The sequence below is a fragment of the Aptenodytes patagonicus genome, chromosome Z, assembly GCF_965638725.1.
Source record: "Aptenodytes patagonicus chromosome Z, bAptPat1.pri.cur, whole genome shotgun sequence".
Lineage (NCBI taxonomy): Eukaryota > Metazoa > Chordata > Aves > Sphenisciformes > Spheniscidae > Aptenodytes > Aptenodytes patagonicus.
The window spans coordinates 77,042,187-77,114,275 of record NC_134982.1 but is presented as its reverse complement, the minus strand read 5'-3'; the positions used below and the strand labels follow the sequence as shown (position 1 = coordinate 77,114,275).

General features: G+C 42.1%; 1 protein-coding gene across 1 annotated transcript; it reads right to left on the bottom strand.

The window, feature by feature from the left end:
• Positions 1-43,796: 43,796 nt before the first annotated feature.
• TMEM215 (transmembrane protein 215) lies at positions 43,797-44,516 on the bottom strand. The gene has a single exon (XM_076363086.1). It carries the CDS (start codon positions 44,514-44,516, stop codon positions 43,797-43,799), a length of 720 nt encoding a protein of 239 aa, XP_076219201.1.
• Between the last annotated feature and the right edge of the window lie 27,573 nt (positions 44,517-72,089).

The window sequence follows — 72,089 nt, the reverse complement described above, 5'->3', positions numbered from 1 at the left end:
GAAAAAACAAGAACACCTGGGAAACTAATACTGATAAAACACTCTAGGAAATATACTGCTGGGTCACAGTCTGAGCTCAATATTACAGTTAAACATTTTCCAAAGAGTTCCATTGAAACAGTGAAATTCAAAGACTGTCTAGATGATTGTCAACTAAGACTTTTATTCCTGTATGAATTTACTGTTGCTTTAACATTGAAACAACTATTTGTCAGAACAGATGACTTGTTTAAAGATATTCTTACTAATAAATCAACGTGTGAACTGAGTACAAGGGAAACTAATATGCGTAGGTTGCTTAATCAACATATACCCTTTACAATCAGTTTTAGAATGAACTCCAAGCTCTATCCTGCCTTTCTCTGTGGTTCTTCCTTGTCATCTTCTGGGCATTGCTAAAAGCAAAGCAAGAGGCATATACTGTAGCCTCATTGCTGTGGATTTAACACAAGATCTTCAAAGCATTTAGATGTGGGAGTACCTATCATTGAAAGAAGACTTTTGTTTATCTTTGTGAGACCTTTAAAGGGAAATAGAAAGTTATTTAACTGAAATTTATGCTGACCTTTTGCCTTCATTCTCAGACATTCTCTGAAGCTCAGCTCTCACTTACCTTTTAGTGCAAATCACACCAATGTTTTTTGGTCAATCTTTGTGTTGTAGTTTCTCTGATAGTGTTAGCATTTATAATGAATGTTTACTTTTCAAGGGAGATGTGAAATCAAGAGGTTATTTTACAATTTGCTTCTTTATATCTGAAAGGGAATTATGTTTAGGGGAAAAAATAGCAGCTTCACTAACAGTGCAGGTGAAGAATACATTTGTAGAAACAACTCCAGAGTAATAAAAGAGTTTACAATTGAAAAACAACAACAACAACAACAACAAAGTGTGAATCTCTTGAAGGACAGGTTTACCCATCCTCTGCAGAAGGGTTTCAAAACTTCCTGACAAACTGAGAGCTACACACTTGCATGATATAAGTAATTTGATGTGGTGCAAATTAAAACCTTCATCCAACAATATGGAAAGAGGTAGGTGAAAGGAGTGGGAATATTTTGATAGTGTTGTTTAACAATATGGATTAAAAACTTCTCCCACCTCTTATCTCGCTTCATTCCCAGGCTCAGAGCAGGTAATAAGGTGTCCCAGGGAAAAGAGAGATGACTCGGGTAAATCATCTTTCCTGGTAAGAGCGTGCAAGTGGAAAATGACAGATATCTGAGTAACACTCCTTCCACTGTCCTCTGTTCTAGATGTGATATGGTTTCATAAAATGAGAATGCTTTCTTAAATATTGAATTATTGGTATATATAATTTATGTCTCATGAGGTTAAGGGGTTTGACTGAATTTCACGTGTGCTAGAGTTGTCTGTTCTTCCATAATGAGGTGTGCCTCAGTGAAAGCAGCCAAGAATGAAGAACAATGTTTATTGCCTGATCAAAGAGGAAAGCAAATGTATCAGGACAAGCAGCACTGTATTATACTGGGAGTACAGTTACTTTAGAAAAGATGACCAGATTTTTTGTCATATTTCTCCAATTGCTTGATCTTTTCTAAGTGAGTGTCAGAATTGTTCAATTAATGTGCATTTGTGTTTACCTACACAGCCACTGAAATGGATGACTGTTTGGGGATCATAAAAAACGATAGGAACAATAGATGAAATCACTACAGAGAAAGTTTTACATTTGTATACATCTGTAAAGTAGAAAAGTATTGCAAATATGTTGGCCCATGATTGTGTTGTTTCTAGGCCTGGAGATGGCATGGGTGCAAAGGCCTCCAGAAAAGGCTGTGAGTGGGGAATTCTTCAACGTGACCTATACAGTCTTTGCTTCAGACAGCTTTTATCAATATGCAGTGCAAAATGGAATCCTTTCTCACAGGTATTACCTCCTATAAAAATGCTTTCATGGTCATGAGTATATGGGGATTCTGTGTGTACATTTTCAGTGACATAATTGGAACACATACTCTGGGGCTCCTCGCTAATCCCTTGCATCTCTTGAGGTCTCTTATAGCTCTGTTTGCCCGGATATTTTCTCCTCTGATGGCTTTGCTCTCAGAGCAGCCATCGTGGCATGCTTGCCCACATGGCCAAGGATAGGGTACGTCATCCTGTATCTGCATTACTGTGTCAGTGCAACTCTGACCATCACTTTTGCCTTCTCTACATAAGGAATTTACAACTGAAGTTCAAGCACAAGTCCCAAACTAACTGTGTCTTACACTCATGTTAATCATAACTGTGTTTGAAGTGCACAACATGGATATGAAAAAGAGGCTGGCCCAATCCTGAATCCACTGAAGTCAGTGATGAACTTCTTTTGATTTCTGTGGGATTGAAATCAGTCCAAAAGCTTATGTATCAACTCACAGACTGTGTTGGTAACTGTAGACAACAGAGGTTAAATACAGAATATTTATGTGCACAACTCCAGATCACTAAGAGGCTAATACACCCTGATTGTACACTTTTGTCTGTACATAGCAGTTCTCCATCCATATACAGCAATGTCTGGGACAGAGGCTGCAGCTGTGTTACCCCACTTTCTATGCTCTACTTCGTTAGTGTAAGAGATGTTTATGGAAAACATTTTTCTCTGCCAGACTGAGTGTTCACATTGCAAAGTTCAAGTTGTAAAAGCTGTTATCCAGAGATATTTTTTTTCGTATTGAAAGATGACCTATAATCCATTTGCAATGGCAAAAAGTTGATATTGTATTTTGATCATCTGTGTACTATGGTTACACAGTTTTGCAAAACTTGTTTATCACATTTTCTGAAATTTATGGCTAATAATATTTCCAAGAACTTAACCATAAAGCAGGTTTTTTCACTGCTTGGAAATGATTTTGTTTTTCTAGTCTTTCCAGGGAGACCCACTCCCTTAAATCAGTAAGAAATTTGGAAAATTCTGCTCTTTATGTACTTACACATATCTTGCACATAGACACAGATGGCAAATATTTAAAAAGAAAGAAATCTATGCTGCACTTTTTCAAAGGGATCAAATTTGCACCTTATTTTATCTAGAAGACTATCTGGTTGACTCTTAAGCTTACAGTGGCTGACCCAAATATGGCTGAGGCTGGCAAGTCAACGTATGGGTGTCAGCATAATTGGGTGAAGCCATGATGAAGGTATTGAATAAAAAATACAGAATGCAGGATGAATTTTAAAAAGCAGCCATAAAGACAAATGCATGATGGAATTAGGTACCAACTTGCTTAATCTTGGGGACTGACAAATTTGCTTATCTCAGGTTTCAAGTATGTCTATGCCTTTGTAAATCTGGCCATGAATATGTCAACTGATCCCCTATCTTTGATTTCTTATAATACAGTCTTCTGTCTTAAATCTACTTACTACTGGCTAGTTCTTCTTTCATTAAAAACAAACTGAAAAATAAATCCTGGTGTTCTGGCATTGCTTTATAGAGATCCATCACAAGTGCATAACATTTAAACTAAATCCTACAACTAAGTCTGGCTATATCTACTGAGTAAACCATGTTTGCGGAAAATGGTTTCATTTTAAAGCCAAATTTATTAGGGTGATAACCAGCTGAAAGTGTAACTGAGGAAACAGTGGGGAAAAGTGTTGCATCACACATTTCCAGGTAACTACATTCATCTTTCAGGGATGAACTTACAAAACGCCCACCTTGTTTTGCAGAAGAGTCTATTCATAAAGTCTACTTTTTGCTCTAAATTTATGGTTTGGGGAATTGTATCTGGTATTATTGTCCAATATAGTTATTTTCCTTGACTGTTTGGGTTGTGGAGCAAAGACTGGAGCTGAATGATATGTATGAATCACATGCATAGATGAAGGTATATAATTGAAAACACTGAGAATGAAAGTAGCCAGGGACACATATTTCTGATAGTGGAAGTAGACTGATGGTATCTCCTTCTGTGCCAGATGTAGAGGTGCCAAGTAATCCCACCTGGTCATGAAGTCCGTCTGGGGAGAGAAGTGGAGGTTGGCACCTGCTTGCGGCATAGTATCTGCTAGAAGTCCCTACCACATGGCAGTAGACAGTGGTCCGGTTGACAGCAATCTTCAATACTTTAGGAGTGCTTCAACCAGAAGCAAAACAAAAGAGAAAGAAATGGTGTAACAGTGTTTATTTCACTGCATATGTTGTTGCTGCTAATTTTTCTGTGCAGGGTAAAGAACAGGCTCTCATGTGCTTGTTGTGCTTTTGGGGAATGAGGAATGAATATAAAAGTTTCTCTCTCTCTCTGCTGCTTGGCTAGCAATGCTACTGCTGCAAAGGAATTCTGTGAGGAGCATGAATGCCCTGCCAGCTGGAAAGATGCAAACAGGGAGAACTGCTGTGTCTACCACGCCAACATTCACTCCTGTCCTTTGGCCTTCATGGTTAGTATAATGGTGCAGCATCATATGCTCTGTTCTTGCTACTGGAGGAGACATCATTGTGATAACCAGGTTCAAGTTTATGAAGTCTTTCTGTGATTACAGTTAGACCAAATCTATAATTCACTAAAACCACTGTGGGGATGTCTGTCAGTTTTAGAATTTTTTGCTGATGCTGAGGATGCCTCAGCTGGATGCTGAGGCTGCAAAGCAAATGGCTGGATTTTTGGACAAGGCAGTATTCAGAATGTCTCATTATGTTTAGTGGGGCCAGTTTCATCTCTTTGAGATTACTTGACTCAGATCTCTGTACAGTCAATAGAGAAAGATCATTTCATTCTAAAGCAAGCAAGGCGAATTGTCATTTGGAGGTGTTACTGTCTCTGCAGCTTATAGAGGGACCCTGAATGATTTGCTTGAATTACTGAAGTTGAGTGGGGTGAGTATCACTGGCTGTGACTTGTAGAACTGAGGCCTCTATACACGTCCTGAGATGCAATGATTTTTCTGTATTAGATCAGAGCAAAAAAAGGAATCCAAATACAGGATAACAAAATTTGTTCATGCAGTGTAAGCAGGATTCATTCTTAACTTGTCTGCTTGGCTCATTATAAGAGCCTGTCCCTCCTTGAATGACTATTTAAAGTTCTGACTCTAACAATACAGTCCGGGACACCTTTTTTTTTTTTTCTTTTTTTATCTGTGAGTTAAGCCTTCCCCTGCATAATAACCTTCATGCAGTTGCCCAGTCTTTCTAGTTGATCTCCCTTCTGGCAATCTGACACATTCTTCGTAAGAGAAAACCTAGTCTACATGTCTTGCAGCTATTTCGTGTACCCTTCTGTGTGAAGGCTTAAAGTCTCCACAAGAGCTCTAACTTAGTTCTTGGCAGTCACTTCTTAAGGAGCTGTTTTATTAATGACTCCCTGGGGGCCTTAGCTGATACCAGGACTTTGGTTTAAAAGAGGAATCCCTGCTGGAACCATCACATCAAAACTTTTGTCTAGAATCATAGTAAAGAACTTCAACATCCCACCACTGTGGTGACCTCTCCATTATTTCTTACTTTCACAATTAGTTCTGCTTGGAATTAAGGTGTGGAAAAGGTGAAAACATGTAGCCAACATGCATCACCTGGCTTCCTTGTAATACTGTAAATATTTCAGTTCCTGCTTAGAGGAAGTCTAAGCAGGCTGGCTGTCATACAGCAAGGCGGCCATGAGTATCATTGCATGAGATTGAACATCCACTTCAAAGCAAGCTTTTTACATTATTCGAGAGGAGGTTTTGTTGGGGTTTTTTTTGCAGTGTCATGACTTCTAAAACATTTTATCTTGGTTAACGTGAACTCCATTTCTTTTGATTTGGCCTGTGTCTTACAGTGCATTGAAAGAAATACCTGAAGAAATATCCGGAGTTAGGGACAGACTTAATCCTTTCAAACAAACAAAAAAATGCAAGATCTTCAGACAGCCAAAATAATCCTCTATGGTTGCAATTGCTGGGAGGTTTACATCTTAACAGCTTTACTGAGAAATGGTCTGCAAACAGGCATAGAAGAGATGCCTTCCTTCCTCATTAAAGAAAAAAAAAAGCTGCCATTATCAAAAGTGAAACTGCAATAAAACCCCTTTAGAAAAATATAAAAAGTGGGATATGATTCTGTTTCTGGTTCTAATACAGCAAATCCTGAAAAAGTGTATAAGCTTCATAGAATTACTGCAGTTAAAATTTGGGACCACATTTTGGCTCATGTATTTTAAAAAAATAACAATATTTGTGAGATTTTAGCTCAGTATAGGCACGATTGCTTCTCCCTTATTTTATCTTTTCTTTTATCACAGAACAGTGTTGCTTGTGCTTTGGCATTTTAATAGATTTGGTTATAAAATATCACACTATTTGCTGTTAGAGAACACAAGTAATTTTAAGAAAGTAAAAGAGGAGGAGCTAGGATTTTCATTGTGTTGTGGTTTACTGACATAACCAATATGTCTGATAAAGGGTAGAGGAGGAATATGTGGTCCATGGATCCCAGATGATGGCCAGATATTTACTCACACTTTGTCTACAGCTGGCAAAATGAGCCAAAGAAACTGGACTGCCAAGGTAAGGTATATTTTTTCCATACAGGTTTTTATTTGGTTTGCTCTTTCCAGAGCTTACTTGCTAGTAGTTTAGTGCAGTTCATGTACGTGTTCCCTATCTCATTTATTTGTCAGTTATGTGTGTAAGTGATGCATATGGCTGAGTAATACCAATTCACAACTGACTTGACTTGGAAGTAACAGCTTTTCACGCTACTCCTCCTTAGGTAGTTAGTAGAAGTAATGGGGATGGGAGGGAAGAGAATAGCCTAATCTGTCCATTTAAGGCCTACACTAATATATTGCACTACTTAGTGGACTGTGTTGCAGGTTAATATCGTCGCTAGGGGGCTTCTACCCAGCAGAAGTAACAGGGAAGCAAACATGGCAGAATGCACAGGCTGATAGCCCTGCTTGGTGAAAAGAATATACACCAGGAGGGGAATCAGACCTGCCTTTCCCACAAGAGTTGTCTCTCCTGCTTCTGTTTGTCTCCCCAGTCAAGGACACCTGTCCTTCTTGATTCGGAAAAAATGCACACATTCTTTTGCAAGACCCCACAATTGGACAATTGTTATAATAGCCTACTGTACGTAAGTGAAGTTTTGATGCTTGCTGCTTTGTTCACTTGTTTGGCAGGTTGTCTTAGTTCATGTGGGTGTGACTTCTCTCATCGCACACATCAGAGTTGGGAGAATGCAAGTTGCTCTGGAAGCAAAAACCACAGTCCTTCCTGCAGTAGGTATGATATAAAAGGAAGATGTGAGGGAATTGCTTATTGACTGCAAATGGCAATGCTTTTATCATTCATGCATGGTTACCAAAAGCAAAAGGGACTCCTACCCCCCTTTGCCATTGAAAATACACAAAAGTCTTCCTAAAATTCTTCTTCACATAACACTCAACACCTGAAAAAGTGTTGAGCTTCTAACCTCTGTATGAATTTAGAGCAGTAGGAACTTGTCAAATAGGTAAAGTCAAATACCATGACCAACAGCTTCAGGTACTACAAGACTTGTCTGCAGTTGGTGGGGATGTGAAGATATTCTTCCAGCTAGTATGTTGTGAGGATCTGAACACTTCATCTGAAGGGTGAAGCCTTAAGCATACTGGAAAGGTTGAAATCCATCTTGGTTCTCTCATTCACATTAACATTCAATTGCTCCCAAAGGCATCAGTCTTTCATTCACTTTAGTATAGCTATATGCAGGGAAACAGAAATAACCATAACAATCTTAGCAATGTAAAATTTAAAAAGTGGACTTTATTTAATAAATTAAACACACAACCTTAAGAAAAATATTGGGTAAAATAGGAATGTCATCACAGTACTCTTGTTAGCTACTCTGCTGGAATTTTGAGAATATATTTCCCAGTGTTAGGAAAAAAAAAAAGAACCAAAGCAACTCCAATGTGGATGGAAGTATTTAGCTATAGAATTTGCTATTCATTTCAAGACAGCTGCAGCTGAGTTTTCCAGGAAACTTACAATTTATCTGAAAAGAAATTTAAAAAATGCAGCTCTACCCCTGAGGCAGAAAGTGACTTCTGTGATTATCCTGGTATTATACTGGAATCAAATGGACTGAGGCAGAATTATTACTGAGCAGTGGATTTTGTTTTGTTGAGGCTTTTTTAAAAAAATATATTACATAGTGACAGAATAATACCTTCAGCTCGTCTCAGAAGGCTGAAGTACAGCTTGATATTAGTTTAGTCATAGAGGTAAAATTGAAACAGCATTCAGGACATGGGAGAAGGTGTTTTGTCCTTTAGGGCTTTTGTTTTAAATCACATCATATACTGCTGATGATTTTTATAAGACCTTGGAGAAAAAGAAATCCTTGAAGTATGGGTTGCAAGGTTTCATTCTGCAGTACCCAATGTCTTCTGATGCTGCTGTGGAAGGGTCACTGGCTTCTGGGGATCTCAAGGGCTGGATTATGTACAAAAAATACAAGACAATGCCTGCCTTGAGGAACTTTAAGTCTCAGAAAAAACAGATGGACAATGAGAAACAAAGTAGTGATGAAGTGATGTATACGCAAAACATTTCAAAAACTCTGATGTCATTAACAATTTAATCTGATCAAAGAGATCCTGTATCACTTTAAAGATTCAGATTATTCTTTCAGCTGCTGGGGTGCTATCTCTGGATTCCTCAAAATTTATTCTTTCTGGTACTCTGAGGTTTCCCAGCTCAAGAACCATGTGTTTAAATCTGAATACAACCATGTGGATGGATGAAACTGCCTTAAAATATTCTGATATGTGTTTCCTTTTTTAATCAGTCTGTGGAGATGGCTTTTGTGAGGAAGAAGAAAGCTGCTCTACCTGTCCGGCAGATTGTGGGGAATGCCCACTGTCTGCTGATGCTAGGATAGCAATTGCCTTACCAGTATGTTTAGTCTGCACTGGCTGCATTTTGACAGTCATGGTAAGTATCCCTTCTCTCCTCTTCTGTTTTGTTTCTCTTCCATGATTTGGTTAGTTAGAGTGGAATTCTCTCTTAGTAGGGGGATAGATTTTCTTGCTGCATCCAGAACCTGTGTGCTATGGAAGAAAGCAGAAGGAAGGGAAAAAACCTTTTTGGCTTCTTCATGAGGGGAGGCTCATTGGGCTAGGAATTTTCATCCTGCAAGAGAGAAGACTGAAGAGGAATGTAAGAGGGATGGATATATAATGATAAAGGAAGAAGAGGTTTTTCACAACATGGGAACTAGGGTGTGCCAGTAAAGTAAGAGTACTTTTCACTCAGAATAAAACTCTGTTATGAAATTAACTGCTTCAAAACCCCATGGAGGCCAGAAGTATAAATGAATTCAAAAACAAATCAGGTAAATTCATAAAGGGATTAGCTCCACCAGAGGCCATTAAATCTCAGAGTCCAAATACAACTTATAATGGAAAACATTCAACTTGGGATATTCTCAAAAGAAATAATGAGAAGAGGATCTTTCTTTTTCTTCTGTTTTTTGGGGTGTTTTTTTTTGGGGGGGGTGTTTGTTTTTTTTTAATAGGCTCATTTTCTTAGTGTAACTGAATCAGTTTGGTTCAGTTCAAAGTGATTAGTTTTGCATAATAGTTATCAATTATTATAACAGACTCATGAAGGAAGAACAAAAAAGGAATGAGGACAGAGGAGTGTATGAATATGAGAGAAGTAGTTTTGGATACCTTTGAATGAAAATGTCTATATAAAGAGGAGACAGCATACTATTATGGCTTATTACTACACAGTGCTTCTGAGAAAGAGGATCTACATTCCTTATGTGTCTACATCTTGAAAAAAAAATACATTTCTGAATTTCGTAACAAGGATTTAGCAGGTGAATATGGCACTTGCAGAGTCATTATATTGACTATGTACGTAACAGATAATGTGTTTGGGGTTTGGCCTATAAATCCTGTAAATCTATAGACTCCTCTTTCCTCAGGGATTCCTTCTCTTTCCATCTTGTACTGCAGTTGCAGTGAGCATCTGAGGTAGGCAAATGCGCTGAGAGGGAATGAGCAGGAGAAGGCTGATGGCCCATCAAGCAAGGTACTACGGGAGGCCTGAACCAGAATTAGGTTTTTTCTCTATTCTGTGCCTCTCTGTGTGGCTTTGTGAGTTAGGAATGGAAGCACTGTTGAAAACTATTTGAGCATTTATAATCCACAGGGCAGTTGTGACAATGTGTTTATAGTAACTGTCCTGTAAAACCATATGATCTGATAAAAATGTGTAATTGGACAGATGAGAAGTTCAGACAGTTTTAAACAATTGGCATTTTAGAAAGAGCAATGGAGTTTCTTGGCCTTGCATACGTTTATCTAAAGGTCTTGTAGCAAAATTTACCCATTATTTCTGCTATTTTTTTGTAGGTTTTGAGGTTTATTTTTCTTCTTGCATTTCTGTATACTTATTCCTGCTAACTTCTGCAGTAGTGTCTTCTTTTTCTTATGTTTTATTTAGGTGATAAGTAAGCAAGACAGAAAAGATCCTTTTATCCAATTCAGTAATTAATATCATGTAAAAAGAACCATCTGGGAAACTAATGCCTTCTTTAATCATTCAAGTAGAGGAGAAGATTCCTTTGATATCAGTGTCTGTAGCAAGCCTAGTGGTCACTTCTAGCTAATATGTCTTTGTTCAGTCATACCTTTGCAAGATAAAATGTAGATGTCTTTTCTCAGAAACCTTTTGAAATAAGAGGGATGACTTAATTTTGATTCAGTGAGCTCTATATTTGTCATAAATTTCCACCAAAGTATTGACACAATCTCCACACCATCTTCCTTTTGTATTATCAGGACTTTTGTTACCTGTTTCAATGAATGCATACTTCCTAATATTAAATTCCACACTATAGAAAATGGTATAATGATGGTAAAATGGTGCTTTGGTTTGACATTTTTGCATTGACTGCAGCTATAACAGCTGTATAATTTAATCTGCTGCTCCTCTTTTGAAAGAATGTGTTTACACTTTCTATGTTAGTTTTGCTTGTCAGCTCTACAGAAAATCAGCAATTAGATCGATGCCTTCTTTACAAAGTAGCCACAGAATCCCTACCTAATATTCTTTATGCTAGACTATTTGACATAATATGACCTCATTGGTGGATCAGGGACTAATTCTATTACAGGATATAATATGTACTGCTCCTTATCTTGGAGTTGGGAGGTAGTGTGTTCTTGTCATGCATTTACATAGCATAGGACATTTCCATGACATGAGGTGATGTAAACCACTCATCTGATGTCCAGGCTGAGATGTAAATGTAGTGCATAAGAAGTATTGACAATAACGGAAAGTTTGTAGCCAATGCAAAATATGACATGTAATTAGATTCTAGAATATAAAATGTACAGTTTTTAAGATATTTTTTAGATGCTGTATTCTTCTAAGCCTAAGAACCAAATACTCTTGGTTTTAATGTTATTCATAAGATATATGTTGGATGCTTAAACATTGGATTTTGTTTGGATACTTATAAACTTTCATATTAAAAAAAAAATATCTCTGGTTTAATTCCTTCAAAGTCTGTAGGGCTACATCAGGAATTAATTTGATTTATTTTTGTAGTGGTTTCAATATCAGAAACAAAAGATGTTTTGGGATGAAAGCTGGATTATAGACTTCACCTGCATCAAACAAGGTTAGTAACTTGCCATTTTGATACTATGATCAGTTTCCTTAATAACTTTGAGAAATAATCTCAATCATAAGTACATCTTCATGTTTTAAGGGTCTTACAAAAGGTGAACCAATTTGTGAAAGACATACCCAAAGTTTCAACACTGTAACTCTGTGAGCTGATCACTGATATTTTTGTTTATTGAAACTTTATATGTCAAAGTTATTTTAAATAGTTTCTTTCTTTTTTATGGTGATTTGTCAAATAAAAAAGACAGGCCTATCCCAAAATAAACAGGTAACTTCTGGACTTGGAAAAATAAATTACAGTTGCTTCAGTGGATGTATAATTCTGTATAATTGATCTCACTAAGTTGGCATGGATTTGCACAAATATAATGAGGGATATAGTGAGATCTTAATTTCTCTCGGTGTATGCTACCTGTGACAGACTTGCTTCAAAAAGTAATTCATTGTCGCCAGAGCTTTTTTCATTTTACCTTCTGGATATAAAATATGATTTAATTGGTTCTAATTAAACATGTTAGGAATAAAATCAGATGTTATTATTTACTATGCTGCACTTAAAATAGCTATAGATTATTTACTTTGCTGTTCATTGTTTTAACATTCAGAAGGAAAACAATGCCTAGACCCTCAGAAAGAGTAAATCTGTAGAAATCTGCTAAAGTTGTTAGGTCTGTGCTGATGTACACTCTCTCACTTTCTGTCTCTGTAAGGAATTTCTAGAAAGATGTCTCCTTTATCTGTGTTATGTCCTTGTGTTGCTAGTAGAAGTGTCAAGACATTCTTGTGTTAATATATAGTAAAGATACTTTCAGCCTTGGGCTTGAACATTAATTCCTGTGTAGTTTGGATATGATATCCTCATTGCTGTAAAGAACAGATGTTGGCTTAGAAATTAATTTGAGTACATAAACCAAACCAAATTTCAATCCAGATTTGTGAAAACAGAAATGGAACACTCAAGGAAAAGTGTCTTTCAACATAGCAAAAAGGAACACAAGCAAATTTTCAGCTGATAGTGGATTAGAAGAGGTCATAAACATCACACGGGAGGGGAAACAATAGAAGGAGACTGAGGGAAATTAGAAGCATGATCCAAAAATAACACATTAAAAATTAATTTGAAAAATCCAAGATGAAACACATAGTTTTCTTGGAGAGGAGCCTGCAAAGCAACAATACTGTTTAAGACCTAGGAGTGATAATTAACAACTTAAGAGTAATGAGGACTGATAATATCATGAGATTTGGAAACAGACAGTATGTCGCCTCCAGACAGAGCTGTCCAGAGATACCCATAGTAGCCTGAAATATAGAGTTATCTAAATGGAAACACATCAGCAGTGCTGTACCCAGGGTATGTAGCCTGTACTGTGAAAAATTAGCTTTAATTTTTCAAGATAACTCATTTTTTGGTGCATTGCACCATATATATATATATACACACACACTTTTGTTCTCAAAGCTATCTCAGGGATCTCTAATATATTTCTGGGTGGAATGCTGTAGAAAGACTCCAAACGTCAACGCAATTTTGAACTGCATATGGATAATACTATGGTGTGGGAACATGGCAGTCCTGATGCAAGGTGAGATGCTGAACTTCCTCAGCAACGCTTTATTGGATACTGATACCAAGAAGAGTTGAGACATTTCAGCAATGCTGAGACTAACTGGCCAAATCTGGGTTTTAATTGGAGATGGTGAAATGATAGGTAGTTCCTTAAATTTGTTTTAAAATCCATTTTGTTACCTTGAGCTGGTTAACAGAGATTAAAAAACATACATTGAGATCACTGATTTTTTTTCATCTGACCGTATTGTTGCTCTTCTCTGACTTTGCTCTGGTGTCAGAATCACTTCCCACATCCCTGTACTTTACAGTCTTCTAGGAGCTTCAAATAGACTTGTTAAAGTATGGCACGGGGCTTGCTCTGCTTCCCTGGGTTCTGTCCTCAGCATCTAAGTAGCAGCAAGGACTAATCATCCCAAGAACAGAAAAAACAAAACTTGCATCAAATCCTGAGGGTTACTGGGAAAGAGCTCTGGCAATGAATCACCTCTGGAACTTTTTTACTTTTTATGCAGCAGTCACATTCCAAGCAATGGCTTTCTGTCTTAACAAGACCAGCCAAGATGCAAAGATTCGGAGAATTCCCTATATTCGTCTGCCTCTGGAGTGTCTACCTTTGCAGTTATATGCATCTTCAGGTGCCTTTTCTCATCCTACATCCCATTTAGATAGCGTAGCACAGACAGCAACAGGAAGCATGATGAGTCCTCCCCCTGCACCCAGTGACTCCAATTCCAGCTGTATCACTGCTCTGAGCTCCTGCACAGCAGCTGCTAACACGTCCAGGAAACAGTACTTCACCCAGACTGGGAGATAGTAAGTCAATATATTACTTATTTACTGCAGTACCTAATATACTATAGTTTCACCTTGCTTTCTGGTTCTTGCCACTTTACTGTTGATAGGTAGTGCAAAAGCTTGCATTTCTCTTGTTAGGCTAAACCTAGTAAGTTAATATCATCATCTGACTTCTGTACCACATACTGGCTGTGGAATATCTTAAATGCCAGGCTTCTGTTTTGGCTGTCATTTCTCCTTTTCTCTTGGGGACTTCTTAAAAGGCTGTGGCTGCATAATGTGTCTTGCACCTGTTGATGAATGGCCCTTACTGTTCAAATATATTTGGAACAAAGGCTTTTATGCAGCCCTTTTTCTAAAATGCAGGCAGAACACAGCTAGGTTCTTTGCACTAAAGAGTGGCATCCTATACAGTAGCACATTAGAAATCTTGTCCTTAAACCAGCTGACGTGACTGAAGATACAGAGCATTTCACCTCTGGATGACATTATAAAGGTGCACATCATATAACTATACAGGCAAACAGTATAGCCATATCCTGCTATCCAGAAAGCAGTTTTTCTCATAAAAATAATATAATTAGGGGATAGGTGCGGAACATGTGCAAAGATGAAAGTAATACCTACCATTTGAATACACAGGGCAGGATCTGTGCTTTGCAGGCAGACCCCGTACTCTGTATTTATATGGTGGGTATCACTCACTTAAATTCCTGCATGTATCTCCACTGGATTCCTGTATTCTTCCAAGGAAAATTGCTTTGCTGTCTATCAAACTCAGCTGCTTCATCGCTAAGAATGTTTCAACCCATGAGAACAAAAGGATATTAAATATCAGTGGTGGATCTCCAAAACAGTAGACAGAAGCAACGGATGGCAGGGATGTTGCTGTATGTGTTTCACTAGCTCTGACATTTCCTTTGCTGCTACTCCATCGTCCAGCTGCCTCAACTGACTCTAACACTCTCACGTTCCAAATGTCATTCACAGATCAAGGATGCTTGAATATAATCACTAATGCTTCCCTTATCATAGAAACAGGGCCTTGTCACCTGTCATGTACACTGATTCAGATTTACACCCACATATGGACATGCTTAAATTCTGTACATCATGTCTAGAGATATGAATCTGCTCACTGTAGAAAAAATATCCAGTCCATTTTTGTAGTCTGTCTGGCTGATGAAGTTGGCCTAAAACTCTGTGAACAGCATTTCATTCTGTTTCAGTGATGGTAGAACAGTGGCCATAAAGAAAATAATGAAGAAGGCATTCACACTGTCCAAATCCATACGTAAAGAAGTAAAGCAAGTGAGGTAAGAAGTGAAACCTGAGAAGTGTATGTTGTTCCATTTTTAGGCTGGTTCTTCAGGGGTTACAATCTGTCCAAATGTGACTGTAAATTCATATTCCTCTTTCCTTCAAACTTTGCTTTGACACTAGATCAAAATCTCCTTATGCCTGTTTTACTTTTCTCTCTACGTGGTGAGACAAGGCACTTGGTTTCCCAGTTACCCTACAAAAAGCACAGGGACATCCATGAAAATTGCTGGTACGCTGTGATTTTTGTTGATTTTCACAGGGAACTTGACCATCCCAATCTCTGCAAATTCATTGGAGGTTGTATAGAAGTGCCAAATGTTGCCATCGTGACAGAGTACTGCCCCAAAGGCAGCCTGAGTGATGTTCTGCTCAATGAAGACATTCCTTTGAACTGGGGCTTCAGGTAGAAAAAAACTTTTTGATAAGCTACATGACACAAACTGTGCTATGTGCTGTTTTGGACAAGATGTTAATTTTAAATAAAGTCCTTGGATAGACAGGCCGGCACTGTGATATGGAGAGAATGAAGAAGAAAGAAAGCAAACTAATTCAAATATCCAGCTCAAGCTGTCTTCTGGATTTTTGAGCAATCATATGTTTAGCGCAGGTCATGCTAAGCCAATGACTTTTCCACCCACCTCTCATTATACTGCAAAACTGTTTTTAAACCTTTTTTCCCCATGTAACTTAATTTTGTTCCCAAATACCTTGGGCATCTCCATTTAATTAAAAGTCACTGCATCTCTGTTTGTGAAGACATTTTGGTGAAATTATTAACATACCTACAAACACTTTGTTATATTTACCAATACAGAAAATGAGCTCGCATTGTCAATGAAACTTCCACAAAGGCAATGACATTGTTTTTTGAGAATAATCTTCTTGGCACACTCTTTCTACTTCTGCCTTATGTTTGCCTTCAGCAAAGAAAAAGATTGTAAGGGAGGAAACCCTCCAAATAAAGCGAGAAAGTTAATAAAAAATTGTTTCTTTTGTAAACATTTGAAAGCACTCTCAAGGATACAAAAGTACTGGGAATTTCTATAACAAACTCAACTGTCTTAAAAGAGGCTAAAGGCCTGTGGACTCAGACAACTGAGTGGGAGTTAAGGGCTTTCAGCAACCCACCTTAAGTGTTTTGGAAAAATGAGCATGGGGACACAAATTGAAAGCTATTGCAGTGATAGGGAGGCTTTCTGTCAACTTCAGTAGGCTTTGGAGCCACTACTGAGTGATGGTTTAGTGGAAGTACTAGCTCATTGATTTTTGTCTTTCAGGTTTTCTTTTGCTACTGATATTGCGCAAGGAATGGCCTATCTTCACCACCACAAAATGTATCATGGACGGTTGAAGTCTAGTAACTGTGTGATAGATGACCGATGGGTTTGTAAAATTGCAGGTAAAGAGAAGATAAGAAACAAAATTTCAAAACTGTCCAGCTAACCCACTAATGCATATAGATTTCACACTCAGTGCTCCTCCCAAGCACTTCCATGTTGACATTTCATGTGGAAATGCTGACTATACCAGCCTTCACTAGAAGTGCCTGGTGCTGAAGCACATTTCATGTTGCATTATCATGTCAAGTCATTTAATATGTGTCACTGATGCACACAGCAGATCCCACAAATGATGGAGTCTATCAACATCAGTCTGAGCAGAAACTCTGTCTCATTCTCAGCTTTGATACAGAGAGAAAACCTGAGCCATGGACAGTGCTGTAAAGACATGGAATAATGCTGACTGATTGGTAAACACAAGGTAGTTTCATGGAGAAAAGCAGACTCAGCTCAGAGCTTTTCAGTCCTGTACACAAAACTGAACTGTACTCTCACAGAGACAAAGCTACAGGTCTGGTCTGCTCCTGGTACAGGAAGACAGCCTGCGGGGACAGGAAAACCACTGGAAAGTCTAGTTTAGTTTGCAGCTGCCAAAGGGAATGAAGGCAATGATCATCTCTTCTACTTCCTCCCCAAAGTAGTTATCACACTCTATAATCCACAGCCATCTTAAAAACAGCAGCAACAGATTTGTCTTTCAATGGTTCATCCTATGACTGAGGCTCCTACACAGGGCCATGCCTGCTTCTCCAACTCATTTAGTATCCTGCTGCCTTCAGAACTGCCTACTTTTCTTAAAGCCTGTTCTGGAGGAAAGCATAAAAAATGGAGATGGTTGGATTACATCAACTGCATCACCTTAGCACAGCTCCTCTGAATTAAATGGGATCTCTGCAAAATTTTTCAGAAGTTAACTGGTAGCACTGTAGAGTCTTCAAATATTCATGGTCTATCTGGATGCGATAATGTTAAACAAACCTCACAAATAACCAACGTGGGAGCTACTTGAAAAACTCCAATGACCTCCAACATAAAGAATGAAGTTCTAGGACCATCTTAATTAGAGGTCACTCCAGACAAAACCAGACATCTGCATCCTGCCTTCCCATACACTCAGCAGAGTGCTGTTTATATCAGAAAGAAGACTGAAGTCAGTTGTTTTTTTTTTCCTCTCCGATGCTGAGTCTCATGCTGAGAATCTCTTCTATGTTAGGTTAAAAGTATAGCTGCAAAGATGTTTCACATTTATGCTGCCTTTGTTCTGAAGCTAGTGGTGTGCAAGTAAAGCCCATCATCTGATTTTCAGTAGTTCTAGTCTAACTTGTAATTACTCTAGCAACCTGCCACCACAGATAAGGATCAGAGGACAAGTAGAACAGAAACCTGCATTTGCATGCTAACTCTTGGACTGAACTGAGCCTATTCTAGGAATATAAATTTATAAAATCATAAAATAATTCTGATTGGAAGCGGCCACATAGTTCAAATTCCCTGCTGTCATGCAGTCTCACCCAAATATTTGGGTTCCAGATCCTGTATTTGCAATTGGTTTAGAGGGACAAGACCACCAGACACACACTATTTTTAGGCTGTGTATTTCAAATAGGGAAAATTAATTCCTTTAGACTAGTTGTGTTACTGTCTACTAATGCACGTTTCAGAGAAGTACCCACTGAGTAGTTTGCTTCCTGTTTTCTTCCATGTTAGATTATGGTTTGCAGTCATACAGAAAAGAAGATTCTCCTGAGGGGTCAAGCTCATACCAGCAGCATTTGATACAGATTTACACAGCTCCTGAAATCCATTCCCTTTCAGACTTTGAACCCAATTCTATGACAGATATCTACAGGTAGTTAACTTTTCCTGTTTCTCACACTTAATAATCTCATCTCAAGTTGAGTATTCTTTAATCACAATTAGGCTCAGTGTAATTCTGTGGTCACCCCAGGTATGTTTGATTGCATTTTAAAAAGGATTGATCCTGGAATACAGAACCGCATAGATATCACAGGATCTTCTCTTTCATGGTAGATAACCAAATACTGAATTCACTGACATTATATAAATGCAGAGTTGGTCTAATGATTTATAGGGAGTTACTCTGGACTGGTAGATAAAAAAGGTATAAAGATCTGCTACTATTTAGTAATCCTTTTTTGTTGCTGTTTCTTATGAAAAAGTAGATTATTTTCAATAATGGCAATACCTTAAAAGTTAATAGCATCAATTTTCCAGGATGTCATAATGCACATATGCATCCCATAATTCTATAATTAGTGTCAATACATTATTGTGCTGCATACACACAGTGACAATATTTGGTTTGCAGAGAAAAAATAGAGACAGGAAAAGGAAATGGATGCACTAGTGAATAGCTCTGTCCCTTTCCTTTCAAAAGCCTTTATAGGAGATCACTTTGCAATGGCTTATTTGGCTATCAAGTTTAGCCTTGCCAGTGATGAATAGCTTCTATTCAACCACTTTTCAGATAAGCGGGATTACAATTGAGTTTTCAGAGAATAATAATCCAATGAAAAAATCATTGAACTATGTTTTTTAAAAAAATACCTATATTTCTTTGTTCTTGCATGAATTTTCTGTATTAAGTAGGAAAATCACTGTGTTCTTGGTGTATTCTATTTCATAACAACGATACTTCCTCTATCTGCTTATTTCCAGCAGTTTGCTGGAAATGAAAGCATTTGAAAGGGGAAAATGCAGAATGGTACTACAAGATGTTTTGTGGCCCTTTTCTCTTACTTTTTCTTGCCATGTTCCCAGCCCAGCAGAAGTTTTCTACTTCCTGGTGACTGGTAGCTAGCAGAATGTAAAGAACTGGAATTCAATCAAAGATTGAAATGCTGGTAGTGCAACACAGTTGAGCACAAGAAGGCATGGTTATTAGCATATTTCATTAACATTTACAGAAGAGTAGCTATTATTGCCTTTTATAAAAAGCTCTGAGTTTTACTCTGGCCTGCACTAGGCCTCAACAAATGCTTACAGCTTTAAGTGACTGTTATGGGTCTTTTATTGAAAAATTAGTTGCAGAAACAGAGAATGTTGTTTAAGTCTTCCCCTTTTTTCAATTAGGATTCATTAAAAATTATGTGGACTGAAGACATGATTTTATATATAAGATTTACTGGATTAATGCACATTATTCCCTTGTAAAGAAATGTATGCATATACAACGTGCTAGAACATTATTAATTGTGACCCATTCTATCAGATTACGTAAGCAAGAATTTGAGGTCTCAATAGTATTTATATCTATAGGCTTAAACATGGCCTTAGAATTTGCTTCAAAATATCTCAGCTAAAGGCAGTTTGTCACTGTGTTGATATTTCTGGCTATTGTCATTTGTCCTATGTCGGTCTACTTTTTCCACATGGACTGGTCTTAGAAAGTATTGCGCTCCAACTAAGCAGTAATTTTAGGATTGTCTTATGCATTGCAGTTTTTCATTGCCCTACAGCCAAAATACATTCCAGAAAATGTTTTCTTGGTGCTTGTCTGGTTCACACTTTGTCCCTGTTCAGGTTAGATATCATTACTTGACTTTGTAGGCAACCTGGCCTCCTGAAGCCATTTCTTGTCAAGGACTCCCCTTAAAATAGTGCTAAGAGCTGATTTGCTCATATCATAGATGACTACCATGAACTTTTGACAGATTCAGTGAATGTTTGCTGAATCTATCTTGCTGTCAGCCCCCGTGTCTGCAAAATCCCGGTCTTCTTTTGTTGTACTGCAGTTAATCCTTTCTTGGTAAAAAAGAAAAAACAGTAAGAGATGAAATCAGAAAAGGGAGAAGAGCAACGTGCAGTCAGGGGAGAAAGATAGAGATGTACCCTGTAGCATTAAAAGGGTTGTCTTTTTAACTGAGCTATTCTTCAAAACCTGCATTTTAACACAGTTTGTGTTTGATGATATGAACAGATGCTAAGCCTTCCTGATACATGTATGTGGGCTTGCTGGACAGGGAGCAGTGTCCCAGTCTTGAAATCCTCAGTTTTTATCTGTGCAAAAATTCCATTAATATTCCTGAAGGTATGGCCCAAATAAAAAATGAGTAGAAACTGCAGGAGTGGGACTTGTGATTTTGTGTGCTCTTACAGATGAATCACTTGCTTTTAAAGTTCTCTAGGGTAAGTGTTGGTCAGATGGGAAAGCTGAAATGGAAATGAGAACAGGAGCATGAAAGCAGCTCCTGTTTGAGCTGAAGAGGCTGTTTCCAGTCACAGTTTCTCCTAGATTGGCTCCTCTTGATTTGTAATCGTTATGTGAATTTCACTATCTACTAATCATCTAATTACTCTCCTTGAAAATGTTTCAGCTTTGCTGTCTCACCAGGATTGGTATTCCTTTTTACAACCAAATCACCCCAAAATTAACATAAAAATATCATCACATTAATTTCTACATTATTCAGCATGGTTTATATGCATTATTTTATTTTATTTATATATATTTATTACATATATTATATATAATATATAATATTATATAAATATATAATATATATTTATTTATATTTTATATATTATTTATATGCATTATTTTATTTGCCATATTATTTTATTTGTGGTCCATGAGTGGACTGAAAGATAGATAGACATACCCCATTATACAGCTAGAATGCCTTACAGAACAGAGCAACCATTAGCAATAAAACAGATTGCAAACCAATATTCCCCATAAAAATAAATGTTATTAAGTAGACATGCATACGGGGAGTTAATTATTACACAGTTTCAATACATAAAAAGGCAAGAGCATGTTTATCAGGATTCTTGGCTGGAGGAGGTGCTGGCTTCTTAGAGATCACTGTTCTGAAAGATTTCTAGTGATTTCAATAAGGAGACTGAACACCCAGTTGTTACCCCATTTTTTCCATTCTTCACCATTGATGAATGTGTTGATCTTGGTTCATCTGAGGAAGATGATGATGATGAAAATATAATTCAGAAAACCAGCAAAAATGCTTACTGTAAAAGATCTACTCTGGACACACCGTCTCATCATTGACTTTATGGAGATTTTCCAGAACAGTGATCTATGCTGAAAAGAAGCCACTCCTCCAGCTGATGATCCTGATGAACCTTCTCCTGCCCCTTGGTTACAACACAAACCTGTCCTGTATATTTAGTTGGTAGGTATCATGTAACTGCCTGCCCATATCCCCTCTGGATTCCATTACTTCTTCCAGAGGAAATTGCTTTGCTATCCATCAAACTCAAATGCTTCATCTCTGAGACTGATAACTCTGAGAAGAGACTGCTATGAAATGATCAGTGACAGATCTCTGAAAACACAACGTAGTAACAGATAGCAGCACTGTTCCCATCCTCCCTTTTGGGATACTGGGCTTTCAGTCATAAAATGTGGAAGAATAAGAAATCATGGAAAGAGGAAATCACTGACTCCATTAACTGTAATTTCATTAAGATTTTGGTTTGCTTTTATTCTGCAGTTATGCCATCATTTTACTAGAAATTGCCACAAGAAGTGACCCCATGCCAGTAAGTAAAGATGAACTTTGAAGTTTGCATGACAACTTTGATTGTGTTTCTGCTGAAGATACAAACCAAACTCTGAGTAACTGCACCTTTGATTTATTTTTTGAGCATGCATTTTCCTCTTGATTTTGTGGGTGCAAGTTCAGTTCCAAGGGAACATGCAATCAGGGCTTCCTCTTGCATCTACCAGTCTTCTCTCCAGGACTTTGAAGAAGAGTGTATGACAAAAATAATGTAGCTCCAAAATTGCCTTTTGGTTAGCTCTATGAGGCTTAATGGTAGGGGAGTGGAGGGGGAAGGTATGCCGTAACATCTTCCTTTTTCTCCTGTTGTTCCTTCCCTTTCCTGCCATGCACAGGCCCTTTCAGCAGAGTCTTGCAGTGGTAAGAATATGCTAGAAGAGCAAATAAGTTGCTCTCCATAAGGAAAATGTCATCTTTGCATGTGTCTTGTGATCAGTGCTAAATGGCAAACAAAAAAAATGCACCTTGAAATTGAAACCAGATGTTCTGGATATGTAACTATGTTCTGTCTGAAATAATTTGCTTAACAAGAATTCTAACAATGAAGACCTGAAACTGCCATTCTTCCATTTCTGACAGTTTGTGATAATAGACCAATGTAGGTCTTGTGGTTTCTCAAAAGTTTCCCAATATCTTGCCAGGTATTCATTTGTTTCAAAAGTTGTCTACCTCATATAAACACTGAGATTAAAGTCCTTCAGCCATTGAAAAGCTTTTAGACAAGACCACCCAGTTTAGACTGGGTTATATCCTTTTTTTTTTTCTTGTACTCTCATGTGAAAAAGCTGATCTGGAAGTGATAGGGAAGGCATGAAAGTAATGATGATCATAGTAATATATTTTCAATGGGTGGTATGAAAAACACACCACTTGTTTCAACATTGTTTAATCCCTTTTTCTCTAGAAAGATGATGTGCATTCAACTGAATATTCTTGGTGCCCACCTTTGGCAGAATTAATTTCAGGAAAGGCTGAGAATTCTTGCCCATGTCCCACAGATTACATAGAGGTGAGTGAGATACAGTATTGTGTACAAAAATGCTTTATTGAAGTGAATTTAAGACATGTCACAGAAGTTTTATGGCAATATTACCTTTAATGAATGCAAACAACCCAGAAGTCAAGAAATACATCTCAAACAAGGCACAACAAAATGCTTTAATAACCTTAATAAAAAACCAGTCGTTCTGACAAACTGAAAGTTTCAGTCGTCCCCTCAAATTGTCAGTGTAATAAATGATGTTTTTAATATTCAATCATTGATTTTTGTGCATTTTCATTTTATTATAAAGTGTTGAGTTCCATACATTTTTTATATTAGTAATAACTATTCAGCTTACTAGCAAAGGACTTTCAAATAGTGAAGTATGTGTCTCAGGCGAAGTATGAGTTTGGTTTGATTCTCATGCAAAAGGTCTATGTGTTCAGTAGCCTCAAACTGCCTAATAAAACAAAGTACACCCCCTCCCAGTTCAATTAAATAAGAATAAGATTGTGGCATCCTTGTTTCAGCTTTAGAGCTATATAATTCACCTTTGGTGGTTAGTAACCTAAATGTAACAAACTTCTCATAAGCAGCACTGGATTTCAGTCAGGAGTTAACATTCTTAAGTAGTAGTTGAGTTTTTAATTTCTTGTGAATTTTGTGTATAGACAAGTCCTCTGAAAACAGTATGTGACTCCAACAGTGTAACACTGCCTTAAAGCACAAGACAAGAGCTAAGCAGTTTTTGGCAGAAGGAACGTGAGCATCTAATTCATGATTTCCCCCAGCAGCATTTTCATGAACTAACATCCTTCATTCAGCATAAATCTGTGGAACTCCGGACACCTCAGTACAGCCCTGCCACTTTTCACCAGCTGCAGATAGGGCTTCACATGGACAGTTTGCACCAAGAAAATAGTAGTATTAATTTGAAACACTGCCTGTGCTTGGAATGACAAAAGGCTGTTTGCTTTTCTCACTCTCTTTCCCTGCTGCAGTTAATCAGAAGGTGCAGAAAAAATAATCCAGCCCAAAGGCCTACATTTGAACACGTCAAGAAAATGTTATACAAGATGAATCCTAATAAAGTTAGCCCTGTTGACATGATGATGACTCTGGTAAATTTAGTTTTGTAATCCAATCCAAGTCAATCTGCTCACTTGCAATAACTTTCACCTCTATCCTTCAGGTTTGTTTTTTGATCTCATACCTTGTTTGATGAGAAAATCCACAGTCATTCATTCACCTCTGATGGGCTGATTGCAGCTGCAGTTCTGCTTGAGACCCAGCTTTCCTTTTCATTCCATTTCTGTTGGTTTTTCTTAACTTTCTCAACTTCTTTGGGGCTGAACGCTTTTGTTCCTTCAATTAAATGTTGTTTGGTTTTTAAAGTACTCATAGGAAACACTATACTCCCCTCTTCCAGTGGCTCAGTGGTGGTCTTACAGTACTGTGGGTATAGAATCCCTGCATGCCACAAATAACGTGTTTACAGATGCATTTTGAGCAGAGTATCTTAAGCCCATCAGCAAAGAAAAGAGACTCCTGCCTCCACAGCCCATTGCCTCACACAGAGCAAGGATGCAAAAAGCATAGCATAGCATAGCAGGACAGTTTACAAAACAGCATCATGAGCTTTTGATAAAAGATTGAGACTTAGATACCTTTGGTTTTGGTAACATATTTTAATCCATGTCTGCAACTTGGTCTCTGCATTGGATTTGACCCCTAACGTCCATGTAAGGACTTTGAAAAGTCCGGTCTTGGCTTCTGACCTCTTAAGTGTAAGCAACAATCTCAAATCTAGAATCATAAATTTACCTAGGGAGAAATCTGAGCTTTGGATTTTGTAAGAAAAAATTAGCTCTCTCAGACCTGAGCCTTTGCTTATCTAAATGTTTTCAAAGCAGAATCATTCAAATGCTTAGATCCTATCCAACCATGAATCTGTGATATGATTATTTTACGCAATTCTCTATGTTACTTAGATGGAGAAATATAGCAAACATCTGGAGATATTGGTTTCTGAGAGAACCCAGGATTTAATGCATGAAAAACAGAAGACTGATCGTCTGTTGTATAGTAAGTTATACAGCAAAAATACTGGATATTCTTCTTAATAATAATTTTATTTTAACTGTCTAATTACAAACAGAAACCCTTTGATAGGTGATTATTTAATAGATAACATTTAGTTGGCAATGAATTAATATACTCATTCCTTGCAAAGCTGGAAAGATATTTAGCTGCTTTTATATTTTACCCCTAAAAATCAGTGCAGTCATCTGAGAGCTATGACTCCAGAATCCATAGTGCTCTCACTTTGCTCTTGCTTGGCAGTCCTGCTGTATAGTTATAAATATTGGGGAATTGCTTTTGGACTGAAGTTACTTTTGATGGCAGTGTGTCTTTTGGAATTCTGCAATAAAAAAGGGATAAAGGAACAGGTATAACACATAGGAGAGAAAAAGGAAAAGGCTGTGAAAGTGCAAGAGAGGAGAAATAAAGAAGATCAAAAAAATCAAAGAGATAGTAAACAAACCTAACACAGGAAGAAAACACTAGCAAAGAGTTAACAAAAAGGAATTAGTAATATCCCAAGTCATACTATTAGAAGCTAACCTTACTCTGACTTGGAATGTATAGATATTGGTGTGTTTGAACTAACAGTTATGGGTCATCTGAAAAAGCTGGACTTGTTATCAGTGAGATTTACTGTGAATTCTCACATTACAGCAGAGCAGATTTTGATGCTAAAGAGTGCTTTCACCTTCAGAATACTTCACATTTATGAACATTACTTTTATACCTTTAAACAAACATGTTCTGTTTATTGTGTGATTTTATCCATGGCAAAAGAGTAACAACGCTCTACTTTCTACTACAGGTATGTTGCCGAAGCAAGTAGCAGATGATCTCAGGCAGGGAAAACATGCACAAGCTCAAAGTTACTTAAGTGCCACCATCTTTTTCAGGTAAACAAAATGAAAGATAGGACTAGAACTGACTCCTACTGAAGAAACTTCTAGGCTTCTAATGGAGGCTAAGCTCCTAATCAAGTACAGAATTTCTATCTAAACTGCCATTTATTGTACCAGGTGGCAACATTTGACTCTGCAAATGAGTGTCTTTCAAAATTCTCACACCCCTCCATTTTTTCATTATAATTACTTAAATAAAAAATGAGATTACTGTGGAGCTTTAACACTCCAGCACATCACTCTGTGTGTGTTACACACATATGCTTGTATGTTTCATAAGATAGGCCTAAGTAAAGGTTCCCGCATTTAGCTGTGTAAAGGAAACTTGTCTATCCTTAGAGTCCATGTGGATTGACTTGTTATGTGTGCATGAAGCAACATATACCTTGCATGTTTTCACTTGTCATAAACAGACAGATATTAAGTTCTGTTTTTTAATTTGTATGTAACCCAAAATTGAAAACTACTTAGTCTATCACAGATTTAAGTCTAGCTGTAAAAAATGGTTTACTGCATTGGTAAGCAAAAAGACTTGGGTCAATCAGTCCTTTTAAATAGAAGGAGTCTGCTTTCAGTTTAAGTAAATGTTTGGAGACAAAACTATTCTGTAAGATCCTTAGTGAAAGAAATACTGAAAAAGAGAAGGTTGAGGTAGTTCCACTGAAAAATTATTAGTGTTCTTAGGATTACCAGTCTGCAATGGTTAAGACAGTGGATGAGTGTGTTCTTTCTGTTGTGTTTTAACAGTGACATTGTTGGCTTCACCCAGCTGTCCAGCAGCAGCACACCTTACCAAGTGGTAGATCTCTTGAACAAGCTTTATACCACTTTTGATGAAATCATAGATAACTATGATGTCTATAAGGTGGAGACAATAGGAGATGCCTGTAAGTTCCTTGAGCTGTGGACAATGATGGGGCATAGGTGTTTCATCAGGATGTAGACTGATTTGATGACAAGTAAGAACAGATGGAGATTAGGAAAGCTTATTACCACTGGGAAGACCACACAAAACAATTAAGGGAGAAGCCCTAGCAGAGCCCTAGAAAGCTTTAGGAAGTTTTTCCTGCATACCTTTCATCATTTCTACAATTGATGAATGTTTTGGATGGGGCAAATGAGTTGAGTAAACTACCGCCGCTGTTTATTTGGTTCCTATGACCTGTAAGGTCTGACTTTAAACCTTGGCAACAGATTAATCCCAGCTGGCAACTTCTGTTTCACAGGAACACAACTGCAAAATTTACCTTCTACATGGGAGCATAGATGCCATTCCATAAGCTTTATTATCGCTGTCTTTTTTGCAAAGACCATGACAACCTTCTCTCTCCTAATACTCTGTAGGGGCTTGGATGCCTCTTCTCTCTGGATTTTTAGGAAAATGGCTTTCTATTTGCTACCATGGGAATCTGCTGGGGATTGACTACCACTAAAACTGAGTTCCATCAAAAACCTAGCAGAATCTAGCAGGATTTTTGGGTAAGACAGACAGGAAATCTTAAAGAGATGTGGAAAAAATGCCCCACTCTTTTTTTTCTGTGGCATGGTTAAGCACATTCTGGAGCATAAAATTCCTGAACAAATGCACCTGAGGAATCCTGAAGAGACCCATCTCTTCTCCTACACAGTAAGAGTCAGTGCAGGAAGCATAGGATGATGCCTAGTGCGAATCGTTGTCTCTTTTTATCATATCTGCCTGAAGACAAAAGGTATTGAACAGCCACTTTCCCACTACCCATCCCACTTCAAGCATCCTCAATGGAGGGAGGGAGGAAGAAAGGGTAGGAGGGAATAAATCTTATGGAAGAGTAAGAAGAAATCCAAAATTTTTCAGAGCTAGGATAATTACACACATGAGCTGTTGACCTATCCTTCATTTGTTTCTGGCTTTCTCTACTCAGCAGGCACAACTGTGCCACAGGATATAAAGGAATAGGGCTTTATTTCTTTCTAACTTAGGCAGCATCCTTTGGTAAATCTGTGTGTAATGCCAAAGATTAACACAGTTGCGTTGTTGTGTTAAGATATGGTGGTGTCGGGAGTACCCAAAGAAAATGGGATCCTTCATGCCAGTGAGATTGCAAGCATGGCTTTAGACCTTCTGGACATCTGCAAGACTTTTAAGATCCCACACAAGCCCAACACCCTCCTAAAGATAAGAGCAGGAATCCATTCAGGTATGTTGAGAGGGTTGCAAAAGAGTCCTCCTCTGTTTAGCAAATGTTTATATAGTGGCATTTCCTCTCCATTAAAAATGAAGTTGATTTCTTGACACGGGATGGAACTCCTCATAAAGGTCATCCCAGCAGAATAAATTATTGGATACCTGGAATATTTGGAACATGATGTGGAATACAACATTGGACACACCACATGGCCCCCGTGCCTTTGCTGATGAGAGTGATGACTGCCATTCTGTGTCTGGTAGTAGTCCTTTTCAGCTGTTCTCTTCTCAAAACAGTGAGTTGCTTCTTGACTCTTTGATCTAGCCTTCACTCTCAGACTCCCAGATCCCTGATCTAAGCTGATGTGTGATTGCAAGTCCTTCTCAATAGACAGCCAGAGTAGGACATGTGCTGTGCAGCCCAGCACCTACAAATTAAGCGGCTTACATTGTCTCAGCAAGAGATCCTATCTTCTATATTTTAAATCCCCTGGGGCTGACATGAAGCAATCAAAATGCTCATTTTCTGCCTTCAGCAGGAGCAGATTACTTTCTCTTTGTGCTTTTCCATGTGACTAGTGAGAGTTGTGTGCACAGCTCCTATTGGTGGCATTCCTATCAAAATACTCTGTTGTCGTGTTGAAACATGATTCTGCAGGTGCTTTAATTCATGCACACTACCTCCATCCTATCATCACTTCCCACACCGTTCTCCTTTGAGGCCCTTTTGCAATTCCCTCCATGGCTCTGGAAGCCATCTGTAAGTCAGATGTATTACCCATATAAGACAATACTAACCCTCAGTCTTTATCTTGTTAATGAATGAGATATAAGGTAATATAGGAAGCAGCCAGGAGGCTGTATGACTGATTATGTGATTTAAAACCACAAAATATCTTGTTTTCTTTTCTTTAACAGGGGCAGTTGTAGCTGGAGTTGTTGGGATCAAAATGCCACGGTATTGTTTATTTGGAGATACTGTGAACACAGCTTCCAGGATGGAATCTACCAGTGAAGGTAACAAGGAACAAACTGCAGATGTGGTTTTGACCATCCCTTAATGAGTTCTGAAAAAATGTTATGCTGAGTTTTGAGTCCTGTCCTGTTTAAATGACTGCAAATCCTGTAAGGAGGGTGTTGATTTCTGTGTCCAATCTGCCTATGGGCAAATTATGCCAGTGATATTCTCTACAACCTTTGTTAACAAGATCCCCTCATTCCCCAAGTCTCAGAGAGGGATTTTCATGGCTTTGAAGTTCTCTACAATAAAAAAGGGTAAGAATCAGATAAAATGAGAGGTAAGTGGATATATTCACTGTTTCTATTCCTTCCTGGCACCCAGCTGAATTTATAGTAAAAATAATTTCATGACTCCTCTTTTTTGCTGATAACTTCCTCTAATGGAGAACACAAGAGATGGCAGGACACCATGGGAGCTGTGTCTGTCTTTAACCAATGTAAAAGATTATATATGTGTCCTCCAGCAAAGAGATTAGACAGAAATCTCTAGAGATTAAATCAGGGAGATATCCTCACTTTCACTTCTTCCCAGGAGATAACAGGGCTCCATGTTTAGTTAGCAAGCTTTATCTTTAGCCAGTATGAGCATTTGAACCTCAACTTCTGAAATATTTTAGCCTGATCTACAAGAACTGGAAAAAAAAAAAGAATGAGGGAGTGATTCAAGGTCAAACAATCTTGATGGCTTGTTTTTGTTTCTTTCATTCATGAAATGAAGCTGAATAGTTTTATGGCTCACATTGCAATGCTTTGTAAATTGATTTGAATTAGGCAAAATCCAAGGGGTTTTCAAGTTTAATTTCATGATAAAAAGTGATGCTTGCAACATCTATCATGATCCACTAAAAACAAGGCAGAAAGACAGAGAAGCGGTCCTACATGATGGCTTTGAAGGTTTAGCATGGGGATTTGAGAATCAACCAGGATCCATTCCTTCTCACCATTTTAAACATTTTTCCAAAGCAAATGCTAGCCTGAGTGGAACATATATAACTTTGTTTTCCTTCTGTCAGTCTCCCAGATAACTCCTTTCCTTCTCCTCCTCTTCTTTTCAGGCCCCTTGTATCATCTAATCTGAACTGCTTTAAAACGCCTTCAAAATCTGCTTCCATCATTCTTCATATTTCATCTTTTGTTCTGTATGTCAGTCTATTTCTCACATGGCTCATCAACACTATAAACTTAAGTATAAAGACAGAGCTTCTTATCTTTTAAGCCTTTCTTTTATCTCCCTCTTTCTCTGGCCACATACATCTGAGGATCTCAAATTATGTTAACATGTTTTAACCCTAAGATGATCACTTTAAAATAGATTAATTAATTACTAGCAATGTAAATTAAAATTGCTATCAGCTGGAATCTGAGTGCAAGTGTCTTGTTCCCAAGCAGGATGACCAGTTAAAATATCACATATCTACTAGAAAGAATATTTCAGAGATATGTATCTGGATATGTTGAAACATATATTTCAGAATTCCTGGTCTACACAGTGTTTTGAGACTTTCAGTAAAAAACATTTAAACAAACAAACAAAAAAAAGTGGGCATTACAAAACTGTTATTTTCTGATATAAGAAAAATCAATAAGACAATCTTAGCCAGTCCTACTATCATCTGGGATCTTTTTCAGACAAAGAAGCATAATGATTTACTCTGTGTCGCAGAGTGTTAAAGGCAAAAAACCCCAGGATTTTTTTTGCAATTTTCCAAATTTTGGCAAAATTTTGCTTTCTGGCAAAAGTAGGAGCATTCAGAATTTGTTCTATCTGTCTTCCTCCTTGGTCCTTCCTCCATCATTTGCAACAGGCAAGACAGCCAGGGTTTACATGAAGATAAATTCTCAACTAAGGAAAAATCACATTGTTAAAAAAAAAAAAAAAGTGGAATTATGGTAATATTGTCTCTTCCCCCGTTTTTATTTACAGACTTGGAGGCAGAGCAAGGATGGCAGTTCCTTTAATGTTTAGACTTTGCTGAAAATTGTATGTGCAAAGAAAGCACCTGCTCTTTATTGACCACGATGTAGAACTATGTATGGTTTTCTTCGCAAGATGAAAAGGGTGCTCATCAGTAACTCCAGCCAGGCAGCTATGAAGAGTAGACAAATAATATTAGATGCAGGATGTGAAGAGTAGTGTTTGTTGACAGCCATGTATTTGTCCTGAGATGCCCTCACAAAGAGGCCAGGATACTGGAGCTTGTGTGCAAACATTTCAAATAACAGAGGAATGACAGGAAAGACATGAAAAAAGTGAGGGGGAGCTCATTAATGATTCTTGAAGTCTTTGGCACACAGAGGGGAATGGGTCTGTCTTAAATGTTTAAATTGTTATGATAATATGACAATTGTCTCTCTTTCCAGCTCTTAAAATACAGTGCAGTTCAAGTGCATACCAGCTGTTGGAGCAGATTGGAGAGTATGTGTTAGTATGCCGTGGGAATTTACAAGTCAAGGTGTGTATGCAACGTTTATACTCAGCTTTTCAGAAAGGAGAGTGTGAAAGTACTCTGGAGTCCCTGCATTTTAACCCATGCAGTCCTCTATGTCTCAGAGTCCTTGGGGTTAGACTATTTCCTGTCCCTGAAGAGAGCAGGCTCAAGTTTTAAACCAGAACCAATTCCATGGGCTTGTTCATGGGACAACCCTGATAATTCAGAGATGAAGGGCTTAGCCAAACTTGGAAGTACTGCGTGGCACGTCACTTTGTCATAACCGCTTGAAATCAAAAAAGGTCATTCAGAGAGATCATAAATCATCATAAGAGTTCCATAAGAGGACTAACATACTTTTGGACCCAGTTTTGGATGGGACTTCAAAGAATTGTTTTAATCCATAGTGCTGCCACTATCTTTTAAGGAAAAGTTTTATGCCTGAGTGTTCCTGTATGTAAAATGGCTGACAGGCACATCAGTCTCCTTTTGGGACTTACTTTGAGTTGTAATAAGAAGATTATTACACAAATGATGGGTAGTATTATAACCCCATAACTCATTTTCTTCTTTAGGGGAAAGGAGACATGGTAACATACTGGCTTGAAGGTAAGAAAGCCTCTGCCACCCACAAGGCAGTCACCAGCACTTCTGTGACTCTTCAAGACCCCAACAGATCTTCGTTTAGTTTGATACCAGGTGTCCTTCCCAGTGATCCTCTCTCAAGTCCTGCTTACTAGCCACTCACTAACTCCAGCATCCATCCTGCTTTCAGCCTCTTAGGTCATCCTGCTGAATTAGAAAGTAAGACAAGAGATAGTATGCCCCTTTGGCCTTGTGGATGTATTAGCTCAGGCTTTATTCACAGGTATCTCTCTCCCAGCAGTGGCAGGAAAAATACATCTTGAGCAAAAAAAATACATCCCAGCAAAAACTCATCTTGAGGAATGATACATAAGACTGACCCACCAGCTACTAGGGCAGAAGGTAGCTCCCAGTGTTACTTGTTGATTTGGTTTTGCTGGGTAATCCCCTGCCAGCAGCCTCCACCACTTCAAAACCAGCTGGCTGGACATTCCAGCCTGTAAGCTGCTCCCACAGGAAAGAAGGAGACAGTGTAGTGTTGCTATTTAGTGGTACGATAAACCTTCTGGGTGTCATTGGTTTTTTGCTGTGAAAGGGAAAAATGAGATGTGTATTGTGTTAGAAAGCAAGGCCCATTGAAAGAGGAGGATGAAGCAGTGCAATCATAGTGGATACAAATTGAAATGAGAATTTGTGCTCCTGCTTCCGTTTCATCTCCATTGCCTGGAGCATAGAAAGGACAATTAAGAAAAAAGTCTGGGGTATTTCCATAAAGTCAACACTTAGTGATAGCTGCCATCTTGGTACAGAGATCTGAAAATCTTGGGAGAGAAATGAAAGACACTGCATGCTGTTGTTAAACAGAAGAGAGTCCATTACAGCTGCTCTTGTCTTTGGCTGCTCTGGGATTTCTCTGAAAAACTGTTCTTAATATTAGCTTATATTATGGAGTTGCTTTGACTAAAGTGGCAGTGAACCTACTGTTGCTGGCTAGCTGTCTGCCTGTGAAATCAGGCAGCCCTCTAAGTCACTGTTTAATTTAGGACACAGTTTAGAAAAGGTCATTCCTGAGCAAGCATTTCCTGTAAAGAGAGACCCGTCACTACAAGTAGAGTAATCTGTTGATGAGCAAGTGGAGTAAGCATTGCTGGTGTTGACTTTCTTTAAAGACAAAGCATATGTACAGTGGACCCTATTTATACTTTTTAAGGTTTTATTTATGGCAATAAATTACCTTTCAGGGCTAATCTATTTTGAAGAGTTTAGCCAGTCCAGTTGAACTGATTAGCAGTCTAACAGAATTAGATACATGAAATAGGGGAAGGAAGGATACCAAGAGTCACAGCAGTTCCACCCATAATGTGAACTGGACTGGCCAAAGCCAACTGGCAGGCGGTGCAAAGGAATGACTATGAGTGACATAACACGATTTACTCCTCCTTATTCTGCACCCTTACCCTCCAATCTGTCCCCGATTCTAGGTACAAGTACAAAAACACACATGTAGATGCAATTTTTCTGGTATAAATTTATGTAGCTTAAACAAGCAGCTGACTAGTTGTCCATATTCCCATGTAGCTAGCATACTTTTAATTCTGAATATGTACTGTGTGATAGTAATAGGAGAGTCACACTACAGTCCTTCTTCAGCTTCTGTGGGAAGTAAACGCAGTGGTAACATTGGATTTTTCAGAGATGCCTAATAGAGGTAGAAAGCTAAATCTTTCTGAATTATGGAAGACTTACTTGAAATCCACAGAAAAATATAGAACATTCTGAGTTAAATTCTGTCTCAGGAGACTGTGGGAACACTGCCACTTGAATGGGACCAGAATCTCAGCAAGGGACATACACATAGCTGATCTTGTCACATGAGATCCCAACATAGAGTTCAGCCAAATTTTTAAAAATTAAGTTTTTTAATTGGTTTCACATTTTTTTCTAAACTTAAAAGATTCATAGAATCATAGAATCATAGAATCATAGAATAGTTTGGGTTGGAAGGGACCTCTAAAGGTCAACTAGTCCAACCCCCCCCTGCAATAAGCAGGGACATCTTCAACTAGATCAGGTTGCTCAGAGCCCCGTCCAACCTGACCTTCAATGGTTCCAGGGATGGGGCATCCACCACCTCTCTGGGCAAACTGTGCCAGTGTTTCACCACCCTCAGCATAAAAAATTTCTTCCTTATATCTAGTCTGAATCTACCCCGCTTTAGTTTAAAGCCATTCCCCCTTGTCCTGTCGCAACAGGCCCTGCTAAAAAGTTTGCCGCCATCTTTTTGATAAGCCCCCTTTAAGTACTGATAGGCTGCGAGAAGGTCTCCCCAAAGCTTTCTCTTCTCCAGGCTGAACAACCCCAGCTCTCTCAACCTTTCCTCATAGGAGAGGTGTTCCATCCCCCTGATCATTTTTGTGGTCCTCCTCTGGACCCGCTCCAACAGGTCCGTGTCTTTCTTATGCTGAGGGCTCCAGAGCTGGACGCAGTACTCCAGGTGGGGTCTCGCCAGAGCAGAGTAGAGGGGCAGAATCACCTCCCTCGACCTGCTGGCCACGCTTCTTTGGATGCAGCCCAGGATACAATTGGCCTTCTGGGCTGCGAGCGCACATTGCTGGCTCATGTCCAGCTTTTCATCCACCAGTACCCCCAAGTCCTTCTCGGCAGGGCTGCTCTCAATCCCTTCATCCCCCAGCCTGTAGTGATACCGGGGGTTGCCCCGACCCAGGGGCAGGACCTTGCACTTGGCCTTGTTAAACCTCATGAGGTTCACACGGGCCCACTTCTTGAGCTTGTCCAGGTCCCTCTGGATGGCATCCCGTCCCTCTGGCGTGTCGACCACACCCCTCAGCTTGGTGTCATCTGCTTCCTTTCTCTATTTTTGAATTTCATGTTTGTACATGATACAGTACAGCTACCCTATTTGTAATCTTAGCGAAATAAACCTTTTGGTTATCCAGAACCCAGAGATGTCCTTTAATACGACCGTTTCCTTTATCCAAATGCTACCTATATATTGTGAAACCTTCTGCTCTATTATAATGCTGCATGATGTATAATATAGTTTACATTATTCTTTTAATGTTAGCATTTTTTACATTTTTATTAGAAAGGTGCATATCATAGGGTCTTTTATCAAATACAAATGTGAAAGTGTGTTCTTTGTTATATGTTCATCTGTAGCAGTACTTCAGCTTTAACTCTTCTGCTTTATTTTAGTGTTGTTTTTAGAATTAAAAGCTTTAAAATTAGTGTCTTCTGAGTTTAAAGTCTTCTAAACAGAAATGAGTGATGAGTGACCATTAGCAAGCTTGTTGGATTGACAGCCTTCACCACTGACACGTCCTTGGGCAGTATTCAAATTTTGCTGAAGATAGTAGAGAGACTCTTGCTGACTTCACGAGGCTTCGAGTCTGGTGGTTATCTACAAAAGAGCTTGAAGAACACCAGTGTCAGCCTACCTCTCTGTTTTGTTGTTATCTCTTGATCCTCTCCTCGAACGAAGCACCTCCAGAATGAGAACTAGATTATTTTCTAAGGACCGTTGAATCTGTGGTATCTCTCCTGAGACTTCAAGCAGTAGTCCTTATTAGTGTCAGTTTGTCTGATGATTGTGATGATATGACTGCTCTTCCTCCAGAAGACAGAAGTACAGGGTAATGAACGTTATAGGTGCAAATGGAAGTGTCCTCAGTCAACTGGCAAGTATTTAAGATTTATCTCAGGCATTTTGACAGATGTAGTCAATGGCTACAGCCATATTTCATTGTCAACTACCAAAGCAATAGGCAAGTTTCAGGAACGTGAGCTCTCTTTGGTTACACAGATTTTTACTAGAAGTTAGATACAATGCAGCAATCATTAGAGATTGTATGACACAGCAAATTCAGCAAAGGTGGTTACAGCATAAAGCCTGTGAGATGTGCCTTATGTTTACCTCCTGGGGGTGGCATAGCTGCAGAGATCATTGTTTTCTGTATTGTTGTGGCCACACAGGCATATGTATGTATAAGAATATATATATAAAAATATATATATAATATACAGAGAACTATATAGTCATATATATGTAAAACATGTCTGGCTATAAATATAACTGTACAGGGAGAGGTTAGTGCAAATCAATACCCAGTATAAGGACACGAAGTTGTTGACAATTGTTGCCTCAGGTTTGAACTCTGCAAGAGTCTGTTTTTGAACCCACCAAGGGAACACAGAGTGGTGCCCCACACAGAACTTCATATACAAGGGCAGGTGGTCTTTATAGCACCTGCAAACCAAAACACTGTCCCATTTCACCACTGTAAATCTATATCCTTGTGTGGGGCGGCACTGTGACTGATATTACTGCAAATTTAGATCTCCAGAGAGTCCTGTTATAGCTCCTGGTATCTCTCACTGCTCAGGAAATGTAGCAAGAAAACTTGTGGCTAATGCTGTCGCTGCTGACTAAAGTCCTGATGACCTTGGCAATGCAGGAAAGCATTTACCAGCTGGTAAAGCTGAAGTATGGTAACCAGCACGGTGCTCATCTGTGAGATGCTTTAAATCCAGAGAGATTCACATCCCAGATGTGGAGTTAGTCAGCTAATCTAGCAAGTATTCTTTTCTAAAATGGCACTCTATACAGATAAATGTGTGATGTGTTCCTCCTTTCCTAGGAGATTATATCCCTACCAGAAAATGGGAAAGCAATTGTAATAATAGAGCTGAAGAACTGAAGGTGATATGTACTTTATAGATCATTCAGTTCTTCACTCAGTAGCCATTCATTGCCTACGGTCATGCAAAATAATGCAGAGAATACTAATACTGTATTAATGATGTGGTGATTTTATGGAAAGATCGTGCATTTTGACTATTGTTTATTGCAGCTCCATCTACATACAGGTGAGGATGCAGACAGGTACCTTAAATAAATCACACAACGCAAAAACTGACTTATGAAAGTCTTTAATTACATTGATAAACCTTCACTATATTGTTTCAGTTTGAATGTTGAGGAATAGATTGAATAACCACAATATTTAAAAAAATCCCAACAAGTAAAAAAAAATGGTTAATGTGTTTCCAGGTGTAAAACTTCCTAGGTTTTATTCAAACTTGGTATTGGAAAAAGACTCTGTTTTGCCACCGAAAAGTTAGTCTTTATCCCCTAGATTAGGTAGCAAACATCTTTTATTTAGCTTGTTATCAGTATGTGCAGAGGGTCTCCAGTTCCATGGTTCTTTTTGTGCAAACAGAAAAGTTATCTGCTTCTTCCTACAGCTAATTAGTCAAACCAGAAAAATGAATTTATTTAAAGAAAAGTGGAATGAAAGCAGATGTTCTTTGCAAACAGTGCAAGGGCATAGTATGAGTGTTGAGCCTGACTGTGCAGTCAGAGGATGCAGGGTCTCTTGAAGATCTATGTCTGAAGAAGAGATTGGTATGAGGTTTCCCAGCATGTAGAACATCTCTCTCTCCCACACCACTCAGACCACCAAAAGTTATTAATAGCCCTTCCATCTGAATTGACCTCAATAGTAAGAGTCTTTGGTTTTTTAAGAGTGCCTTTCTGGGGCTGTCCTTTCAGACCAGTAAAAAGACAAGGCTATGCAAGATTATTCTGATTATTCTCCAGCTGGCTACCATCTGCTTTTCAGCTAATGAGTACTCTGTCCTCCTAATTCCTTTCTGAATTTTCCCCTACTTCACACCAGTCAGTGTAAAACATCGGTTTGTACATTATTACATTCTAAATTGGAATTCAAAGATAAAATCATTTGCAATCCAGTGTTCTCTCCAAAGAAAATAGGGGAAAATTCCCCCTCCTCCTAATTTAAAATTTGCTAAAACGCACTTTCTGATGTAGAGATATAAAACAACCAGTTTGAAATGTGAGAGAGGGGGTTTTGTAGAATTTGTTTGTGTGGGAACCCTAATGACTGAAACCTTCCAATGAACACGCATGAGGCTACATGATGTTATTTAGTGTCCCATAGTATACTAACCACGGTCTTCTGGTTCAGACAGGGAACAAAGCTACCCCATCTTCTGTATTTGTACCTCATCTTTCCACTGCACTAGGTCTTAAGTGCATATGCATTCTTTTTGGAACTAACTTCTAGTGCTGGTTTTAACAGTTTTCATACAATACTAAGTTTGACCGTGAAGCGCCACATGAAATTTTTACTGTTACAACTTTGTGAAATTTGCCTTGGATTGCAATAGAATAGGTACTTCCTAGCCAGCGAACACCAAATACGATGCTACTGTAGTAGCACCCTTATGTCATGAGTGTGCATAATTGCTTATGATTATCACTGCATTTCTTAGTAAAATACTATGGTGTGTAAATAAGGGTTTTGATGAGATCTGAAAATGAATCAGCATTCCTGGCATCAGATCCCTACTACATACCCATTTTTTTTCTGTAGCTCTTGCATCCTGCCTGCAGGCAGAAAAACACTCTCTGTCTGTACCTGGGGAGCCTGTTCAGGGTAAGCTACCAAAGAGAAACTACACATATGGAAGAATGCACTAAAAATATTGCCTATGTGACCAGAATATAAAACAGTTAATCTAACAAAGTAATGAAATACTGTCTGTGAAGCCTTTTTGGTCTCTTTTGCTTTTATGAATAATACCTCTTTTTTTGTTCTTGCCTCACTAGAACAAAGTGCAGAACCAGATTTTCAAAGTATTTAACCCTTTCCCACTCCTTAAGTAATGAAACTGTAGGCTGAAAAAATACTAGTACTGAATCTGTCAGAATTGACCAAGGGTTCAAGGCTTTTACCAATGGTTTGGGGAAACGCTGAATGCAAAGCACTGGAAAATTTCAGTTTGTGATTGGTAACGGAGCCAGGATTTCACAGGGTTTATAATGAAACACAGTCCTGGGACATTTAAACTCTGTGTATCCTGTTGGAAGAACTGTGTGTCCATAAAGAGCCACAACGGAGTTCTTAGAAAAATTTTCTTCTCCTAAAGGACGGAAGGCATTTTAAATTGCAACAATAGGCTTGAAGCAGAAAATTTGGGTGAGGTATTGGAAAGACAGAGAGGTCCTCTAAGCAGATCTCAAATTACTATGTTGCTATGCTTGTGCATTCTGTGACCTGCTCTTGCAAACAAATGTGTAATGTATATACACCTATGCATGGTGCAATGTTCGTAAGTAAAAACATTAAGCATAAAACACTTCTGTGTTCATCTGACAATAGGATAGTCAGGGCTAATCTGTGCAACTGTTCTGAACAGAAAATAAACCGTGATTTAAAAAACAATGATAGCTGGATCTCCTTGCCTAGTAAAGACATACAGGGTCTGGAATTCCTCCACTGAGAGGACTGATAAATTAAAGGTAATGCTTACTGATGAAGGTTTGCCAGAGAGCATTATAAGTGAATTCTAGATCTGCTCTCTGCGTTGTTTCTAAAGACCAGACATAAAAGGGCCCATAGTACCAGAGAAGTAACAAACCTGCCGGCTGTCATCCCAGTAGGGATTGCATGTTCAGACGGGCTGCAGAGTAGGAATGGGCTCAGCATGAGCTGCTTTGCAGCTGATGCCCCACACTGTGTGTTAAGAATGTGTCAAGAAAACTCCTCTAGTCTACGTATTAGGAAACTCCTCTACAAGTTTTAATATGATTGATATTAGAAACTTACACAGAAACCTTTCAAGACTCAGAAAATCTCCCATGTCAGAACTGCATTCTCTTGCAATATGGCTTTACTGGCAATGTGTTGAGATTCAGGTTTCTGAGTGCAGATTGTGTTCTGCATATAAATAGATCAGTCCCTAAATGCTCATGAAAATCAGGCTGGAAGTGCCTTTGAGGCCTGACAGTCACCCATCTCTAACCCATCTCTACAGCACCTGTACAGTACAGTGAAAGGTATTATATAGATACGCAAAATCCCAGGCCTGTGCTGCAAGAACTGACCATTTAGTTGGACGTCTCAACATAACAGCTTACATGGGATGGATGATGTAGGGTCAGATTCTACCACCATGGTCAAGAGCAGGAGCTCATTCTGCAAAGAGTCTGGTACGTACCAGGAGAAATGCTGAGAGGGGGTCATAGTGGCTGTTACTCTGCTAATTACGACATAATAAATAGTTACTGGAGCCAGGACTGTGGAGAGGTTGGATCAGATGGGGAGGAGCTGCCTGTGGAAGAGCACCACATTTCTGCAGAATGCAGACCAAGAATACATTATACATGTGGTCCCAAGGGACGCACACCCTGAGCACGCTCACCTCCCACTCGTTCGGTTCCAAGCAGAAAGGACCAGCTATTGTTTAGTGCTCCAGAAGGACAAACTGCACACTGATTAAAACTCCCAATTTTCTGTTAAAGGCTTTGCAATGATCAGCTTGTATGACCGTAAAAATGCTATTTATGACAACAGAAATTTAAACAAAGCAACACAAAATTGCCCTGTGTACAGTTGATCTGTGTATCACATTGTTTCTTAAACGAAGGTAAACTCCACTGTAGCACTATGACAAATGCTACTCTAAAAATACATTTTATATATCTTAGGAACCTTCTCTCAATGTCCAAATCATTGGTTTTCTTCAAATGCTAATATATGCCCTGCCACCCATACTGTAGGACCATGCAATATGTGGCAATTGACTTCAATGAGACCAGGCATTAACCCCACAAACAGAGCTCCACTACAACTGCATGCACTGTTTGGAGGGTAGCATTGAGGAGAGAACCAGAGGTGTTCTAAAGGTAGCAGGGACAGAAAGAAGCTCTCATCTCCATCACCTCAGCTAAATGAACGGAGGAAGGACATTGCCTATAAATATCATGTTTTAAACATACTTTTTTTATATCTCTTTCTATATTGTGGGAAATTTTCACTCCCATTAAACTTTGCTTTAATACGAGCATTCTCTTGTTTTTACTCTAAGAATGGAATAAAGCACATGACTCAGATCTGCATGGTTGTATCTCAAATTATATATTTACCATTCCATTTGTCACTAGAGTTTGCTGTCTTGCCTTATAAAACCTCATATAACTTTTGACAGAGAACATATAATCCTAGACAAAATGGAAAAACTTGACCTCTTCCTATATATATTTGCAGAACTGTACAAATCTAGGTTCCCAGCGGGCTGACGCTTTGCTCTCTTATGCAAGGCAAGCGATTGCTCACAACCCCGGCAAAGGCAGTATGCAGCTACCTGGTAGCCTGTTTTCTCATGGTGTGTCCGATCTCCAGGGGTGCTGAGCACCCATGGGCACACGCTGAGACCCTCGCCTGCTTCCCTTGGGAACAGAATGCGATGAAAGACCCTATTCCTTGTCATGTTCATTAGCAGTATTTTAGCTGTTGGCTTCAGAGGTCATGAAATAAGACTTCCCAGCAGCTATCAAAAAGCTGCTCTGTACATTGCAGAATAAGGTCCTGCAGTGACTAAGCCTGCAGGAGACTATCTGCCTGACAACAACAGAGTGCTTTTTTGTGGAAGTGGGAGTTGAACACACCAGGGAGATGGTCTGTTTTTGTGGAATTCCTTTGCTCAGTGGTTAAAACTTGGGCTGTACAGAGTATAAGTGTTTGTTTATTCCCCCAGTACTGTTGCTGCATGCCAGAGCACCAAAGCCCTGTAACCACTTATTGAGAGGCTTTACCCGACTCAAACTAGCTAGTATTTTTTTAATTTATCCCAATAGCATCCTGATGCCCCACCAAAGGCTGGCCAAAGCGTTAACAACTTGTTTGGTCTGAAAGAAACCAAACTATCTTGTGTAAAAAATTGTATTTCCTCCTTCTGGAAACCTCTTCAGAGACTGGTTCTCTGTAACTATTTGATGTAAGTTTCCAGACAAACAAACTGGTGGATGCATAAAGTTTCCATTTACTTTCCAAACTATTCCATGGGCAGCAAAGAATGGCTCATTTCAGTGGAAAATTCCTTGCCACTTTCTACACAACATCTCAGTTTGCTACAAAAGAAAGGCCATTATTCTTCTTTCCTACCCTGGTAATTCAATACATTTGTTCGGTGCAACTTATGGTTGACAGAAAACAGCTAAGTAAGAACAGTTATTAAGACTTCCATCACAGAGGAACTTTTTGGAGTTGTAAGCATTTAGTTATAGGAACTGGGACTTCGTGAGACACTAGCAAATTACTCTATGCTGTAGTAACCATGACCCTAAGAGCTTAACCCTTAGAGTAGCTGCTTAGCATGCACATCTTATTATACCACATCTCTGTTACCCACATAGTAGAGGCCAGGTAAGATTTTTATACACAGCATGGAACATGCAATTTACTGTTGGGCAGAATAGCCAGGATTTGCGTTTTGTATGAAAGCTGCAGGCTCAGATTTTGAATGGTTAATCCTCATTACTCAGTTCATATTTCTCTTGCTATGTATCCATAAACTGTGAACAAACACATCTGTCAGCCAGGTCCTCTGTTCCCTCCCCCCAGCGAAGCACGGCTTTGAGACCCCTGAGTGGACTGTAACCATTCACCACCTGTAGAGAAACATCTGGCATTTTAGAAAAGGCACATGAAAATGATATTTTCAGAAGAGTCAGATCCAGCTCTGAACACAACCCATAGAAGTCAATTCCTTAAGCAACTTTAGAGGTACTGAAATATATCTTTAAGACCTGAGACCACTGACATCTGCTCCTAGTCTCTGCAAGAACTGTGTCATGATCATGTTGTAATCTCCTTGTCAAGTATGCCTATAAAATCCAAAAGTGTTAGAAACATTCTAGTGAACTCAATACCAGTGGGGAATGAAGCTAAAACCTGTACCTTGCATGCTATTGATGATGGATTAGCCTTTGAAAACTCCCCTGAGCCTATCCGGCTTTTGGAAGAGTCCACAGGGTCAGCACATCAATTCGTTGAAGCAGAGGAAAATAAAATCCTGACAGAAAGAAGAAGGAAGAAAGACAAATCACTTCTACACTCCCTAACATCAGCCAGCTATTGGAGTGCACGCTGACATCTCTCAATCCCTCCCAAAATGAAGTGATGCCTTTGCTAAGACCCATTCAGCCATAGAGCACCACATTCTTTCCTGCAGACAGCTCCAGAGTTTTGATTCAGTTCTTAATCTCAGCTGACAGCCACTGCTGCCCTCCTGCCAGTGTGTCTACAGGCTCGGATACAATAGGCAGCAGGAAAACAAAAGGGAGGGAAAGGGAGAAAATAAAATTAAAATGTAATTTCTTTTTTCCAAAATGAAGAATTGAATTCTTTAACCTTTAAACATGCTTGTTTACTTACAGAAAGAGTATTTCAGGCACAAAAGGTTTGAGTATCAGTCACATACCAGGTTAAATTGTAATAGTATCGGGATTGTCCCATGCAGTGCAGTCAGCTATATTATCCCCTATCAAGAAGTTGAAGCTGTAGTTTTTGTATACATACATATATATAAAGTATGCATCTTTCACACTATGGTCTCCTGGTCTGAGTTGACTCCAGTAGGGTTTATGTAACAACAGTATCTGTCATAAGGGCTGTTCTCCTTGTAAGAGCAGATGATGATACTGTCTTTAGGAGCAACAAAAATGTTGTCTTCAATGTCAGGGCAAGCAGCACTGTCCCTGGTGGGAGAAGAGCTCTTCTCCAAGGCACTGTACATGGAGCCATCTCCCACGAACACATTCCCCGGCATCTCTGGGTAACAGGTCTCCAGGTACCTCAGCATCTCCTCCTGCTCCACCTTTCTGATGAGGCTCTTGCACTCTCCCATGGTGGTGGTAGTGGTGGTGGTGGTGCAGATGGACACTGAGTCCTCGCCCCGCAGCACCCTCCTGTCCTTCTGGTATGCTTTCTTGGCCAGCTCGTTGCAACTCCCCTTGCCAGACTCCAGGTCCGAGGGGGTCCTCAGCAGCTCCATGACATCCCGGTCCTTGACTTGCTTGCAGCACGGACACTTGTTCTTGGGCCATTTGGTGCAGCCGTCGGTCTTTCTGGTGAGGGCGATGGCGGCGATGCCCGGCAGGCAGATGGCCGGCCCGATGGCCAGCAGTGGGATGTCCCCCAGGGTCTCTCCCTTGATGCCGGACACGGTGAACATGAAGCCAAACACCAGGAAGACGCTGACCAGAGCCACCACCAGCCCCGTCCGGGGGTTGATGTCGTCGGGTCTCATGGTCCGCGCCATCCTGCTGGTGTGCGAGAGACCACTTTCCTTCACCGAAGCGGCCCCTCGGGGCAGGGGGTGGATGCTGCCCGGCAAGTGCCTGAAGTTTCCCGGACAGTGAAGCACGGAGGCCCCCGACGGCGGGCACCGCACGGCTTCCCCTCGGCGGAGCCGCAGCCGGAGGGCGGGCCGGGGCCGGGGCAGGGGCCGGGCCGGGCCGGCGGGCGGGAGCCGTCCCGCCTCCTCCCTCGCCAGAGCCGCTCTGAGCCGCGGTCCGCCGACCGCTCCACTAAGGCGGGAGCGGCCCCCCCCCGCCGGCAGCCCCGCCGCGCCCTCCCACGCGTGACGGCGGACACGCGTGGGGACGGCCGTGCAGCCGTGGGCACGGGGCGGGGGGCTCAAACCCTGCAAAAGGGCGGGGGAGCGGGAGGGGAGAGAGACCCAGGCGACTTCTAGCAGCCGGCGGGCGGGGAGCAAGCGGCCGCAAGGGACACCTGCCCTTCGCGCTCCTCCTCCTCCTCTTCCTCGCCCAGCCCCGCCGGAGCCCCGCAGCAGCCGTGAGTACGTGCACCGCCCACGGGGCCCACGGGTGCCGCGGCGCGGGGGACTGCGGGGTCGGTAGGGTGGGAGCTTTTAAGAGGGTGGGCCGAAGAGGCTCGGGGGGGTTCCCCCCACCTGACGGCCACCCCGGGCAGGCTTCCCCTCCCAGGCGGAGGGGACCGGGTCTGGGAAGCCCGCGCTGGACCCCCCGACAGGCGTCCTTCCCCGGGGTGCACCGGCCCCCCCTTTGGAAAGCCGGGTCTGCGCTCCTTCTGCACGGGGCCCCCCGCCCTCAAAGCCCCTGCCTTTTTGGGGCTGGGATTTGCGGAGTAAATCCTCTGCCGGACAGAGATCGGTCCTGCCCCAAACTCCCCTTTCCCGAGTTAGGTGCAAGCGGAGAGCAAGCAAGGCTTTCGGAGATGCTGTGCTGCTGCTGAATTTCATGCCGGGGGGAAGCCCTTAGAGATAAAGTCTCTCCCGGTGTTATCCCCTCCCCAAGACCCCAAGAATGAATCTAGCTGTTGGGATGCATCTCACAGGATTTCCCTTGGTCTCTAAGGCCCGCCATAAATCAGCTGTGATGGTGATGTTCAGTCTCTGTGTTTTGATGCAAACGGGTGTTGTCCCACAAGCGGGGTCCAGTACCCGGGGTACAAAAAGCCAATCTTACACACAGAGCCGAGATATTTATTTATCTGAAGTTTGCACAAAGCTGGGTGCCAGGTGGTAATTCCACAAAGGTAGCACACCACACAAAAGAACTACAGCGTATTTATATTGTTACATGATTAGCAAAAAACCTGCCTAAGTTCGTGCTCGCTGGTTAGTTATGTTCAAATTAGCCTCGCTTGCCACGTAAATTAGCACGCATGCTCCTTGCGGGCGTGGGGGGACAAGTCTCTCCAGTCTTGCATTGAGTCGGTGGTCGCGATCTCCCCCTGCCGCCTTTACCTTTCCCCTAGTTACCGCAGTTTTTTGCTGACTTCTTGTTTCTTTGGCAATCATCTAGCCTCTGACGCCTTCTAGGGCAGGATGTTCCCCTTTTATCAGTCGTCTTCTTCAAGGGCGCAGTCGTCGTAAGGCGTGCATTGTTTATACAAGGTAATCAGGCCAGTGCAATGAAGACTACAGTCTAGGTATTAACCCAAACATATGGCTACATGGGTGATGGTAATTTAAAGTAAGCCCCACCGTCTGAATGAATACAGGAAAGAATCTGAAATGTGTGGGAATGTGGAAAAGCAGGAGGAACCTTATGAGCAGCAGCATTTTCAGGCAGGTTGCTTCAACACTTAATGTGCCAGTGACATAAAGGAGTAAGTGCTTTCACCTGGGGCAGAGATACTGGGAGATAAAAAGGAGTGATACCAGAAAGTGTCCAAGGGAATTAGGAGAATAAAATAGGACATTCTGAACTAAATTGTGAAACCGTGGTTTCTGTAAGTTTTCCCATTAACATGATTCCTTTTCCTCATGCTAGAAATTTGGAAAGCTCAGAGAAGCGGTTTTAGAAAACACCCAAACACCCCTCATCTTTCAGCCATGAAAAGGCCTGGTTTTTATTCATCCTCCCTACAGTACAACATGAACAAAGCACCTCTATGTTGTAGATTTCCAAGTTACCTTGCAGAGAGCAAGCTCGAGAATGCCCTCTCATTAATGGGCACAACTCCTGCCTTACAGGACAGTTTGTTCATAAAGAAGGTGTCAAGTGATAGCCTTTGCTGTCTTAATTTGAAGGAAGAGTAAGTGTGGGAGCAGAATTACACATACTGGGGAGAGGTGTTTAAGTTGGTGGCAATGGCCTCGTTTTGAGATTAAGTTTGTAATGGACCATGATCATCGTTTGAACTTGTCCTCCAGAAACGTGCCCAGTAAAATCCACGTTGAGCCTCTCACCTGTTGCTGAGTGGGCTGAAACATGAATAATTTGGACTCTGTTAGGAATACCCTCCATCTTGACTGAAAGACTTAAAAATCAAAACCTTCCAGTTAGATTTCAGCACAAGTTAACTTCCACTTCTGTCACTGTGCAGGATTTAGCAGGGTGAGCAATGACTGTAGCTTCTCGGCTTGTATTTTCTGGAGTGAGAATTTGCTGCTTGTTTCCATCTGCTGTTATTCAGATACACAGCTTTTATGTCCTCACATTAGAATGAATAAAGCCTTTTTTACCCCTCTGCTAAATTCTGGATGAAGGGAAATGGTTAACCTTCAGCCAGTCTGTCCCACATAGCTAAAATATTGTAAAGGTTATGTTATAAGCAGGGTTATGTTGGTAAATAATGCTCCCACACCTTCCTTCACCTCCCCTCATACATTTGAATAGTCTTAAGATTTCCTGTTGGGTTGGAAATTGGTCTTTTGCTGAAAAACAAACTATGTTGCTTGGGAATAGCAATTAGCTGTAGCTGTATTCATCAACAGTCCTTCAGAGAAAGGAAAACTGCATTAGTAGATGACACAGAAATGTAAATGTCATTAGTGGCATCAGTGGAGGGGAAAAAATACTGTAAGAACTGCAGTACATGTCAGAAGATCTAACAGGAATAAAAATGGCCCTTCAAATTTAAGCGACAGGGTTACTGAGATGGAAGAGAGAACATCTACTTTGGAACGGAAAGCTGTTAGTGGGCACGAAAATACTTACAGAAAATGTCAGGACAAAAGTGGAACTAAATGCCTCCAATTTGTCCCTTTGTTGGTGGTTTCCAAGACTAACAGTATGAAGATTGTATGCTTCCTGGGGGGATAGAAAAGGGAAACCAACCACTCTGTTCCAAGAAAGCATGCTACAATTGTTAAAATTGTCTTTCCAAGCTAAAAATCAAGAGATCAGCAAGTATCCACTTACACAATTGAGCAACAATGCAAATGGTTGAATTGTCTATCCTGTTCATAACTAGAGAAAAAAAATGACTCCTTTGAGGTGAAGCACGTGTCCGTTGTGGTGCCTTACACAAAAGGTTTGGATTAGCTAGTGCAGTGACTGAAAATCCAAAGTATTAATTGAACAGATGATGATGGTGATTAACGACCTTTAATTTAATTTAACGATTGCTATTACCCATAACTTAGACTGTTTACTCAAAGCAAAATTAGAGCCAAATTTAGGGAAAAAAATGTGTTCTTATTCTACAGTGTGATTTTGTCAGCTCTTTTAGGACTGGTCTAATTGGATTACTGTCTGGAAAAGACTTTTGGGAAGATCTAGGATTCGTGAAGAGAAGGCTGTGAACGGACACCCCTTACCAGGGTAGGCAGAATGCAGGTATTGGACACGAGTCATGTGTCACGCATAAATAGGGATATTAAATGGTACGCTGGTATGTTCTGGGCTGGGACACTAATTTCAGCTTGCTCACCATGCATTTCCCTTATATATTCAGTTAGATACAAAACCCTTTTCCTGTCCCACGTAACAGTTCAGTGTAACTGATAATCAGGTAGTGTATGCCATCCTCTCACTGTTTGAAATTCATAACTAAAAGTAGTGGCCACTGTTGGTAAAATATGTAAGCATGACTCAGGTTGAAAGCAGCTACAGAGGTGTCACCTACCCCAGCTCCTTATGGCCTTGTTGTGGAAGCTGGAAAACTGCAAAGTAGAGCTGACTTCAAATTGAAAATAGAGATTTAAAATAAAGAGCTAATTCAAAGTGCAGTGACTATTGTAGTGTTAGTCGTGTTAAATATCGCGAGTGCCCAAAAGGGCTCAACCCCCTTCTTTATCATCTTGATCCATCAAATATAAAATATATAATTTTGAATGGCCCCAAATGAGTAAAACACTGTTGAACATTAGCTAGGGAGGTGGGAACTTTAACATGTCAAAGATCTGAGAGTCTTCAGCAGCCCTGGTCTCACACAGTGGTCTGAGCCCAATGCATCTATATAGGAATAACTCGTCCTTTCAAAAGGGTCGGGTCCCTCAGATAGAGATGACCCCATGGTCTTTTTTATCTCCGCTACTTTTAGCACTTGTCACCTCAACAATGCAAATGTCCTCTAGCCTGCATTTGCTGACCAGTTGTATTGATGCTAAAATATCAAGAATCAGCCAATCTGGGTTGTTACTGTTACTAATGTTTTAGCTCAATGGCAGGCTATTTCTTAATTACCATGGAGCAACCAAAACAGCTATCTAGATAAACAACTTTAGACGCGCTACATCATTTCTGTTTTTATGTAGGTTTGATGGTACAGATCAGAAAAGAATGGACCAAGATGGATGTGGTGAAAAGGGTACCAGTTGAGTGACAGTTAGATCTAAGTTTTCCTGGCACTGCTTTCTTAAACCCTTCTCTGAATCTTTTGTTTTGCAGATCTGATTGTCCACTTCAGTCAGTGGCTTTGTGTAAAAGCAAAGCCTTTCTCTGACCAGGCAGTACTGTAAAACCCATGGAAAAGTGTGTGTAGCATGTTTTTTAGCATCCTAAAGGGAGACACATCTGAGTGGTGCAGTTTTGAATTAATATGTTACAATTGGCAGCTGGTCTATGTATAACATCTCAGCCATACCATACCAAGACTCCACAAGTCCTTAGTAATATCACAGGTAAAATTAGACTCCCCTTTCCACGTCCCAAGCTCTGTGGCAATGCTAAAACTTGACACAATTTGATACCGCTTCTGAGTGTGGGATCATGTAAGTCCTACCTATAATTTGGATATGAAACACAGGACTTGTTTTGCTGACAAGTTCTGTGTGGGTTGGGATGCTCAAGTTTCAAGCTTTTACAACAGTGTTCTTGTGCACAGGTTTGATCCATCCCATTAGCTTGAGTAGACTGCTGTCATTCTGCTGAGGTCACTGGCACTTCAAACCTGCTCAAGAGTTGCTTCACAAAGTCCTTCCAGTTTGCTATCTATGGCAAATACTCCTTGCTGGAGATGGGTGCTGAATGCCACATCCATCTCCAAGCCTTCTTTAACATCGTGTTTTCTTGGCCGCATCCACAAAAGAAAATACTTGCTAATTTCTTTGTGCTGTGCAAATGTGTGCAGTGATTCTCAGATGCCTCAATTTAGAGATTTTTTTTTCCCACTTGAAAAAGCTTGTTGTTCACGCAGCTCCACATACCAAAATTACCTTATTTATATTTTTTAGAGTGGCTCTTCCATCCATCCTAACCGCTCCCAAAGCCCCAGGCAGTTCTCTGTCTCTTCATGTCCTCAAGCACAAGAAGTTAACCTGAGGGAGGATTTTTGGATCCTGGCTGTTCACTAATGCCCCTGGGTCTTGATCTTTGCAGGCAATCATTTGTGCTTGACGGCTGCTTGCTGGCGAATTGCCCGTAGGTCAGATGTGGAAGGACTCTGCTGATGAGAGAGTCTGATCAAGAAACAAGTGGCAAAAGGGAAGTAGCAGATGCCTGAAGGGCTTTTGCTTTGCCACCGAGCCATCACACCAGGAGCCCAGGAGCGGGATTCAGAGACCCTGGTAATGAGTCATGCACCAGTCTGGCAGTGACCCTGTGGACTTCAGCAGGGCTGCTGTGGAACAGGTGCAGGCTGTTGTTGTATGAGTCACAGCATCAGATAGTAAATTTGCACCATTGGAGCAAAACCCTGCCCATATAATTCAATGGAAACTTTGTCTATCTGCATCATTCTGCCTGGTATGCTTTTTCCCTTTAGGATACATCTGATTAAATATACTTTATTTCTTCTATCTAGAAGTACTCAGACAAAAGATGCAATAATCTCAGGGGATTCACCCACAAGTACTGTGTGTTATGCATAATGGTGAATAATAGGTATCTTGCTTTGTCCCAAAGAACACAGCAAACTGAAGCCCACACTTCTTAAAAGGGGTCTCTAATTGGAGTCTCTCACCTGTGGAGAGAGAGAGAGGGAAAATAAGCCATGTCAGGTTGTCTTGACCTAACTCTACAGAAGAAGCTAATGATTTCGGATGTGCTGAAACACCTTTAAAACAGTTTTAAGCATAATCATGTAGAAATGACCACATATTAGGGCACTTGAAATGACTAATTCTCTCTGGGAAGCTTGCTGACACCCTTCCTGCCTGTTTAGGAAAAGTTAGTAAAAAAACTAAGGGAACTGATCAAAAGAGTACCAGCAATTCATGTTACTTGCAGGCTCTGGAAGACTGGAACTTCCCAAGCCAGCTTGAAGCAAATGAAAATAATTTGTTACCATCAAATCCCTTGTCTATAGCTCATTTAAACAATGCAAATACCTCTTTTTAAAAAATCATCCCATGCTGTGGATGTGAAAGAAACAGTGAAATCTTTGTCGTAACAGTCCTGATTGCCTGCCCTCTGATTATTTTGTGCCACGTCCACATCTGCATCTTCGCCAAGATGTAGCAGCTAATCCTGGAAACCATTTCCAGGCATATGAATGGCAAGAAAATAATCAGGAGCAGTCAGCATGGATTCACGAAGGCGAAGTCATGCTTGACCAACCTGATAACCTTCTACAATGAAATGACTGACCTGGTAGATGAGGGGAGAGCAGTGGATATTCTCTACCTGGACTTCAGTAAGGCCTTTGACACTGTCTCCCATAAAGTCCTCATAGAGAAGCTGTTGATGTATGGGTTGGGTGAGCAGACAGTGAGGTGGATTGAAAACTGGCTGAATGGGCAGACCCAAAGGGTGGTGATCAGTGGCACAACATCTAGTTGGACACCAGTGACTAGCAGTATACCCCAGGGGTCAATACTGGGTCCTTCAACACCTTCATTAATGATCTGGGTGATAAGGCAGAGCACACCCTCAGGAATTTTGCAGATGACACAGAACTGGGAGGAGTGGCTGATAACAGAGGGTCATGCTGCCGTCCAGAGGGACCTCAACAGGCTGGAGAAATGGGCTGACAGGAACCTGATGAAATTCAACAAGGGGAAGTGCGAAGTCCTGCACCTGGGGAAGAACAACCCCAGACACTAATATATGCTGGGGGCGGCCCAGCTGGACAGTAGCTTGGCAGAACAGGACCTGAGGGACCTGGTGGGCACCAAGTTGAACATGAGCCAGCAGTGTGCCCTTGTGGCAAAGGCGGTGAATGGTATCCTGGGCTGCATTAGGAGCGTTGCCAGGAGGTTGAGGGAGCTGATCCTTCACCTCTGCTCAGCACTGGTGAGGCCCCACCTGGAGTACTGTGTCCAGTTCTGGGCTCCTCAGTACAGCAGAGACATGGACATACTGGAGAGAGTCCACTGAAGGGTCATTAAGATCATTCAGGGACTGGAGCACCTCTCCTATGAGGAAAGGCTAAGAGAGCTGGGACTGTTCAGCCTGAAGAAGAGAAGGCTCAGGGGATCTTGTTAATGTATATAAATACCTGCAGGGAGGGTGCAAAGAAGACAGAGCCAGGCTCTTTACAGTGGTGCCCAGTGACAGGACCAGATGCAGTGGGCACAAACTGAAACACAGGAGGTTCCCTGTGAACTTCAGGAAACACTTTCTCACTGTGAGGGTGACGAAGCACTGGTATAGGTTGCCCAGAGCGGTGGTGGAGTCTCCATCCTTGGAGATATTAAAAAGCTGTCTGGACATGGTCCTGGGCAACCTTCTGTAGTTGACCCTGCTTGAGCAGGGGTGTTGGACGAGATGACCTCCAGAGGTCCCTTCCAACATGCACCACTCTGTGATTCTGTAATGGCAGAGAAAATGACGGATGAGTGTGAGCAGGTGTGCGTGCATGGGCTGAGCAGTCCCTCATCACTGTGCAGGGGCACTGGATGGAGGAGAAGGGCAAGGCATGTTTTGCTGGAGAAGGGGATGTAAGCAGCTCTCTCTGAAGTGGGTGAAACCTGCTTGGTGCACCAGGAGCTGTCTGGAGGTAGGAGTGCAATGTGACACAAGGCACAGGGCAGCTGTGTCCCTGAATAACAGGTAATCTGTTTTTTTCAGGAGGCAGCCTGTCTGATACCAGTCAAATGCTGATGGCTTGCCTCCCCTGTCTGCTCCACTGGGACTGTCTGCCATCACGTGGCTAGAGGCACCAGAGCTGCTTGCTGCAGTCTCATGGTGGCTCCCCAGCTCTCGGGGCATTTCCCTGGCAGCTCCCCTTCCCACTGCCTTTGGGGGATACCTGCCGCTTCACCCACCGCAGCCCCACTAGCCAAGTGTCTCAGAGGTGTTTCCTCCAGCAATGCCCTCCAACAACTGTGGGGACACAGAGGCTCCTCAGAGGACACATCTCACCTCAGCCCAGCTAGCTGCTGGTGGTGGCCACTGTGAAGAGCTTTCAGGCCTCCCTGAAGTCCCAGGAGAGAGTGATGTGCTACGAGACAGGTATCCGTCAGCTCCGCTGTCCTGGTGAGTGATACCCAGAGCTGGCAGTCAGGGCAGCTGGGGATCAAACCTACAGCGTGTACTTGCTGTGCAATTCCCCTTTTTGCGTTTGGCCTTCAGGTGCCCTAGAGATCGAGGTCAGGGAGTGACGGAAGTCTGTCCAGGCTTCCCTCCCACACTGTGAGCTGCTGGAGACTGCCTGCAGAGGAAACGCTGTTCAAGTTCGTACCCACAGGTGCAGCCGTGAGGATTTTGGGGGAAAGGAGGAGAGGAAATGGTTGTTAGGAAGATGTTATTGTTTTCCTCCCTGGATAATGCACCAAAGGGTTGGAAAGGGGTAGCAGCCGTAAGGTCTCTGTGATTGAGTGGGGAAAAATCGGGATACGTTCTGTTGTCCAAAGGAAAATGCCTGTGCATCACCATGGTCCTTGCATGCCACCGGCTGTCTAGAAATAAAGAGCTAACTTGTACAGGCACGACTCATAAGAGCCCTTGTTGCCTCAACAGTGGCTAAATGTGTACCTGATTGACCTTAGTGCCCTACTGACTAATTGGGCAGTTACGGGGGCAGCTTCACAGATTTTAATATTTCCTTTCTCTGGACTCACTGCCTTTTCCTGAAGCTGTACTCACAGTATCCATTAACTGACTAAGCCATCGCAGATGGTGAGATGATGATGACCATGAGCCAGTCACTGTACTGCGCGGTGTCAGGGAGCAGTATTTAAAGGTAGGGTTATGTGTTCATTGTGCTGGGAGCACAGTTGTGTGAATGCTTTAGGCATAAAATACATTACAGTGTCTACTAGATGAGGAGATGTGTAACCACAAAGGGTGAAGGATGGTGATGGGGGAGGACTTTGCCAGTGTTACACACCTTTCAGTGTAATAGGCTGTTCTTGTATTTCAAAGGCATTCAGTGCCCGGGGGGGAGGCGGGGGGGTGTTAAAGTTTTTATTGCAACACTTAGAGCGGGTAAAACCCTTGGATGCTAATATCAGCGGATATCAAATGGCTCCTGATTGCAAGCGTGGGTGTAAATACACTGCTAATTCACTCCCTCTCTGTAGAACAGACCTGTGTCTCTGAAGAAATTGGGAAGGATGCTGTAAAAACAGCTACATATGTTGTGGAGGAGGAGCAGAGCACAGGAAGGTCTCCAGCCAGCCCCCGGGAGCAAGGGGTTGGTGCAAACCAAGCCCCTGAGTACAGGCTCAAAACAGCCAAACCTGGCCCCTTGCCCACCCTCGCCTCCCCTGCACTCTGCCTGACGCAGAGGCAGCCTGGACCACCCAGGGCAATTCCCTTCGGACAAGGATGTTGCTCACCATTGCCCACAGATGGGCTTAACCTTGCTGCTGGGTTTGGAGGGCACCAGTGACTATTTACCCAGTGCATTTACTATTGCTGGCCCTTCCCAGCCCATCACAAGCCACCTGCTGGTGAGGCTCCATCTCTACATCCAGCATCAGGCGTAAGGTGCCGTATGTCCTCCCATTGAGGGATCTCCAGCCTACAAAGAAGGTGCTTCAGCCACATGTCAGGTTCCTTTCTCACTCTGCAGGCTGCTGCGAGGTATTGTGCAATACATGTGTGCAAAATTTTTTAATTCACTTCTGCCAAAGAATGCATCTTTCACTGGTGTGGTGGTAGGGAAGGCGCGGTAACAGAAGTTTTATAACAGGCTTTTTTCTCTTTCCTGCAAAGCACAGGCCTTTTCTGCAGACTCTGGTGGCGTTTTGGGTCCCCAGTGTACCGCACGTGTGAGCCCTGCCTCTTCAGCTGGGCTTTCACATCCCCACTCCCAGAAGCCCTGTTACAAGCAGGACAGCTATCAGAGGTCCAGCCCCAAGACCTGCGGGTGAAGATGCTGCTAAAGGAGGAGCTGGTGTACTCCCCCCTTCCCAACTGCCACACCGCAAGCAGATGGGCACAGCTCGTGCAGTGCCATTCTGACCCAGGCTAAGGACCCTTAGGTAACCACATTCTTGGGCTTCCAGTTGATCCCAAATGCCCACTTCCCGAGACTCATTTTCATTTTCCATTCAGGATGCTGCCATGGGATGTGGACAGCAAAGACTGCTCGTCTAGACAGGCGGCTCATGCCAGGCACAGACGCTTGGCTTGGACACCCCCTCAACCCATCTCCCTACGGAGAGTGAGCGCAGGTCAGTCTGGGACCCTCGTCTGCTGCTCTCATGGTCTCTGAAAAGGAGCAACCAACCATTGGTGTACGCCAAGAAGTACCTTGTGCTTTGACAGGAAGCTGCAATGTGGCAAGATGAGTAATTAACCAGCCTTGTGCTGCCACAAGCATTTCCAGTCCCAGCTGACAACAGACTAATTAAGAACCTCCCTGTGGTGTCTATTTTAGATAACCATTTACTTTGGTACAAATTAACAAAGGCTTTTCTAATGGCTTATTTCACAGGCGATTCATTAGATCAATTTGTGGGGCAAATATCAGGAACTTCAATAGACATTTTGAATTCCTAGCCACGAAAAGCCCAGACAATTTTGCTGAAGAGTGCTCTAATTTTATCAAGGCAAAACACTTGCTTCCTTCTGATTTTTTGTGTCATGTCATTTGTTCTCAGACATTACCTTAGCACAAGTCCAGAGGCTTTGAAAACTGAAGGTGGCCTTGTAAGCGCTAGGAACAGATTCATGTCCAGGCACCCTCGTTTGTGAGTTGTCCAGCAGAGCCATTTGGGGTGCTTGCAGACCGAGCACTGTGAGTGCTGAGTGCACCCAGTTATCAGTGTCGTCTGTTTTGGCATCTTGGTGGATGTTGAGGAACCAAACCTCACGCTACCCCTATGATCCCTGCATGTGTGACCATGGGAAACACTGGTGGATGTGCAACTCCAGGGGTTTTGCAGGATCCCACACACAGCCTAAGAGAATCAGAAAAGAGCCCTACGTCCCTCGAATGGCAGGCAGGAGTGTCCTTCCCTTCCACATTAGCTTTCAAATGTTAAGCTTGACCCTGCTCAACAACTGCACAAACACAGTTTGTCTTTAGGATGCTGCAGGAGTCTCAGATGTAGTCTGGACCAGAGCAGGGACATGGGTTGACAGTGAACCCAGAAGCAACCTGGTCATCTCTGCTCCAGGATCTGTCCTAATGGGAAAACATGTGCAGGAGAATTTTACCTTCCCTCACTGCCTCTGCACAGCCTCATGTTTACAAAGTATAGCTGTGAGGGTGAAATATTTAAATTTGACCCCAAATCAAGAGTGAGTGGATGACAGCAAAGACAGCAGATTGGACCTTATGTAGCAAGGGATTGCGCATCTTGGAAAGCGAATTGGGGCTTTGGACAGGAGAGGAGAGCGAAGAACATGAGCTGGAAGGTCTCGCTGGGGGAATAGGGCGGCACCGCGGCAGCAGTGAAATTCTCTGTGTGGTTTTCAGCAGGGTACAGTTCTCCAGGTGACTGTGGTCAGGCACTTCCATCAGCATTAGAATTAATTGGGAAGGTCTCTTGGAAATTAATGTTCGAGCACCTAATATCTTTTCTTTTTCCTCTGTGAGGATACTAGCCAGTTCCCTGTTTTCAAACACCATTAGAAACTTAGGTTAAAGCCTCAGAGATTAATTTTTCTTCCACATTTGGTTGAAATAGGGTTGTGGATTTGCATACAGAACAATTTCGTTGGAGAAATGGCTAAAGCTAGGGATGCCTCACTACAAGTCATCTGCTCAGAGCCACCTGCTCAGAGCTGTATAGATTATCTTTCTTTGTGGATGAAGGGGAGCGTTTTCATGCTTTTCTTCCTAAAATGCTGTCCCAAACTAGAATCCCTAGATTCTTGTCTAGGATTCTTGTCTTCACTCATAGGAAATGAAAACTCAAAACATTAGTGAGATTATCAATTTGCATTTCTCAGCACCTAATTGTGTGTAATTTTTGCCTCACGCCCCTCCACCCCCAGCAATTCTACATGAGCAGAAATGGGAACATTTCCCCTGTTTCATGGCAACAGAGCTGTGCAGTGGAGGCTCCACGAAGCCACACGCATTACGATTTTTATCCCTTGTTGCAGGCTGGCAGTGTGTAAGCTTTTCCTTCCCAGTCCTCTCTGACCCTTTTTGGATGCAAGCAGCTACAGCGAACATCAAACGTGACTTCGTTTGCCATAGCTATCTGCCCTCCCCCTCCTAATCCTTAAGGCTCTTGATGATTTCCTCCATGGCTGGACGCTGGGACGCTGGTGACCCACTTCCAGAGTCTGAAGGCATCGCGGAGCAGAGGGTAGCTGCAGCGCCCCGCAGCTCTGTTGAAGCGGAGTGCTGACAGCTGGGAGGCAGCAAGGGCTGAACACAATTGCTTCTGAAATGCACACTGCGCGCTTCTCCCCAGCAGATGCTTCTGCCATAGCTGCGTGACAAAATGTGCTCTCGACTGACGAGGCCAGACTCCTTGCAGGTGTAAACTGGCTCAGCGCTACCAGCTTCGATTTCTTCCCGACGAGGAGCTGTCCCTGTGCTCTCTGCCGAAAGCCTCTGAGGACCCTATTAAGCAGGGGACTTCTAGACCTTTTTTCTGAGGAGTAGCTTTATATAAGCAGCCTGTGCCGCACTGATGCAATTTGTGCCGTTGTCCTTTTCTGGTCGATCCTCTGAGCATTTCATTGTGGCCTCCTGAGGTCACTGGCACTGCTGTGCTAACTCCTACCTGGCGCACTCCTCCCTCAGCTGAGCTCAGCCTGCCAGAATAGTAAAATTGTCTACCAGGGGCACTCATGTCAACTGCTGGGTACAGCTGGCAGAGCTGCAATTGTTACTCCTTTCAAAACCATCAGCTGGTTGGATTTCTTTTTTCAACTTTAAATAGCTGTTTCCAAGAATATGAGGTGGTTTCTAAGGATGCTGTGTGCGTAAGACCCCCCCAAGATGTAAACTTACATGTCCTTTGTGCTTTGGTGGGTTAACAGATGGGCATGTCACAGTGCCTGAGACTCTGTCTGGCCACTGAAGCTGACCTGATGTCTACTGCTGATTTTCCAGAGCAGAAAATCTTCATGGGCCCATGAGCCTAGGCAAGGTCTTGTGGGTGAGCTAGGTCTAAACTCTAAGTGACCACAACCCACTGTGCTACATATTTCTCTGCACAGGCTTGCTCAGCTCCAGCAGAAACACCGAACAGTGCATTGTACCTAACTATGCAGCTTTGCCATTTTCAGACTCTCACCAAATACGCATCTTTGATTGCTAGGTACTATCTTGCCTCCAGGTCCCAGACAGTTGCATTCGGTTTGTTCCGTACTCCTGGCTCCCTTCAGGGGCAAGGCTATCTCGGGGAGAGCACAGTCTCCTGCTAAACATGCTGGAAACAGGCCATGAGGCATGTAGTCCTTGAGCTTGAACTGGAGAGTATGATCGTATTTCTCTAGAAAGGGAACTGGTTCCTATTGTAAATCCCTGTCCTAAATCCCACCCTGTTCTGCCCAAGGGAAGCCAGCAGCTGCCATGTTATCCCATGGCTTGTTGCAGGATTGCTGTCTTCACCAAACCAAGTTTCTAATGATATTTTAGCATTCATTCAGACTCTGTGTCCCTGGCAGGGTCTTTTCCACAGTTCCTACCCAGGTGCTAGCTGCAACACATGTAATCAGGCAGTGGGACAAAGACAGGATAAAAAAATTCTCAGCAAAGTTTATTTGACAGATCCATCAACTGTGATCAAAGGCCCTGTCCTGATCCTGTTGAATTTAATGGACATTTTGCTAATAACCTCAGGACACCAGTATCTGAGTTTCCCTGATTTGTAGACAAGACCATTATAGCTTCAGGAGAAATTAAATCCCTTCTCCTACTCTGGGTGGGTGGAAGAGGCGTGTATCGTCCTTCCTCTTTGGATGATGCCTGTTCTCACAACTGGCAATTATCTGAGACAGTAGCTGGTGTAGCATGTCAGAGGGGTGTGCTGTGGCAGTTTCTCTCATCGTATATTTAGCCCCGAGTCTGGAATACTGCTCGTACTAGACAGAGCTGAGCTAAGGTTACCTCCGTGATCGTAGCTGTGCATTTCTAGTCCGTGCAACCACTGGTGCTGCAGAACCTGGCTTTGAACTTCCATTTATTTTCATTCTTTCCTAGCAGGCTTGGTAGAGGAAGGGGTGTTGAGATGATTCCTCTATCTTCCTGCAAGATTTATATTTCTGGAATATGTCTCAACTGTACTTAGGGAAAAGGAATGAAATACAGCAGTATGACTGCGCTGGCAGAGCAAATGTTTTGCTGGTGGTAGCTCTTTCCCCCTTCATGTTAGCACTGAATTTGTTCTGGTATTCCTGAAATGCCTTTAAACACTTCATTTCTTCTTTAGAGTGAGCCGAGATGGTCCCTTGTGTGAAAGTTAGCTTTGGGAAGAAAGCACTAAGCCTCTTATGAGAGCAGAGCTGTGCCATTCCATCACCCTCTGTGGCATTTGAGCTGATGCCTCTTTTTATGCCTATCAACTTCTCATTTCCTTTGGCTGGGAACCCTCTTTCTTTCTGCTGAAACGTTTGGGGGGCAGGCAATTCCCTGGCTGCCTGCAGATGAAACGAGATCAGCTTTCAGCGTTGAGTTGTGTAACAGCTGCCCACTGTCACTGCAGAGCCAATTTTGGGACAGTGTCATCAGCTTTGTCAATCCATATGTCCCAGGGAGATTTTTACTGGATCAAAGCTTAAGTACACATTAACTGGATCAAATTCCTAAATGTACATCCAAGATCTGAAGTGATGAATGGGACACCCAGCTTTCATTAACCAAACAAAACTGTAATTCATTGATGTAACCTGAAAGTTTCGATGAATTCCAACTATCCGTAGGTACATAATCTCTTAAAGATTGTCCCATGCTCACCTTGGTCTGTATATGAATGTGTGTGAATAAGCAAGAAAAATTCTAGTATTCTCTTTGCAAATTTTGCTTTGTTTTTTAATAAAGCTTATAATTGTCAGATTTGTGCTTGTGAAAAGCATATCACAAAAAAACCCAGTATGAATTATATCACGGTTTCCGTTTGACAGAGCAAGTGTAAAAGGGTCTGGTGGAAGCTTGCAAAGGTATATTGTAGCTTTCTAATAATAAAAATGTCTCACTCATCTTAGATGTAGGACGCTCTGTCCTGGAAGATGGCCTCTTGTTTCCTAACAGCAGAGCCTCCTCCAGTGAGGGCATGCCCTAAATTGCTCTTTGCAATTGAATTCATTTCCGAACAAGGCGACAAGACCCCAGGGCTGGTAGGTCAGCACCACACAAGCTGCATCAGATCCCAGGTGGCTTTGCTAGGACGATCGGCATCAGCTTGTCTTGTCTGCGCCTGCCAGGCGGCTGATGGGCTGCCGAACAGTATGTGGAGCTCAGACAGCTCATGATTTACATAGGTTTCCATAGACAGTAGATAACTGAAACACCATGTGCTTCAGATGAGTCATCTGTAGACACCCTACTACTGAAAAGAAAGTCTCAGGACTGAGGTTGGGCATATTTCTCCTTGTCTAAACACAAAAGCATGATCAATTCAGCTTGCCTCACTTACCTGGTTTGTACTCGTTAAATTTTTGAATGATATTCTTCTTTCAGCCTAATAGTGGCTTAACTTCATCCATTACCTTAATATTTCTTTAGCTGACTCAATTTAAATAAGAAACCAATCGCATCTGGTGCAAAATTTGCTGAGTGATTGAGATGTGGGCCTGCTCAGTAGCTCATGGTCTGACATTAACTCTAGGTCACTTCTCAGTAGGCTTCTGAGCATCCACAACATGACAGCTGCCTTCAGGGTAGCTAAAGGAATGAAAAAACTAGTGCTTTTTTTTTTTAATTTTAAATAACCATCTAATGTTGTAAACAAACTAATAAACATACCTTAGCCAGACCTGCAGCATTTATAAATCAGTATAAGCAGCTCTGTTCCTCTGATAAAGTCAATTGGTGTATATTGATTTACATCTTCCACTGATCAGCCCTGCCTGCATGAGATTAACCCCTTGAAATTATCTTGTCTTTGAAAAGTGAATTTGGCCTATTTCTTTGCAGCACTGGGTAGCTTTTAATAGGAAATGTCAACCCAGCATTCTGGGTGTTTTTGGACAATGGGTTTCTTTATGGAAGTTACCATAATAATTTTTTTCCAGGAATAAGCTGTTTTTTTCAGGCTGGATAAATTCCAGCTGAAGTAATTACACTCTGCCTTCCTCAATTCCCCCAAAGGTCCAATTAATTCAGGCATTCTTAGCATAAAATCGTTACATGCTGCTACTGTACATGGCTAAACAGCTGTTGTACTTCCCCCCAACGACGAATACATCTCAGTGGTGCATAAACTGATTCCCTTATATCACTCTGCTGTGGTGTGCACGAATTATTTCGATGCTTGCAGTCCTCCAAGAAAAAGCACATTGGTTACGCATACTTTTATCCTGGTCTTCTTAGTGCTGCTAGTCTTGCTCATCCTTCTTCACTGGCTTTCTCATCCAGAAGAGAAGATGGGAAGAGGCAAAAAGTCCTGCTGGTTAAATTTGCTTCTGGATCTTGAACCACCATAGGTGGGGAAGGTCTCAGAGCAAAGGGTGGCATGTTGCCAGAGGTGCCGGGTGTGCTGGGAGGCTTCACTCACATGGCACATGTTGTTCTGAATACCTGAGAGGGCACCCGCTGCTGAAGTAATTAGTTACGTCCGGGTTGCTTAACAGACCCATGACACTGATGAGTTAGCTGTTGTCCATCTATAGTGACAGAGCGTTTTAAAAATCCAGAGAGTTAGTGGAGATGAGAAGCCTGCAGCTGCAGTAGTGCCTGTTCTGCTTTTTCTTTTGAAAGCGTTTTTACCTCTGCTTTTTCGGCCAGGTCTCGGTGTGATCGTTGCAGCAGGAGCACGCTGCTTTTATGCCCACCGGTTCCCAACTCTAATGATCTGGTGTGACTCCCGTGGTTTGTAAAATCAGCTGCAGTGCTCATGCCTGACCCTTGTTGGCAGACTGGAGCCAGCTGTCCCATCAGAGCTTGTGAACGGAGGCCTTTCCAGACCTTGTCCAGCTTTGGAAAGCTTGCCCCCATCATAACCACTGCGGTAGCGAGGCTGTTTCAACATCAGGGTTGAAAGGCACAGCCTCTTGCTTTTGTAGTTTGTGCGCCGCTGGGGCAGCAGCTCATGGCAGGAGGGCTGCAACGAGAGAGGGTCTCAAGAAAATAAAGCTGAGTATGAGAAGGATCAGAGGATGGAAGTTTCTCTACCATGTGCTTTGCTGTTTGACCTTCAGGGATCCTTTTGGACATGCTGTAGGATTTCCAGCTGTGTGTGTCAACCCCCAGCATCTGCACCCAGGTTTGCAAGATTCAGTGGGGACAATTTGTTTTGTGGAGCTGCAGTAGGCCAGGATAATCCACGCTTCTGTCTCTTCTGCGCCCGTGGATGCATTTATCTTTCAGCCCACGAGCGGCTCAGTTCACCTTCTTGCATTGCTCGAGGTATAGGATTTCAGCTGGCACCTTCTGGGTCAGGCTGGCTTTGGCAGGTGGAGCAGCTCTGGGAGGGAGATGGTTCAGTGCTGGGTGTCCTGCATCGGTCTGTCTCTGATGTCCATCGGCGTCTCACTCAGTGCCGGTTTACGGCTTCCTTCCTGCATGGCTGGCAGGGGTAGCTGTCATCCTACCGGCCCCCTCTTCCGGCATCCTCCGGCCACAGTGCAAAGTGCTGGGCACAGGCTGCAGCCACGAGGTGGCATGTGCGGGGCCACCGGAGAGCCTGCCTTTCCTGCGTGTGCTGCCAGCATCAGCCAGCTCACGTTTTATCCGAGCGCAGTCTGGAGGTGGACACATTCAGCACACGTCCTTCCTGGGGAAAGGCTGTCAGCCCTGAGACTTTGCTTCCACCAAGCCTGTTGACTTCCAAGGCGTGATGTGGAGCAACTGACCCAAGGGTAGACAGCTAGTTAAACCCATTAGGAAAACAGGTTTCATTTCACATGTGTAACTGGGCTAATTGTCTCTCTCCGGAGTTCCTCACGCATAAAAGTGGAATCATACCATCTTTTTCTTCATCTGCCTGTCTTCATAAACACACCTGCATGGCGCTTGGGTACCATGATGCTGCAAAGTCAAAACGTTTCTGATTTCTTGGCACTAGGGATATGGTCTCTTTGCTCTCAGAGAGCTTTGCCTTAGCACTCAAGAGGTCTGAGACCAGCACTGCTCAGGGCCAGGAGCACATTTGCCTTCCAGGAGGCAAGTTGGTCAAGCTGAAGTTTGGCTGGCTGCACCCATGGTCAGGTCCTGGTCAGGTCCTTTGCTGATAGCAGTGGTTGTGAAGGAAGCTGGAAGCAAAGACCTGCCCCTCCTTTCCTTGGGGAGATGCTTTGAAGCTGAGCTCTACTACTGCTGGCCCCCCACCGCACTGTGTCACAGCTGCAGGCAGAGACATCTCTGCCCAGTCTTGTACCTCCTCAATCCCAATTCTGACCCTGGCCTCTGCCTCTGACCCCAACCCACACTTGCCACTCTGTATCCTGGCACCTGCTAGCGAGGTCGCTGCTTGTGCCTGCCCTGCTAATGTACCCTGCTCCCTGCTCACCCCGCTTTGCAGGGAGGCTGGCCCTCACTGCTCCCCAACTCCTCTTTCTTCCCCACCTGATCCATGGGTTTGATTTCTGTCCATGCAGACTCCCAGAGCCTTGTGGAAGTCTGTCCCTATGGGGGCAACCCTGTGACCCCTCAGCATCCTGGGACTTTTACCAGGTCTCTCTCTATGACACACTGTCGTGGTTTAACCCCAGCCAGCAACCAAGCACCACACAGGCACTCGCTCACTCCGCCCGGTGGGATGGGGGAGCGAATTGGAAGAGTAAAAGTGAGAAAACTCGTGGGTTGAGATAAAGACAGTTTAATAGGGAAAGCAAAAGCTGTACACGCAAGCAGAGCAAACCAAGGAATTCATTCACTCCTTCCCATCGGCAGGCAGGTGTTCAGCCATCTCCAGGAAAGCAGGGCTCCGTCACATGTAACGGTGACTTGGGAAGACAAACACCATCTCTCCAAATGTCCCCCGCCTTCCTCCTTCCCCCAGCTTGATATGCTGAGCATGACGTCATATGGTGTGGGATATCCCTTTGGTCAGCTGGGGTCAGCTGTCCCAGCTGTGTCACTCCCAACTTCTTGTGCACCCCCAGCCTGCTTGCTGGTGGGGTGCGGTGAGAAGCAGAAAAGGCCTTGACGCTGTGTAAGCACTGCTCAGCAGTAACTAAAACATCCCTGTGTTATCAACGCTGTTTTCAGCACAATCCAAAACATAGCCCCATACTAGCTACTATGGAGAAAAATAACTATCCCAGTCAAAACCAGCACACAGGCTGTCCTTTGCACCTCGCTGTTAGATGCCTGCATTAATGACGACAAAATTTTGCACATAACCTCAAACCTTTTTAGAGGGAGTGCCTCACCTTGAGCTGTGGTGCTGGTCTTACCTAGTGCCTCCGTACAGGTATGCATCTCGTTAAAGGTGGGCTGCGAGGCTATGCCTGCTGGCCTCCTCCCCACACCAGCACCCACCCCATCACAGGGGGCAGCCAGGGTCTTCCTCTGCAAAGGAGAAGGGGTGTAAGGAGCTGATGCTGCAGTACCCCGGTGCTTGGGATTGATGCCAGGGGCTGGCAACTCTCAGGCCCCAGAACGTGGCTGGTGGCCAGAGGAGCTGCTGAGTGCTTAGTTTTGGGTTACGGGCTGCTCAGCCAGAGCTTAATTTGCTCTTTACCTTGTGCCAGATAGGGAATCCCGTGGGGAGCAGACACTGGAACCAGTCTTTCCCCCTGGGCCAAGGGTGTGGGGATATTAAATTGCCATTTTCAGGATGACCTCCTGCCTCTGTGCAATAGTCACAAGAGTCCAGTGGAGATGCAGCTCCCCTTGTCCTCTTCCTCAGCTTTCCCACTGTGTTGTCTCGGTTTTCTTCATCTCCCTGTCCTCTTCTCCTTTCTCCTTAGTGTCTGCATGACACAGACCCATATGGCTTTAACAGAATATCATTAACCTGCAGCACTACAGAAGGCTGATGCTTTCTTAAAAACATGTCACTTTCTATTTTTACCCACTCTGAACTACAGGTGCCTCAGACCAAGCTGAGGAGGACTGACCCGCTGCTGTGTACTGGTCTCGGCTGCTGCCTCCCTGCACAAGTCTTATCCTGCCAGTGCTTCAGAGATGGCTTGGACTCCAGGTTGTGTCTGCTCAGACTGTGGCCCTGTTACAAATCTGTAACAATACCGCGTCTGAAAAGGATAGGAGGAAGCTTGTGTTTTCAGATATGCATATGCAAATGAGGATGCTCGGAAATTTAAAGACGAGTACGGGACTTTGTTCTGTTTCTGTATTTCAAATCCCCTTCTTCCCCCACCCTCATCTATTTTTTCTCCTTCTGCTTTCACAAGTGCTGCAAGAAGTGAGATCGCTTGCCTTACAACACTATGAATTTGACGTGGCACAACATGAGTGTGCTTGTGCTCCCCTCCCAGTGCATTGTAAGTTTGTCTTGTTCACATGGCCTTTTTAAGCAAGGGTGTGATAAGAGTTTGTATCATAAGAAAAGGAAAGACTCTCCATTTTTATCTCACTCAATCTAGGTTGTATTTTCCTCATTTCATGATGGCTGGATAAGCAAATATTTACTGCATTTATTTCATGTGGTTGCTTTTCTGCTCAACGATGATGATATCCTTTTATGTAGTACTTTAGCATATAAATTTGGGAGGGGGGGGTGTAGTTTGTTTTACCTTGCAGGCTGATTGTGAACTTTCTCAGCATTTACCAGCCATTGTGCTGGCAGCCAGTTTAATCACATGTCCATTGTAGGCACTGAAGGTCCAGCACTTCCAATGGGAAGCACATGGGGCTTTGAAGCTATTTGTAAACTGCATTGCTGCGGATGTCAAAATAGTTTTTTTTGCCTGAGAATGAAAAGAAGGTCTAACACTGTGGGATCCAGCTGGACACCTAACCTTCCAAACTCCAGGAATTCTAAAATTAAAATTTGAAATGAAATAAAAATCAAATTTTGAAACATTTCTAAATCCACAAGTTTCACCTTGAAAGGCCTTCTTAGCTTTTCGTATGTCTAAAGCTCAAAGCACGTGGATTGTACTGGTGTGACTGAAAAACTAATTTTTTGCAGCAGTTTTTCACTTGGGTGTTCAAACTCTGAAGCAGATGAACATAAGACATAGAACCAGATTTGGGCATTTAATATATTCTCCAGTGAAAATCACTTACATGACTTAAACGTATATAATCAATGCAGTTCATGCCTTGCAGCATCAGCCCGACTCTGAGAACTTGCCACGGTTACAGAGCATGCTGACTCCCCAAACTGGGCTGTTCCAAATTGCCTGTTTAGATTAAAGTATATGTCCCTTTAAAAAAAAAAAAAAAGGTTTAATTGGGCAGGTGGCAGCTCTCTGCTGCTTACCTGGAAATACTCTGTGCTGATAGAGAGCTGCGGTTGGAGTGGGACCTCATAATTTATTGCGATTTATTTCTGTCATGGCCTAACTGTTCACAGATAGGTAAGAAAAGGGCTTCTTTTTTTCTTTCTCCAGCTGCAACATAATAAGGTGACATACCCCAAAATCTGCATTTCCACTGCATACAAGGAGCAGGGGGGGAGCCCCAAAATCCTTGCTGTGCACAGGGCTCAGCTGTCGTGGAAGCAAGACGGGATGCAAGTGACCACACACCTTTGTTATGCTCTCCCTTGTGGTCTCTGCTGGACCTGGCACATCCTCTTTATAAGGAGCTGCTATTACAGTAGGGTGTCACTTCAGTCCCTGTGCAGGTGTTACTTCATAGTTGTTCGTTGGGGTTTTTTTGCCATGAGGTAACCAAGATGTAAGGGCGGATAATTTTAGGATGACTCTGGCTAAGGCTTGTGGTAAAATTGTTCTGCCCTTTTCTTTTTTCCAGGTAAATTCTTCACTGCAGAGTTCTGCTCTTGCCTCAGGATCTTACTCCAGTTCCTGCAGTCCCAGGGATGGGATGCTTTTTCTGACTTCACCCCACCAGGGAAAACACGGTTGTCTCAGCGGTGTTCACGCCTGCCATGCAGCTCCTATTCCAAGGCCCTGTCTTTCTGCACTTAGGGCTGTGCGCTCTGAACACATTGCATTCAAGCACCTGATGCTGCCCAGGATCACACAAAGCGATGCCTTGTAAGTTTTGAAATGCCCTCCCAAAGGGTACTGCAAGGAACCTTGTAAGTACCGTCCTGCTAGCATCCCTCTCTGAGGAGGATGGAGTCATCGCTGGTTTTATTCCTCTCCTTTTGAGGCATTAGGCACAGTCATTGTGTGGGTATGCTGGAAGCTGAGATGTTGTGACCTAAAAGGACAATCTGCATGAAATTCTTGGAAGGTGAAAAGTTCTACATGCATGGTTTTACCTATTAGTGAGCGTGGAAGGTTTTCACTGCTGTCCTTGCCTCTCTTTGAAAGCATGTGATTTAATTTCTTCCCCTTATCAGGATAGTTCCTCTTGCTTTTTCCTCTTTGCCTTCCTGCTTTTGTGTATGGCTGCGGCTCCCGATGCAGCTTGTGTCTACTTTATACAACCCCTGCTGTCTTGCAATTCAAAACTGCCTTCGCTCTTGAGCAGAGCACAACCAAAAGCAAAGCACATCACGGCCACAGAGCAATATTGCCTCATGGAGCAGCTTTGAAATAACAACCTTGCTTTCTCACTTTGCTTAACAGCTTCTGTTTCAGACCCTTTTGACCCAGTTTTTCCAGGGCTTGAGAACTCATTGCCTGCTTTACTCGGTGTCTGCTGTATGGCTCGCTCTGTTCAGTGTTTTCCGCTTGACCTTTCCAGTTTCTCTTGCTTCTTTGCGATCAGACAACCGAAGGGCAGGTGTTGAATATGTTTAAGGCAGCAGGTTGCTAATGCAGGCACTGTTCAGCCAGTGCATGTGCAACCCTGCAGCAGTGCGAGGAATGACGGGAGGATGTACAGCTTGCTGGTAGAAGGCAGCTGATCTCAGAACCTGAAGGCTTTGCATAGCAGAGCCTGTGCCAGGGAATATTAAATATTACTCCATGTCCAGAAATAAAACTCTGCAGATACTATCATGCTGAAAGGTATTTGTCTGTATCTTCCCTTCCAGTTGTTACCCAGAGAACTCCTCAAGGCCAGCATGTAATTTTGCAGTCAATCCCTTCTGTAAGTGACTGCATGCTGTACACATCTTGTCTTTTTGATTATGGTGCTGGTTTAGACTGTATATGTCCTTTAATGTCCAGGAGACTGAATCTGTGTGGCTTTGCTTAGAGAATAATAATTTTTAAAGTTAAAGAATAATTCTATTTTTAAATTTTTTAAAAAAATTATTTAAGTAAAATTTTAATTTTATCCTTTTCCCCACAGAAGATGATTATTTTTAAAGGTAAAATAGCTCAGTAGAATCTAGGGACTGGGCGGCTTAAAGGAGCAGTTATGAAAGCTAAACCTTTGCTTTCCAAGTTGCTGACTCAATTCCCATTCACATGTTAGTGAGCAGTGTTTCCATCTGACAGCTGCCTGCAGCTCACATCAAAATGAGATGGTGGTTCAAGTCCAGTCCTCGAGGCTGAAGGGAAACCGAAGGAAAGCAAAAAAAATAAGCCCCTCTAATTTCTCCTGCAGGTTGGGACCCTGTGGGCACCCTTGGCTGTGTGCCAAGAACAGAGATGGGAGATGGACACGTGGTGCTCTCTGCCTGGAAAGCTTCCTTATCTCAGTGAATAAACTCACCCCTTCCTTCGCAGGTCAGGACGTGACTCATCTTCCAAGGTGCTTTCTCAGTAGGGATGACCCGACTAGCTAAATGGTAGTCTTAAAATGTGGTGGGTGCTGGGTGCTTTCTGTTAGCTGAGAGATATGTAGCTGGTGGCTCAATTTTCTTTGAAAAGACTCATGTTTGAAGAAGTCTGTAATTTCCACAAAAATGCATGCAATTGCTTTGGCATTCCTGAAACTCCTTACGTTTTTCAAGTGTAACACACTTCAAGGCTTTGCAGGAATAAGGAAACAAAATTTGACCTCTTAGATGAATCAGGTCCTATGTTTGCAGAGGCACTACCAGATCTGTAGATCCATACAGTGCTAATGTGATGCCATTGTAAGCCCACGTGAGTTGCCTTCAGAGCTTGCCTGTAATCAGAATATTGCTGATTTCGTACCTTGATTTCAAGTTACTAAAAAGCTGCATAGGCCCTCTAGGAGATAAGAAGATTGGAAAGGAAAGATTGGAATGGGCAAGACAGGGAAAATAAATAATCAGTGATGCCTGACTTCCAGGAAACAGAAACTCCCCTGGGAAAATGTCTTTTCAATAGCTTATAGTTACAGCTGCCCACTGATAACCCCAGGGCCAGGATGAGACATTAGATTAAGCCCGTCAGGTGTGCTGGATGGCTGATTTAATGAGTTGCTTCAATAGGTATTATAACTGATGTGAATTAATCTCTTCACTGCATGACTGGGTCTCATTGTTAGAAGTCAGGTTTCCTAGTCTGGCAGACAGTGCCGCCTGGAAGATCAGCTCAGCAAGCAAGGCTAAGCCATTGGAAAGCATCTTTTCTTAGGCAGAGATGTGGTTCTTCCTGCTGCTTAAATACTAATCTATTCATTCTCTCTCTAATTCATGAGAGTGTTAGGGGATGCTGCCCAGTCTTCAAAGACAAAGCAGATCGGAGTTTGTTACAGTGTTGGTCTCCGCTGGATGAAAAAACAGAGCAGAAAAACCCACCTCACATGGTGTTTGCCCATCTCCTCGCTCCTGTGTCCTCACAAGTTTTATTTAGAGATACACAATTCACATGCCAGCTGTCCCTTGCGAATGGTTAGTGGCAAATGCAACTCACCCCAGATAAGCACTCCTGATACTTCCTTCTTACGCTAGCTCTGTCCTCACACAGGGAAAGCCAAACATGGCACCTCTCGTGTGCACAGGAGGATTTGGGAGTGGAGGGATCTGCAGTCAGTGTTGGGAAGGAGAGGGGTCGGACAAGGCCAAGAAGCTAAGGACATGCCTTTTTGTTCAACTTACAGTCCTACTATAGCATCAGCAGACCCTGATGAAAGGGTAAAAAAAGCAAGGGGGTTGATTTTTGCACTGTCAGTTCAGACTCTGTTCAGGAAACTGAACACAATTTATAAAATATGTCTGTGTAGGTACTTAAGCATGTTGGAATATGTTGGGCTTGGTTAGTGCTAAAAAATACCTTATTGATTCTTTGTTACCTTTGTTCTCATTACAAAGTAATTGATGAGTTTGTCTTTGAACAATGAAGCTCACCTGATAATTTTGCAGCATTTAGACAGCTTTGTTGTCAGTTGCCTTTTTTCAAGGTCAATAGGAGGTTATGAAGTACATTGACTGATGCATAACTCTTAGGGTGAGGCACCAGAAGCAAGTCAAGAAGGCAAACTGGAGAGCTAAGTTGCTGATTATACTTCATATGTCAAATGTTCTTCTCAAAAACAAAAGGCATTAGACATGAACAGGAAAAATGTCTGTACCCTCACACCATGCACAGGTTAAATTCTATGTTGGTCTCTTCCTCTTCACATATTCTGTTTAATAAAGGCCATTGTTCAAGGTTAATTAGATTAGTTTCACACATCTTGGAAGCCATGGAAAGATCAAGAGCAGCAAACAGACGAGATGCTCAGGAGAACCTCGCTTTCTATTTCTGGCTTTGAGGTTGCCCCATCCCAGTGGCATCTCTCTGCCTTATGTTCCTTCTGAAAAATTCATTAATTCAGATCACTTTTTTGGTAAACTCTTTTGTCTCAGAAAACATAAAACCTCCGCATTGAGCCTGTGCAAGAAGTCCATGATCTTTGCCTGTGACAATATAACCCTCTTGCCTTGCAGCTTCCATACGTGCAATGCTGGGCAGTTGCAGGAAGAAAAAAACACAGATGATGTCCCAAACTCAGACAGTGGTTAACACATATTTTCCTACCACTGCTTAAACTGAAATCACTGATAGATTTTGGAGTTAGTATTGCTCTGGTGTAGTAAGATCCCCTTATAGCTCTTGCCCTTGGATGTCTGTACTGTCATGCAGGCATAAATGCACTGATGATTTATGCTTGATTCACATTTTTAAGGCAATCCCAAGAAATTAGAGAAAAAAGCAATAATTCATTGAGTTGCCTCCCATAAGCCAGCTGAGGCTGGCCCATGGGTGAAAACCAAGACACCAGATCATCCAGTAAAAATTAGATGGCCTGGGATGTGGTGGGAAATGTAGCTGGCTAATTGAAGCTAGATACCTAACTCTTGGATGGCTTATGTTACGAGACATGATGCCTGTCTTGGTTCTCATATGTTGGCCTAATCAGTTTCATATCAGAGTAATTCAACTTATCCATGCAGGTGTGAGAGGAGAATGAGGTCTTTAAATAGTTAAAGATTTGTAAACATGGAGTATAAATTAGGTGCTTTCTTGTGGCTTTTAATTGCCATGTTAGTTCTGTGTGCTGCTTGAATGCTTCGTTCGAGGCTTTTAATAGCAGTAAAAGACATCATCACCTCTGTTAAGAGTGAGGCTAAATATGATGACTGCTACACTGTAGAGTAAGAGTTTGTGGCGTCTGTCCTTCTTACTTGCACTTCAATACTTTTACTTTACTATTTTCAAAGGAACATTGTGTGAACTTAGCAAAAACCTGACTTCCATTTGGAGTTTTTAAATTTAAGTTTGTGGCAAGATGTGCTTAAACTTATTATAAATGCAGCAAAGTAAGGAACCCTTTT

Coding starts and splice junctions, on each gene's coding strand:
- TMEM215 (XM_076363086.1), bottom strand. CDS start 44,516: ATGGCGCGGACCATGAGACCCGACGACATCAACCCCCGGACGGGGCTG.